Genomic DNA, 68644 nt, shown 5'->3' with positions numbered 1-68644 from the left:
CTAACCAGGGAGGACACTAAACATGATGACAGACTAAACATGATGACAGACTAACCAGGGAGAACACTAAACATGATGACAGACTAACCAGGGAGAACACTAAACATGATGACAGACTAAACATGATGACAGACTAACCAGGGAGAACACTAAACATGATGACAGACTAAACATGATGACAGACTAACCAGGGAGAACACTAAACATGATGACAGACTAACCAGGGAGAACACTAAACATGATGACAGACTAACCAGGGAGAACACTAAACATGATGACAGACTAAACATGATGACAGACTAACCAGGGAGAACACTAAACATGATGACAGACTAACCAGGGAGAACACTAAACATGATGACAGACTAAACATGATGACAGACTAACCAGGGAGAACACCAAACATGATGACAGACTAACCAGGGAGAACACTAAACATGATGACAGACTAAACATGATGACAGACTAACCAGGGAGAACACCAAACATGATGACAGACTAAATAGGGAGAACACTAAACATGATGACAGACTAAACATGATGACAGACTAAACATGATGACAGACTAACAGGGAGAACACTAAACATGATGACAGACTAACAGGGAGAACACTAAACATGATGACAGACTAACCAGGGAGAACACTAAACATGATGACAGACTAAACATGATGACAGACTAACCAGGGAAAACACTAAACATGATGACAGACTAACCAGGGAGAACACTAAACATGATGACAGACTAACCAGGGAGAACACTAAACATGATGACAGACTAACCAGGGAGAACACTAAACATGATGACAGACTAACCAGGGAGAACACTAAACATGATGACAGACTAACCAGGGAGAACACTAAACATGATGACAGACTAACCAGGAGAACACTAAACATGATGACAGACTAACCAGGGAGAACACTAAACATGATGACAGACTAACCAGGAGAATACTAAACATGATGACAGACTAACAGGAGAACACTAAACATGATGACAGACTAAACATGATGACAGACTAACCAGGGAGAACACCAAACATGATGACAGACTAACCAGGGAGAACACTAAACATGATGACAGACTAAACATGATGACAGACTAACCAGGAAGAACACCAAACATGATGACAGACTAAATAGGGAGAACACTAAACATGATGACAGACTAAACATGATGACAGACTAAACATGATGACAGACTAACCAGGGAGAACACTAAACATGATGACAGACTAACCAGGGAGAACACTAAACATGATGACAGACTAAACATGATGACAGACTAACCAGGGAGAACACTAAACATGATGACAGACTAACCAGGGAGAACACTAAACATGATGACAGACTAACCAGGGAGAACACTAAACATGATGACAGACTAACAGGGAGAACACTAAACATGATGACAGACTAAACATGATGACAGACTAAACATGATGACAGACTAACCAGGGAGAACACTAAACATGATGACAGACTAACCAGGGAGAACACTAAACATGATGACAGACTAACAGGGAGAACACTAAACATGATGACAGACTAAACATGATGACAGACTAACCAGGGAGAACACTAAACATGATGACAGACTAACCAGGGAGAACACTAAACATGATGACAGACTAAACATGATGACAGACTAACAGGGAGAACACTAAACATGATGACAGACTAACCAGGGAGAACACTAAACATGATGACAGACTAACCAGGGACACTGTTGTGGATAAAGGGTCTGTGGTTGGTGAGGAAGGGGAGGTTTGAGGTTGTCCTGTAGTTGGGGAGGAAGGGGAGGTTTGAGGTAGTCCTGTAGTTGGTGAGGAAGGGGAGGTTTGAGGTAGTCCTGTAGTTGGTGAGGAAGGGGAGGTTTGAGGTAGTCCTGTAGTTGGTGAGGAAGGGGAGGTTTGAGGAAGTCCTGTAGTTGGTGAGGAAGGGGAGGTTTCAGGTAGTCCTGTAGTTGGGGAGGTTTGAGGTAGTCCTGTAGTTGGTGAGGAATGGGAGGTTTGAGGTAGTCCTGTAGTTGGTGAGGAAGGGGAGGTTTGAGGTAGTCCTGTAGTTGGGGAGGTTTGAGGTTGTCCTGTAGTTGGTGAGGAAGGGGAGGTTTGAGGTTGTCCTGTAGTTGGTGAGGAAGGGGAAGTTTGAGGTAGTCCTGTAGTTGGGGAGGTTTGAGGTTGTCCTGTAGTTGGTGAGGAAGGGGAGGTTTGAGGTTGTCCTGTAGTTGGTGAGGAAGGGGAGGTTTGAGGTTGTCCTGTAGTTGGTGAGGAAGGGGAGGTTTGAGGTTGTCCTGTAGTTGGTGAGGAAGGGGAGGTTTGAGGTTGTCCTGTAGTTGGTGAGGAAGGGGAGGTTTGAGGTAGTCCTGTAGTTGGTGAGGAAGGGGAGGTTTGAGGTAGTCCTGTAGTTGGTGAGGAAGGGGAGGTTTGAGGAAGTCCTGTAGTTGGTGAGGAAGGGGACATGATGACAGACTAAATAGGGAGAACACTAAACATGATGACAGACTAAACATGATGACAGACTAAACATGATGACAGACTAACCAGGGAGAACACTAAACATGATGACAGACTAACCAGGGAGAACACTAAACATGATGACAGACTAAACATGATTACAGACTAACCAGGAGAACACTAAACATGATGACAGACTAACCAGGGAGAACACTAAACATGATGACAGACTAACCAGGAGAACACTAAACATGATGACAGACTAAACATGATGACAGACTAACCAGGGAGAACACTAAACATGATGACAGACTAAACATGATGACAGACTAAACATGATGACAGACTAACCAGGGAGAACACTAAACATGATGACAGACTAACCAGGGAGAACACTAAACATGATGACAGACTAAACATGATGACAGACTAACCAGGGAGAACACTAAACATGATGACAGACTAACCAGGAGAACACTAAACATGATGACAGACTAACCAGGAGAACACTAAACATGATGACAGACTAAACATGATGACAGACTAACCAGGGAGAACACTAAACATGATGACAGACTAACCAGGAGAACACTAAACATGATGACAGACTAAACATGATGACAGACTAACCAGGGAGAACACCAAACATGATGACAGACTAACCAGGGAGAACACTAAACATGATGACAGACTAAACATGATGACAGACTAACCAGGAGAACACTAAACATGATGACAGACTAACCAGGGAGAACACTAAACATGATGATAGACTAACCAGGGAGAACACTAAACATGATGACAGACTAAACATGATGACAAACTAACCAGGAGAACACTAAACATGATGACAGACTAACCAGGAGAACACTAAACATGATGACAGACTAAACATGATGACAGACTAACCAGGAGAACACTAAACATGATGACAGACTAACCAGGGAGAACACTAAACATGATGATAGACTAACCAGGGAGAACACTAAACATGATGACAGACTAAACATGATGACAAACTAACCAGGAGAACACTAAACATGATGACAGACTAACCAGGGAGAACACTAAACATGATGACAGACTAAACATGATGACAGACTAACCAGGAGAACACCAAACATGATGACAGACTAACCAGGAGAACACTAAACATGATGACAGACTAAACATGATGACAGACTAACCAGGGAGAACACTAAACATGATGACAGACTAACCAGGGAGAACACTAAACATGATGATAGACTAACCAGGGAGAACACTAAACATGATGACAGACTAAACATGATGACAAACTAACCAGGAGAACACTAAACATGATGACAGACTAACCAGGGAGAACACTAAACATGATGACAGACTAAACATGATGACAGACTAACCAGGAGAACACTAAACATGATGACAGACTAACCAGGGAGAACACTAAACATGATGACAGACTAACCAGGGAGAACACTAAACATGATGACAGACTAAACATGATGACAGACTAACCAGGGAGAACACTAAACATGATGACAGACTAACCAGGAGAACACCAAACATGATGACAGACTAACCAGGAGAACACTAAACATGATGACAGACTAAACATGATGACAGACTAACCAGGGAGAACACTAAACATGATGACAGACTAACCAGGGAGAACACTAAACATGATGACAGACTAACCAGGGAGAACACTAAACATGATGACAGACTAAACATGATGACAAACTAACCAGGGAGAACACTAAACATGATGACAGACTAACCAGGGAGAACACTAAACATGATGACAGACTAAACATGATGACAGACTAAACATGATGACAGACTAAATAGGGAGAACACTAAACATGATGACAGACTAACCAGGGAGGACACTAAACATGATGACAGACTAAACATGATGACAGACTAACCAGGGAGAACACTAAACATGATGACAGACTAACCAGGGAGAACACTAAACATGATGACAGACTAACCAGGGAGGACACTAAACATGATGACAGACTAACCAGGGAGGACACTAAACATGATGACAGACTAAACATGATGACAGACTAACCAGGGAGAACACTAAACATGATGACAGACTAAACATGATGACAGACTAACCAGGGAGAACACTAAACATGATGACAGACTAACCAGGGAGAACACTAAACATGATGACAGACTAACCAGGGAGAACACTAAACATGATGACAGACTAAACATGATGACAGACTAACCAGGGAGAACACTAAACATGATGACAGACTAACCAGGGAGAACACTAAACATGATGACAGACTAAACATGATGACAGACTAACCAGGGAGAACACCAAACATGATGACAGACTAACCAGGGAGAACACTAAACATGATGACAGACTAAACATGATGACAGACTAACCAGGAGAACACCAAACATGATGACAGACTAAATAGGAGAACACTAAACATGATGACAGACTAAACATGATGACAGACTAACAGGGAGAACACTAAACATGATGACAGACTAACCAGGGAGAACACTAAACATGATGACAGACTAAACATGATGACAGACTAACCAGGGAAAACACTAAACATGATGACAGACTAACCAGGAGAACACTAAACATGATGACAGACTAACCAGGGAGAACACTAAACATGATGACAGACTAACCAGGGAGAACACTAAACATGATGACAGACTAACCAGGGAGAACACTAAACATGATGACAGACTAACCAGGGAGAACACTAAACATGATGACAGACTAACCAGGGAGAACACTAAACATGATGACAGACTAAACATGATGACAGACTAACCAGGGAGAACACTAAACATGATGACAGACTAAACATGATGACAGACTAAACATGATGACAGACTAACCAGGAGAACACTAAACATGATGACAGACTAAACATGATGACAGACTAACCAGGAGGACACTAAACATGATGACAGACTAACCAGGGAGAACACTAAACATGATGACAGACTAACCAGGGAGAACACTAAACATGATGACAGACTAAACATGATGACAGACTAACCAGGGAGAACACTAAACATGATGACAGACTAACCAGGGAGAACACTAAACATGATGACAGACTAACCAGGAGAACACTAAACATGATGACAGACTAAATAGGGAGAACACTAAACATGATGACAGACTAACCAGGGAGAACACTAAACATGATGACAGACTAACCAGGGAGAACACTAAACATGATGACAGACTAACCAGGAGAACACTAAACATGATGACAGACTAACCAGGGAGAACACTAAACATGATGACAGACTAACCAGGGAGAACACTAAACATGATGACAGACTAACAGGGAGAACACTAAACATGATGACAGACTAACCAGGAGAACACTAAACATGATGACAGACTAACCAGGGAGAACACTAAACATGATGACAGACTAACCAGGGAGAACACTAAACATGATGACAGACTAACCAGGAGAACACTAAACATGATGACAGACTAACCAGGGAGAACACTAAACATGATGACAGACTAAACATGATGACAGACTAACCAGGGAGAACACTAAACATGATGACAGACTAAACATGATGACAGACTAACAGGGAGAACACTAAACATGATGACAGACTAACCAGGAGAACACTAAACATGATGACAGACTAACCAGGAGAACACTAAACATGATGACAGACTAACCAGGAGGACACTAAACATGATGACAGACTAAACATGATGACAGACTAACAGGGAGAACACTAAACATGATGACAGACTAAACATGATGACAGACTAACCAGGGAGGACACTAAACATGATGACAGACTAACCAGGAGAACACTAAACATGATGACAGACTAACCAGGGAGAACACTAAACATGATGACAGACTAAACATGATGACAGACTAAACAGGGAGAACACTAAACATGATGACAGACTAACCAGGGAGAACACTAAACATGATGACAGACTAACCAGGAGAACACTAAACATGATGTCAGACTAACCAGGGAGAACACTAAACATGATGACAGACTAACCAGGGAGAACACTAAACATGATGACAGACTAACCAGGAGAACACTAAACATGATGACAGACTAAATAGGGAGAACACTAAACATGATGACAGACTAACCAGGAGAACACTAAACATGATGACAGACTAACCAGGGAGAACACTAAACATGATGACAGACTAAACATGATGACAGACTAACCAGGGAGAACACTAAACATGATGACAGACTAACCAGGGAGAACACTAAACATGATGACAGACTAAATAGGAGAACACTAAACATGATGACAGACTAACCAGGGAGAACACTAAACATGATGACAGACTAACCAGGAGAACACTAAACATGATGACAGACTAAACATGATGACAGACTAACCAGGGAGAACACTAAACATGATGACAGACTAAATAGGGAGAACACTAAACATGATGACAGACTAACCAGGAGAACACTAAACATGATGACAGACTAACCAGGGAGAACACTAAACATGATGACAGACTAAACATGATGACAGACTAACCAGGAGAACACTAAACATGATGACAGACTAACCAGGAGAACACTAAACATGATGACAGACTAAACATGATGACAGACTAACCAGGAGAACACTAAACATGATGACAGACTAAACATGATGACAGACTAACCAGGGAGGACACTAAACATGATGACAGACTAACCAGGGAGAACACTAAACATGATGACAGACTAACCAGGGAGGACACTAAACATGATGACAGACTAAACATGATGACAGACTAACCAGGGAGAACACTAAACATGATGACAGACTGACCAGGGAGAACACTAAACATGATGACAGACTAAATAGGGAGAACACTAAACATGATGACAGACTAACCAGGGAGAACACTAAACATGATGACAGACTAACCAGGGAGAACACTAAACATGATGACAGACTAAACATGATGACAGACTAACAGGGAGAACACTAAACATGATGACAGACTAAACATGATGACAGACTAACAGGGAGAACACTAAACATGATGACAGACTAACAGGGAGAACACTAAACATGATGACAGACTAAACATGATGACAGACTAACCAGGGAGAACACCAAACATGATGACAGACTAACCAGGGAGAACACTAAACATGATGACAGACTAAACATGATGACAGACTAACCAGGGAGAACACCAAACATGATGACAGACTAAATAGGGAGAACACTAAACATGATGACAGACTAAACATGATGACAGACTAAACATGATGACAGACTAACCAGGGAGAACACTAAACATGATGACAGACTAACCAGGGAGAACACTAAACATGATGACAGACTAAACATGATGACAGACTAACCAGGAGAACACTAAACATGATGACAGACTAACCAGGGAGAACACTAAACATGATGACAGACTAACCAGGGAGAACACTAAACATGATGACAGACTAACAGGGAGAACACTAAACATGATGACAGACTAAACATGATGACAGACTAAACATGATGACAGACTAACCAGGAGAACACTAAACATGATGACAGACTAACCAGGGAGAACACTAAACATGATGACAGACTAACAGGGAGAACACTAAACATGATGACAGACTAAACATGATGACAGACTAACCAGGGAGAACACTAAACATGATGACAGACTAACCAGGGAGAACACTAAACATGATGACAGACTAAACATGATGACAGACTAACAGGGAGAACACTAAACATGATGACAGACTAACCAGGAGAACACTAAACATGATGACAGACTAACCAGGGACACTGTTGTGGATAAAGGGTCTGTGGTTGGTGAGGAAGGGGAGGTTTGAGGTTGTCCTGTAGTTGGGGAGGAAGGGGAGGTTTGAGGTAGTCCTGTAGTTGGTGAGGAAGGGGAGGTTTGAGGTAGTCCTGTAGTTGGTGAGGAAGGGGAGGTTTGAGGTAGTCCTGTAGTTGGTGAGGAAGGGGAGGTTTGAGGAAGTCCTGTAGTTGGTGAGGAAGGGGAGGTTTCAGGTAGTCCTGTAGTTGGGGAGGTTTGAGGTAGTCCTGTAGTTGGTGAGGAATGGGAGGTTTGAGGTAGTCCTGTAGTTGGTGAGGAAGGGGAGGTTTGAGGTAGTCCTGTAGTTGGGGAAGTTTGAGGTTGTCCTGTAGTTGGTGAGGAAGGGGAGGTTTGAGGTTGTCCTGTAGTTGGTGAGGAAGGGGAAGTTTGAGGTAGTCCTGTAGTTGGGGAGGTTTGAGGTTGTCCTGTAGTTGGTGAGGAAGGGGAGGTTTGAGGTTGTCCTGTAGTTGGTGAGGAAGGGGAGGTTTGAGGTTGTCCTGTAGTTGGTGAGGAAGGGGAGGTTTGAGGTTGTCCTGTAGTTGGTGAGGAAGGGGAGGTTTGAGGTTGTCCTGTAGTTGGTGAGGAAGGGGAGGTTTGAGGTAGTCCTGTAGTTGGTGAGGAAGGGGAGGTTTGAGGTAGTCCTGTAGTTGGTGAGGAAGGAGGTTTGAGGAAGTCCTGTAGTTGGTGAGGAAGGGGACATGATGACAGACTAAATAGGGAGAACACTAAACATGATGACAGACTAAACATGATGACAGACTAAACATGATGACAGACTAACCAGGGAGAACACTAAACATGATGACAGACTAACCAGGGAGAACACTAAACATGATGACAGACTAAACATGATGACAGACTAACCAGGGAGAACACTAAACATGATGACAGACTAACCAGGGAGAACACTAAACATGATGACAGACTAACCAGGAGAACACTAAACATGATGACAGACTAAACATGATGACAGACTAACCAGGGAGAACACTAAACATGATGACAGACTAAACATGATGACAGACTAAACATGATGACAGACTAACCAGGGAGAACACTAAACATGATGACAGACTAACCAGGAGAACACTAAACATGATGACAGACTAAACATGATGACAGACTAACCAGGAGAACACTAAACATGATGACAGACTAACCAGGGAGAACACTAAACATGATGACAGACTAACCAGGGAGAACACTAAACATGATGACAGACTAAACATGATGACAGACTAACCAGGAGAACACTAAACATGATGACAGACTAACCAGGGAGAACACTAAACATGATGACAGACTAAACATGATGACAGACTAACCAGGGAGAACACTAAACATGATGACAGACTAACCAGGGAGAACACCAAACATGATGACAGACTAACCAGGGAGAACACTAAACATGATGACAGACTAAACATGATGACAGACTAACCAGGGAGAACACTAAACATGATGACAGACTAACCAGGGAGAACACTAAACATGATGATAGACTAACCAGGGAGAACACTAAACATGATGACAGACTAAACATGATGACAAACTAACCAGGGAGAACACTAAACATGATGACAGACTAACCAGGGAGAACACTAAACATGATGACAGACTAAACATGATGACAGACTAACCAGGGAGAACACTAAACATGATGACAGACTAACCAGGGAGAACACTAAACATGATGACAGACTAACCAGGGAGAACACTAAACATGATGACAGACTAAACATGATGACAGACTAACCAGGAGAACACTAAACATGATGACAGACTAACCAGGAGAACACCAAACATGATGACAGACTAACCAGGAGAACACTAAACATGATGACAGACTAAACATGATGACAGACTAACCAGGAGAACACTAAACATGATGACAGACTAACCAGGGAGAACACTAAACATGATGACAGACTAACCAGGAGAACACTAAACATGATGACAGACTAAACATGATGACAAACTAACCAGGGAGAACACTAAACATGATGACAGACTAACCAGGAGAACACTAAACATGATGACAGACTAAACATGATGACAGACTAAACATGATGACAGACTAAATAGGGAGAACACTAAACATGATGACAGACTAACCAGGGAGGACACTAAACATGATGACAGACTAAACATGATGACAGACTAACCAGGAGAACACTAAACATGATGACAGACTAACCAGGGAGAACACTAAACATGATGACAGACTAACCAGGGAGGACACTAAACATGATGACAGACTAACCAGGGAGGACACTAAACATGATGACAGACTAAACATGATGACAGACTAACCAGGAGAACACTAAACATGATGACAGACTAAACATGATGACAGACTAACCAGGGAGAACACTAAACATGATGACAGACTAACCAGGGAGAACACTAAACATGATGACAGACTAACCAGGAGAACACTAAACATGATGACAGACTAAACATGATGACAGACTAACCAGGGAGAACACTAAACATGATGACAGACTAACCAGGGAGAACACTAAACATGATGACAGACTAAACATGATGACAGACTAACCAGGAGAACACCAAACATGATGACAGACTAACCAGGAGAACACTAAACATGATGACAGACTAAACATGATGACAGACTAACCAGGGAGAACACCAAACATGATGACAGACTAAATAGGAGAACACTAAACATGATGACAGACTAAACATGATGACAGACTAACAGGGAGAACACTAAACATGATGACAGACTAACCAGGGAGAACACTAAACATGATGACAGACTAAACATGATGACAGACTAACCAGGGAAAACACTAAACATGATGACAGACTAACCAGGGAGAACACTAAACATGATGACAGACTAACCAGGGAGAACACTAAACATGATGACAGACTAACCAGGGAGAACACTAAACATGATGACAGACTAACCAGGGAGAACACTAAACATGATGACAGACTAACCAGGGAGAACACTAAACATGATGACAGACTAACCAGGGAGAACACTAAACATGATGACAGACTAAACATGATGACAGACTAACCAGGGAGAACACTAAACATGATGACAGACTAAACATGATGACAGACTAAACATGATGACAGACTAACCAGGGAGAACACTAAACATGATGACAGACTAAACATGATGACAGACTAACCAGGGAGGACACTAAACATGATGACAGACTAACCAGGGAGAACACTAAACATGATGACAGACTAACCAGGGAGAACACTAAACATGATGACAGACTAAACATGATGACAGACTAACCAGGGAGAACACTAAACATGATGACAGACTAACCAGGGAGAACACTAAACATGATGACAGACTAACCAGGGAGAACACTAAACATGATGACAGACTAAATAGGGAGAACACTAAACATGATGACAGACTAACCAGGGAGAACACTAAACATGATGACAGACTAACCAGGGAGAACACTAAACATGATGACAGACTAACCAGGGAGAACACTAAACATGATGACAGACTAACCAGGGAGAACACTAAACATGATGACAGACTAACCAGGGAGAACACTAAACATGATGACAGACTAACAGGGAGAACACTAAACATGATGACAGACTAACCAGGGAGAACACTAAACATGATGACAGACTAACCAGGGAGAACACTAAACATGATGACAGACTAACCAGGGAGAACACTAAACATGATGACAGACTAACCAGGGAGAACACTAAACATGATGACAGACTAACCAGGAGAACACTAAACATGATGACAGACTAAACATGATGACAGACTAACCAGGGAGAACACTAAACATGATGACAGACTAAACATGATGACAGACTAACAGGGAGAACACTAAACATGATGACAGACTAACCAGGGAGAACACTAAACATGATGACAGACTAACCAGGGAGAACACTAAACATGATGACAGACTAACCAGGGAGGACACTAAACATGATGACAGACTAAACATGATGACAGACTAACAGGGAGAACACTAAACATGATGACAGACTAAACATGATGACAGACTAACCAGGGAGGACACTAAACATGATGACAGACTAACCAGGGAGAACACTAAACATGATGACAGACTAACCAGGGAGAACACTAAACATGATGACAGACTAAACATGATGACAGACTAAACAGGGAGAACACTAAACATGATGACAGACTAACCAGGAGAACACTAAACATGATGACAGACTAACCAGGGAGAACACTAAACATGATGTCAGACTAACCAGGGAGAACACTAAACATGATGACAGACTAACCAGGGAGAACACTAAACATGATGACAGACTAACCAGGGAGAACACTAAACATGATGACAGACTAAATAGGGAGAACACTAAACATGATGACAGACTAACCAGGGAGAACACTAAACATGATGACAGACTAACCAGGGAGAACACTAAACATGATGACAGACTAAACATGATGACAGACTAACCAGGGAGAACACTAAACATGATGACAGACTAACCAGGAGAACACTAAACATGATGACAGACTAAATAGGAGAACACTAAACATGATGACAGACTAACCAGGGAGAACACTAAACATGATGACAGACTAACCAGGAGAACACTAAACATGATGACAGACTAAACATGATGACAGACTAACCAGGAGAACACTAAACATGATGACAGACTAAATAGGGAGAACACTAAACATGATGACAGACTAACCAGGGAGAACACTAAACATGATGACAGACTAACCAGGGAGAACACTAAACATGATGACAGACTAAACATGATGACAGACTAACCAGGGAGAACACTAAACATGATGACAGACTAACCAGGGAGAACACTAAACATGATGACAGACTAAACATGATGACAGACTAACCAGGGAGAACACTAAACATGATGACAGACTAAACATGATGACAGACTAACCAGGGAGGACACTAAACATGATGACAGACTAACCAGGGAGAACACTAAACATGATGACAGACTAACCAGGGAGGACACTAAACATGATGACAGACTAAACATGATGACAGACTAACCAGGAGAACACTAAACATGATGACAGACTGACCAGGGAGAACACTAAACATGATGACAGACTAAATAGGGAGAACACTAAACATGATGACAGACTAACCAGGGAGAACACTAAACATGATGACAGACTAACCAGGGAGAACACTAAACATGATGACAGACTAAACATGATGACAGACTAACAGGGAGAACACTAAACATGATGACAGACTAAACATGATGACAGACTAACAGGGAGAACACTAAACATGATGACAGACTAACCAGGGAGAACACTAAACATGATGACAGACTAAACATGATGACAGACTAACAGGGAGAACACTAAACATGATGACAGACTAACCAGGGAGAACACTAAACATGATGACAGACTAACAGGGAGAACATAAACATGACAGACTAACCAGGGAGGACACTAAACATGATGTCAGACTAAACAGGAGAACACTAAACATGATGACAGACTAAACATGATGACAGACTAACCAGGGAGAACACTAAACATGATGACAGACTAACCAGGGAGAACACTAAACATGATGACAGACTAAACATGATGACAGACTAACCAGGGAGAACACTAAACATGATGACAGACTAAATAGGAGAACACTAAACATGATGACAGACTAAACATGATGACAGACTAACCAGGAGAACACTAAACATGATGACAGACTAACCAGGAGAACACTAAACATGATGACAGACTAAACATGATGACAGACTAACCAGGGAGAACACTAAACATGATGACAGACTAACAGGGAGAACACTAAACATGATGACAGACTAACCAGGGAGAACACTAAACATGATGACAGACTAACCAGGGAGAACACTAAACATGATGACAGACTAAACATGATGACAGACTAAACATGATGACAGACTAAACATGATGACAGACTAACCAGGGAGAACACCAAACATGATGACAGACTAACAGGGAGAACACTAAACATGATGACAGACTAACCAGGGAGAACACTAAACATGATGACAGACTAACCAGGGAGAACACTAAACATGATGACAGACTAACCAGGGAGAACACTAAACATGATGACAGACTAACCAGGGAGAACACTAAACAAGATGACAGACTAAACATGATGACAGACTAAACAAGATGACAGACTAAACATGATGACAGACTAAACAAGATGACAGACTAAACATGATGACAGACTAAACATGATGACAGACTAAACAGGGAGAACACTAAACATGATGACAGACTAACCAGGGAGAACACTAAACATGATGACAGACTAAACATGATGACAGACTAAACAGGGAGAACACTAAACATGATGACAGACTAACCAGGGAGAACACTAAACATGATGACAGACTAAACAGGGAGAACACTAAACATGATGACAGACTAACCAGGGAGAACACTAAACATGATGACAGACTAAACATGATGACAGACTAAACAGGGAGAACACTAAACATGATGACAGACTAAACATGATGACAGACTAACCAGGGAGAACACTAAACATGATGTCAGACTAACCAGGGAGAACACTAAACATGATGACAGACTAACTAGGGAGGACACTAAACATGATGACAGACTAACCAGGGAGAACACTAAACATGATGAGACTAAACATGATGACAGACTAACAGGGAGAACACTAAACATGATGACAGACTAACCAGGGAGAACACTAAACATGATGACAGACTAAACATGATGACAGACTAACAGGGAGAACACTAAACATGATGACAGACTAACAGGGAGAACACTAAACATGATGACAGACTAACCAGGGAGAACACTAAACATGATGTCAGACTAACCAGGGAGAACACTAAACATGATGACAGACTAACCAGGGAGAACACTAAACATGATGACAGACTAAACAGGGAGAACACTAAACATGATGACAGACTAACCAGGGAGAACACTAAACATGATGACAGACTAACCAGGGAGAACACTAAACATGATGACAGACTAACCAGGGAGAACACTAAACATGATGACAGACTAAACATGATGACAGACTAAACATGATGACAGACTAACCAGGGAGAACACTAAACATGATGACAGACTAACCAGGGAGGACACTAAACATGATGACAGACTAACCAGGGAGAACACTAAACATGATGACAGACTAACCAGGGAGAACACTAAACATGATGACAGACTAACCAGGGAGAACACTAAACATGATGACAGACTAACCAGGGAGAACACTAAACATGATGACAGACTAACCAGGAGAACACTAAACATGATGACAGACTAACCAGGGAGAACACTAAACATGATGACAGACTAACCAGGAGAACACTAAACATGATGACAGACTAACCAGGGAGAACACTAAACATGATGACAGACTAACCAGGGAGAACACTAAACATGATGACAGACTAACCAGGGAGAACACTAAACATGATGACAGACTAAACATGATGACAGACTAAACATGATGACAGACTAACCAGGGAGAACACTAAACATGATGACAGACTAACCAGGGAGAACACTAAACATGATGACAGACTAACCAGGAGAACACTAAACATGATGAGACTAAACATGATGACAGACTAACAGGGAGAACACTAAACATGATGACAGACTAACCAGGGAGAACACTAAACATGATGACAGACTAACCAGGGAGAACACTAAACATGATGACAGACTAACCAGGGAGAACACTAAACATGATGACAGACTAAACATGATGACAGACTAACCAGGGAGAACACTAAACATGATGACAGACTAACCAGGGAGAACACTAAACATGATGACAGACTAACAGGGAGAACACTAAACATGATGACAGACTAAACATGATGACAGACTAACCAGGGAGAACACTAAACATGATGACAGACTAAACATGATGACAGACTAAACAGGGAGAACACTAAACATGATGACAGACTAACAGGGAGAACACTAAACATGATGACAGACTAAACATGATGACAGACTAACAGGGAGAACACTAAACATGATGACAGACTAACCAGGGAGAACACTAAACATGATGACAGACTAACCAGGGACACTGTTGTGGATACAGGGTCTGTGGTTGGTGAGGAAGGGGAGGTTTGAGGTAGTCCTGTAGTTGGGGAGGTTTGAGGTTGTCCTGTAGTTGGTGAGGAAGGGGAGGTTTGAGGTTGTCCTGTAGTTGGTGAGGAAGGGGAGGTTTGAGGTTGTCCTGTAGTTGGGGAGGAAGGGGAGGTTTGAGGTAGTCCTGTAGTTGGTGAGGAAGGGGAGGTTTGAGGTAGTCCTGTAGTTGGTGAGGAAGGGGAGGTTTGAGGTAGTCCTGTAGTTGGTGAGGAAGGGGAGGCTTGAGGAAGTCCTGTAGTTGGTGAGGAAGGGGAGGTTTCAGGTAGTCCTGTAGTTGGGGAGGTTTGAGGTAGTCCTGTAGTTGGTGAGGAATGGGAGGTTTGAGGTAGTCCTGTAGTTGGTGAGGAAGGGAAGATTTGAGGTTGTCCTGTAGTTGGTGAGGAAGGGGAGGTTTGAGGTTGTCCTGTAGTTGGTGAGGAAGGGAAGATTTGAGGTTGTCCTGTAGTTGGGGAGGTTTGAGGTAGTCCTGTAGTTGGTGAGGAATGGGAGGTTTGAGGTTGTCCTGTAGTTGGTGAGGAAGGGAAGATTTGAGGTTGTCCTGTAGTTGGTGAGGAAGGGGAGGTTTGAGGTTGTCCTGTAGTTGGTGAGGAAGGGAAGATTTGAGGTTGTCCTGTAGTTGGGGAGGTTTGAGGTAGCCCTGTAGTTGGTGAGGAAGGGAAGATATGAGGTAGTCCTGTAGTTGGTGAGGAAGGGGAGGTTTGAGGTTGTCCTGTAGTTGGTGAGGAAGGGGAGGTTTGAGGTTGTCCTGTAGTTGGTGAGGAAGGGGAGGTTTGTGGTAGTCCTGTAGTTGCTGAGGAAGGGGAGGTTTGAGGTAGTCCTGTAGTTGGTGAGGAAGGGGAGGTTTGAGTTAGTCCTGTAGTTGGTGAGGAAGGGGAGGTTTGAGGTAGTCCTGTAGTTGGTGAGGAAGGGGAGGTTTGAGGAAGTCCTGTAGTTGGTGAGGATCTCAGGCCCTCTTTCTTCAGTATGGGAGTTACTGCCAGTGGGCATGGGGTCAAAGGGAGGAGAACAGGGAGGTGTTAACTAAGGCAGTGGGCATGGGGTCAAGGGAGGAGAACAGGGAGGCTTTAACTAAGGCAGTGGGCATGGGGTCAAGGACAGAGAACAGGGAGGCTTTAACTAAGGCAGTGGGCATGGGGTCAAGGGAGGAGAACAGGGAGGCTTTAACTAAGGCAGTGGGCCTGGGGTCAAGGGAGGAGAACAGGGAGGCTTTAACTAAGGCAGTGGGCATTGGGTCAAGGGAGGAGAACAGGGAGGCTTTAACTAAGGCAGTGGGGTCAAGGGAGGAGAACAGGGAGGCTTTAACTAAGGCAGTGGGGTCAAGGGAGGAGAACAGGGAGGCTTTAACTAAGGCAGTGGGCATTGGGTCAAGGACAGAGAACAGGGAGGCTTTAACTAAGGCAGTGGGCATTGGGTTAAGGACAGAGAACAGGGAGGCTTTAACTAAGGCAGTGGGCATTGGGTCAAGGGAGGAGAACAGGGAGGCTTTAACTAAGGCAGTGGGGTCAAGGGAGGAGAACAGGGAGGCTTTAACTAAGGCAGTGGGGTCAAGGGAGGAGAACAGGGAGGCTTTAACTAAGGCAGTGGGGTCAAGGGAGGAGAACAGGGAGGCTTTAACTAAGGCAGTGGGGTCAAGGGAGGAGAACAGGGAGGCTTTAACTAAAGCAGTGGGGTCAAGGGAGGAGAACAGGGAGGCTTTAACTAAGGCAGTGGGGTCAAGGGAGGAGAACAGGGAGGCTTTAATTAAGGCAGTGGGGTCAAGGGAGGAGAACAGGGAGGCTTTAACTAAGGCAGTGGGCAAGGTCTTGTTATCAAGGGAGAAACCTCACTCCCTCCCCTTTTCTCTCTTTTCTCGTGCTCCATCGGCCCCCAGGAACCTGGTCTCTCTCATTAACGAGAAGGCTCTGTTCCTCACCTGGTCTCTCACTCCCTCTCTCTCCGGGCGCTCCATCGGCCCCCAGGAACCTGATCTCTCTCATTAATGAGAAGGCTCTGTTCCTCACCTGGTCTCTCACTCCCTCTCTCTCCCTCTCTCTCTCTCTCTCTCTCACTTTCTCCCTCCCCTCCTCCCTCTCTCTCCAGGCGCTCCATCGGCCCCCAGGAACCTGGTCTCTCTCATGAACGAGACGGCTCTGTTCCTCACCTGGTCTCTCTCTCCCTCTCTCTCCAGGCGCTCCATCGGCCCCCAGGAACCTGGTCTCTCTCATGAACGAGACGGCTCTGTTCCTCACCTGGTCTCCACCTAGCGACAGCGGTGGCAGGAAGGACCTGACTTATAACATCATGTGCCAGCGCTGTGGCAGTGGCGCCTCCGGTGGCGAGGAGGACTGTGAGCCGTGTGAGACCGACCTGCGCTTCGTACCACGCCTCCTGGGCCTCACCGGGACCTCGGTGGCTATTCTGGACTTTGCCACACACGCCAACTACACCTTCCACGTAGAGACGGTCAATGGAGTGTCTGGACTGGGAGGAAACACCAGGCCCCTGGCAAACATCACTGTTACTACTGACCAGACTGGTGAGTACTGACCAGACCCCTGGTTAACATCACTGTTACTACTGACCAGACTGGTGAGTACTGACCAGACCCCTGGTTATCATCTCTGTTACTACTGACCAGAAACCTGGTTATCATCACTGTTACTACTGACCAGACCCCTGGTTAACATCACTGTTACTACTGACCAGACTGGTGAGTACTGACCAGACCCCTGGTTAACATCTCTGTTACTACTGACCAGACCCCTGGTTAACATCTCTGTTACTACTGACCAGACCCCTGGTTAACATCTCTGTTACTACTGACCAGACCCCTGGTTAACATCTCTGTTACTACTGACCAGACTGGTTACTACTGACCAGACCCCTGGTTAACATCACTGTTACTACTGACCAGACTGGTGAGTACTGACCAGACCCCTGGTTAACATCACTGTTACTACTGACCAGACCCCTGGTTAACATCACTGTTACTACTGACCAGACCCCTGGTTAACATCTCTGTTACTACTGACCAGACCCCTGGTTAACATCTCTGTTACTGCTGACCAGACCCCTGGTTAACATCTCTGTTACTACTGACCAGACCCCTGGTTAACATCTCTGTTACTACTGACCAGACCCCTGGTTATCATCTCTGTTACTACTGACCAGACCCCGGTTAACATCTCTGTTACTACTGACCAGACTGGTGAGTACTGACCAGACCCCTGGTTATCATCTCTGTTACTACTGACCAGACCCCTGGTTAACATCACTGTTACTACTGACCAGACCCCTGGTTAACATCTCTGTTACTACTGACCAGACCCCTGGTTAACATCTCTGTTACTGCTGACCAGACCCCTGGTTAACATCTCTGTTACTGCTGACCAGACTGGTGAGTACTGACCAGACCCCTGGTTAACATCACTGTTACTACTGACCAGACCCCTGGTTAACATCTCTGTTACTACTGACCAGACTGGTGACTACTGACCAGACCCCTGGTTAACATCACTGTTACTACTGACCAGACTGGTGACTACTGACCAGACCCCTGGTTATCATCTCTGTTACTACTGACCAGACCCCTGGTTAACATCACTGTTACTACTGACCAGACCCCTGGTTAACATCTCTGTTACTACTGACCAGACCCCTGGTTAACATCTCTGTTACTGCTGACCAGACCCCTGGTTAACATCTCTGTTACTGCTGACCAGACTGGTGAGTACTGACCAGACCCCTGGTTAACATCACTGTTACTACTGACCAGACCCCTGGTTAACATCTCTGTTACTACTGACCAGACTGGTGACTACTGACCAGACCCCTGGTTAACATCACTGTTACTACTGACCAGACTGGTGACTACTGACCAGACCCTGGTTAACATCTCTGTTACTACTGACCAGACCCCTGGTTAACATCTCTGTTACTACTGACCAGACTGGTGAGTACTGACCAGACCCCTGGTTAACATCTCTGTTGCTACTGACCAGACCCCTGGTTAACATCTCTGTTACTACTGACCAGACCCCTGGTTAACATCTCTGTTACTACTGACCAGACCCCTGGTTAACATCACTGTTACTACTGACCAGACCCCTGGTTAACATCTCTGTTACTACTGACCAGACCCCTGGTTAACATCTCTGTTACTGCTGACCAGACCCCTTGTTAACATCTCTGTTACTACTGACCAGACCCCTGGTTATCATCTCTGTTACTACTGACCAGACTGGTGAGTACTGACCAGACCCCTGGTTAACATCTCTGTTACTACTGACCAGACTGGTGAGTACTGACCAGACCCCTGGTTAACATCTCTGTTACTACTGACCAGACCCCTGGTTAACATCACTGTTACTACTGACCAGACCCCTGGTTAACATCTCTGTTACTACTGACCAGACCCCTGGTTAACATCTCTGTTACTACTGACCAGACCCCTGGTTAACATCACTGTTACTACTGACCAGACCCCTGGTTAACATCTCTGTTACTACTGACCAGACTGGTGAGTACTGACCAGACCCCTGTTTAACATCTCTGTTACTACTGACCAGACCCCTGGTTAACATCACTGTTACTACTGACCAGACCCCTGGTTATCATCTCTGTTACTACTGACCAGACCCCTTGTTAACATCTCTGTTACTACTGACCAGACCCCTGGTTAACATCTCTGTTACTACTGACCAGACCCCTGGTTAGCATCTCTGTTACTACTGACCAGACCCCTGGTTATCATCTCTGTTACTACTGACCAGACCCCTGGTTAACATCTCTGTTACTACTGACCAGACGGGTGAGTACTGACCAGACCCCTGGTTAGCATCTCTGTTACTACTGACCAGACCCCTGGTTAACATCACTGTTACTACTGACCAGACCCCTGGTTAACATCTCTGTTACTACTGACCAGACCCCTGGTTAACATCACTGTTACTACTGACCAGACTGGTGAGTACTGACCAGACCCCTGGTTATCATCTCTGTTACTACTGACCAGACTGGTTACTACTGACCAGACCCCTGGTTAACATTGTTGTAATGAAATCTAATCATGGCGTCTCCTGAACCAAGGTGTTGTTGTAGTTATTAAATGAGCTGTTGATCTAATCCTGGCGTCTCCTGAACCAAGGTGTTGTTGTCGTTATTAAATGAGATCTAATCCTGGCGTCTCCTGAACCAAGGTGTTGTTGTAGTTATTAAATGAGCTGTTGATCTAATCCTGGCATCTCCTGAACCAAGGTGTTGTTGTAGTTATTAAATGAGATCTAATCCTGGCGTCTCCTGAACCAAGGTGTTGTCGTCGTTATTAAATGAGATCTAATCCTGGCGTCTCCTGAACCAAGTTTGGGGGGACGTCCATGTGATTTCTCTTCCTGGTATTACAGAACATGACTGTCTGGGTTTTCAGACAGACATCAATAGGTTCCACTTTATAATAACCAGAAACTGCACAATGGTTCTGAGAGGTGCTGTGTTTGTTATATTATGCTGCCTGGTGGAGCTCTCATTATGGGTTTTACACGCAACACACACACACACACACACACACACACACACACACACACACACACACACACACACACACACACACACACACACACACACACACACACACACACACACACACACACACACACACACACACACACACACACACACACACACGGTCGGACACACGTTCAGTCACTAGCTCCCAGGGCGTGCAGGGAGAGGGAAGCTAACCAAGGGAGGTGCACCCTGGGAAAGGAAGTAACATCTTTTATGTAAATATTATCTCCTGCGGGAGGCTGAGAAACAGCTTGCTCTGCTGTTCCCATCACTTTATTCAGAGGTTGGGATTGACTCATCAAAATGGAGCTGTCAGCCCTCCTCCCCTTCTCTTCCTCCTCCTCTCCTCCTCTCCTCCTCCTCTCCTTCTCTTCCTCCTCCTCTCCTCCTCTCCTCCTCCACCTCTCCTTCTCCTCTCCTCCTCCACCTCTCCTTCTCCTCTCCCTCCTCCACCTCTCCTTCTCCTCTCCTCCTCCTCTCCTCCCCTCTTTCTCTTCCTCTCTTCCTCTCCTCCCCTCTTCCTCTTCCTCTCCTCCTCCTCCTCTCCTTCTCTCCTCCCCTCTTCCTCTTCCTCTTCCTCTCCTCCTTCTCCTCTCCTTCTCTTCTCCTCTCCTCCTCTCCTCTCCCCCTCTTCCTCTTCCTCTCTTCCTCTCCTCCCTCTTCCTCTCCTCCTCCTCCTCTCCTTCTCTTCTCCTCTCCTCCTCCTCCTCTCCTCCCCTCCCCTCCTCTCTCCCTCCTCCTCTCATTCTCCTCTCCTCTACTCCTCCTCCTCCTCCTCTCCTCCCCTCTTCCTCTTCTCCTCTCCTCTTCTCCTCCTCCTCTCCTTCTCCTCTCCTTCTCTTCTCCTCTCCTCCTCTCCTCTCCCCCCTCTCTTCCTCTTCCTCTCTTCCTCTCCTCCCCTCTTCCTCTCCTCCTCCTCCTCTCCTTCTCCTCTCCTCCCCTCCTCCTCCTCTCCTCCCCTCTTCCTCTTCTCCTCCCCTCTTCCTCTCTTCTTCTCCTCCCCTCTTCCTCTCCTCTTCTCCTCCTCCTCTCCTTCTCCTCTCCTCTACTTCTCCTCCTCCTCTCCTCCTCCTCTCCTCTTCCTCTCCACCTCTTCTCCTCCCCTCTTCCTCTTCCTCTCCGCCTCTCCTCCTCATTGTCTGCTAAACCTCAGAAGATCCTCATTACTAAACACAGTGGCAGCTCACACAGTCAGACAGACAGACAGACAGACAGACTTTCTCTCTCTCTCTCTCTCTCTGTCTTTCTGTCTGCCTGTCTCTCTCTCTCTCTCTCTCTCTCTCTCTCTCTCTCTCTCTCTCTCTCTCTCTCTCTCTCTCTCTCTCTCTCTCTCTCTCTCTCTCTCTCTCTCTCTCTCTGTCTTCCTCCTCTCTTACATAAGCACACCCAGTCAGGTCCACTTCAACACCTAATCCAGGCTATGTGTTAGAGCACCACCCATGATCCCCACTGTTTAACCCTGTTGAACCCCACACCACCCACGATCCCCACTGTTTAACCCTGTTGAACCAGACACCACCCATGATCCCCCTGTTTAACCCTGTTTAACCCCACACCACCCATGATCCCCCTGTTTAACCCTGTTGAACCAGACACCACCCATGATCCCCCCCCTGTTTAACCCTGTTGAACCAGACACCACCCACGATCCCCACTGTTTAACCCTGTTGAACCAGACACCACCCATGATCCCCCTGTTTAACCCTGTTTAACCCCACACCACCCATGATCCCCCTGTTTAACCCTGTTGAACCCCACACCACCCACGATCCCCACTGTTTAACCCTGTTGAACCAGACACCACCCATGATCCCCACTGTTTAACCCTGTTGAACCCCACACCACCCATGATCCCCCCTGTTTAACCCTGTTGAACCAGACACCACCCATGATCCCCACTGTTTAACCCTGTTTAACCCTGTTGAACCAGACACCACCCATGATGCCCCCTGTTTAACCCTGTTGAACCAGACACCACCCATGATGCCCCCTGTTTAACCCTGTTTAACCCTGTTGAACCAGACACCACCCATGATGCCCCCTGTTTAACCCTGTTGAACCAGACACCACCCATGATCCCCACTGTTTAACCCTGTTGAACCCCACACCACCCATGATCCCCCCTGTTTAACCCTGTTGAACCAGACACCACCCACGATCCCCACTGTTTAACCCTGTTGAACCAAACACCACCCATGATGCCCCCTGTTTAACCCTGTTGAACCAGACACCACCCATGATCCCCACTGTTTAACCCTGTTGAACCCCACACCACCCATGATCCCCCCTGTTTAACCCTGTTTAACCCTGTTGAACCCCACACCACCCATGATCCCCACTGTTTAACCCTGTTGGCTGGCTGTTCTCTACACATTAACACTCTGAGAATCAATCACCGCTCTGTCGCCAAGGCAACAGCTAAAATATACCTAAGTCTTAGAGAGATAAGAGAAGAACGAAAGAGAGAGGGGGGAGAACATCAATGTTCCCATGAGACAATATCTTCCTAATGATCTCCTAGTTTCCTACAGTAGAGAACTACCTACTAATGTCTTGATAATGATCTCCTAGTTTCCTACAGTAGAGAACTACCTACTAATGTCTTGATAATTATCTCCTAGTTTCCTACAGTAGAGAACTACCTGCTAATGCCTTGATAATGATCTCCTAGTTTCCTACAGTAGAGAACTACCTACTAATGCCTTGATAATGATCTCCTAGTTTCCTACAGTAGAGAACTACCTGCTTTAATGCCTTGATAATGATCTCCTAGTTTCCTACAGTAGAGAACTACCTGCTTTAATGCCTTGATAATGATCTCCTAGTTTCCTACAGTAGAGAACTACCTACTAATGTCTTGATAATGATCTCCTAGTTTCCTACAGTAGAGAACTACCTGCTAATGCCTTGATAATGATCTCCTAGTTTCCTACAGTAGAGAACTACCTGCTTAATGTCTTGATAATGATCTCCTAGTTTCCTACAGTAGAGAACTACCTGCTAATGTCTTGATAATGATCTCCTAGTTTCCTACAGTAGAGAACTACCTACTAATGTCTTGATAATGATCTCCTAGTTTCCTACAGTAGAGAACTACCTGCTAATGTCTTGATAATTATCTCCTAGTTTCCTACAGTAGAGAACTACCTGCTTAATGCCTTGATAATGATCTCCTAGTTTCCTACAGTAGAGAACTACCTGCTAATGTCTTGATAATTATCTCCTAGTTTCCTACAGTAGAGAACTACCTACTAATGTCTTGATAATTATCTCCTAGTTTCCTACAGTAGAGAACTACCTACTAATGTCTTGATAATTATCTCCTAGTTTCCTACAGTAGAGAACTACCTGCTAATGTCTTGATAATTATCTCCTAGTTTCCTACAGTAGAGAACTACCTACTAATGCCTTGATAATGATCTCCTAGTTTCCTACAGTAGAGAACTACCTACTAATGCCTTGATAATGATCTCCTAGTTTCCTACAGTAGAGAACTACCTACTAATGTCTTGATAATTATCTCCTAGTTTCCTACAGTAGAGAACTACCTGCTAATGTCTTGATAATTATCTCCTAGTTTCCTACAGTAGAGAACTACCTACTAATGCCTTGATAATGATCTCCTAGTTTCCTACAGTAGAGAACTACCTACTAATGCCTTGATAATGATCTCCTAGTTTCCTACAGTAGAGAACTACCTACTAATGTCTTGATAATTATCTCCTAGTTTCCTACAGTAGAGAACTACCTGCTAATGTCTTGATAATTATCTCCTAGTTTCCTACAGTAGAGAACTACCTACTAATGCCTTGATAATGATCTCCTAGTTTCCTACAGTAGAGAACTACCTACTAATGTCTTGATAATTATCTCCTAGTTTCCTACAGTAGAGAACTACCTACTAATGTCTTGATAATGATCTCCTAGTTTCCTACAGTAGAGAACTACCTACTAATGTCTTGATAATTATCTCATAGTTTCCTACAGTAGAGAACTACCTGCTTAATGCCTTGATAATGATCTCCTAGTTTCCTACAGTAGAGAACTACCTGCTTTAATGTCTTCCTAATGATCTCCTAGTTTCCTACAGTAGAGAACTACCTGCTTTAATGCCTTGATAATGATCTCCTAGTTTCCTACAGTAGAGAACTACCTGCTTTAATGCCTTGTCACCGGTGAAAATGCAACTTTTTGATAAACTTGATGAATTTCTCTTTTCATTCCAATGTAATCTACTTACTCTGCCATTGTTATTTTCAACGTGTGATAGACATCTAAACTAGGGAGTCCAATCCAACTTGTCAAGACTAGACCGGGGAACGCTGCAAACAGGGGACGATAAATGAATTAGGAATGATGTCTGAATAAATGTAGCATAATTAAAAGCCTAATGAGGCATTAATATGCAATTTGCAAATGATGAGCGTGAGCAAGGAAACAAATCTCCGTTAATGTGTTGGGGATAAAACCACAGATGGAGAGGAAGAGGAGAGGAGAGGAGAGGAGAGGAGAGGAGAGGAGAGAGAGGAGAGGAGAGGAGAGGAGAGGAGAGGAGGGAGAGGAGAGAGAGGAGAGGAGGGGAGGGGAGGAGAGGGGAGGAGAGGAGAGGAGGGGAGGAGAGGAGAGGAGGGGAGGAGAGGGGAGGGGAGGGGAAGAGAGGAGAGGGGAGGAGGGGAGAGGAGAGGAGAGGAGAGGAGAGGAGAGGAGAGGAGAGGGGAGTTCCTCGCTGATCCCCCCCCCCAGACACAGTACTGACAGGACCATGCTGACCCCCCCAGACACAGTACTGACAAGACCAGATTGGTCCTTATCTGGCTAAGGTCAGGAAGTCAGTTATAGCTGGCTAAGGTCAGGAAGTCAGTTATAGCTGGCTAAGGTCAGGAAGTCAGTTATAGCTGGCTAAGGTCAGGAAGTCAGTTATAGCTGGCTAAGGTCAGGAAGTCAGTTATAGCTGGCTAAGGTCAGGAAGTCAGTTATAGCTGGCTAAGGTCAGGAAGTCAGTTATAGCTGGCTAAGGTCAGGAAGTCAGTTATAGCTGGCTAAGGTCAGGAAGTCAGTTATAGCTGGCTAAGGTCAGGAAGTCAGTTATAGCTGGCTACGGTCAGGAAGTCAGTTATAGCTGGGTAAGGTCAGGAAGTCAGTTATAGCTGGGTAAGGTCAGGAAGTCAGTTATAGCTGGCTAAGGTCAGGAAGAGCTGGCTAAGGTCAGGAAGTCAGTTATAGCTGGCTAAGGTCAGGAAGTCAGTTATAGCTGGCTAAGGTCAGGAAGTCAGTTATAGCTGGCTAAGGTCAGGAAGTCAGTTATAGCTGGCTAAGGTCAGGAAGTCAGTTATAGCTGGGTAAGGTCAGGAAGTCAGTTATAGCTGGCTAAGGTCAGGAAGAGCTGGCTAAGGTCAGGAAGAGCTGGCTAAGGTCAGGAAGAGCTGGCTAAGGTCAGGAAGTCAGTTATAGCTGGGTAAGGTCAGGAAGTCAGTTATAGCTGGCTAAGGTCAGGAAGAGCTGGCTAAGGTCAGGAAGTCAGTTATAGCTGGCTAAGGTCAGGAAGTCAGTTATAGCTGGCTAAGGTCAGGAAGTCAGTTATAGCTGGCTAAGGTCAGGAAGTCAGTTATAGCTGGCTAAGGTCAGGAAGAGCTGGCTAAGGTCAGGAAGAGCTGGCTAAGGTCAGGAAGAGCTGGCTAAGGTCAGGAAGTCAGTTATAGCTGGCTAAGGTCAGGAAGTCAGTTATAGCTGGCTAAGGTCAGGAAGTCAGTTATAGCTGGCTAAGGTCAGGAAGTCAGTTATAGCTGGCTAAGGTCAGGAAGTCAGTTATAGCTGGCTAAGGTCAGGAAGAGCTGGCTAAGGTCAGGAAGTCAGTTATAGCTGGCTAAGGTCAGGAAGTCAGTTATAGCTGGCTAAGGTCAGGAAGTCAGTTATAGCTGGCTAAGGTCAGGAAGTCAGTTATAGCTGGCTAAGGTCAGGAAGAGCTGGCTAAGGTCAGGAAGTCAGTTATAGCTGGCTAAGGTCAGGAAGTCAGTTATAGCTGGCTAAGGTCAGGAAGAGCTGGCTAAGGTCAGGAAGAGCTGGCTAAGGTCAGGAAGTCAGTTATAGCTGGCTAAGGTCAGGAAGTCAGTTATAGCTGACTAAGGTCAGGAAGTCAGTTATAGCTGGCTAAGGTCAGGAAGAGCTGGCTAAGGTCAGGAAGTCAGTTATAGCTGGCTAAGGTCAGGAAGTCAGTTATAGCTGGCTAAGGTCAGGAAGTCAGTTATAGCTGGGTAAGGTCAGGAAGTCAGTTATAGCTGGCTAAGGTCAGGAAGAGCTGGCTAAGGTCAGGAAGAGCTGGCTAAGGTCAGGAAGTCAGTTATAGCTGGCTAAGGTCAGGAAGTCAGTTATAGCTGGGTAAGGTCAGGAAGTCAGTTATAGCTGGCTAAGGTCAGGAAGAGCTGGCTAAGGTCAGGAAGTCAGTTATAGCTGGCTAAGGTCAGGAAGTCAGTTATAGCTGGCTAAGGTCAGGAAGTCAGTTATAGCTGGCTAAGGTCAGGAAGTCAGTTATAGCTGGCTAAGGTCAGGAAGTCAGTTATAGCTGGCTAAGGTCAGGAAGAGCTGGCTAAGGTCAGGAAGAGCTGGCTAAGGTCAGGAAGAGCTGGCTAAGGTCAGGAAGTCAGTTATAGCTGGCTAAGGTCAGGAAGTCAGTTATAGCTGGCTAAGGTCAGGAAGTCAGTTATAGCTGGCTAAGGTCAGGAAGTCAGTTATAGCTGGCTAAGGTCAGGAAGTCAGTTATAGCTGGCTAAGGTCAGGAAGAGCTGGCTAAGGTCAGGAAGTCAGTTATAGCTGGCTAAGGTCAGGAAGTCAGTTATAGCTGGCTAAGGTCAGGAAGAGCTGGCTAAGGTCAGGAAGAGCTGGCTAAGGTCAGGAAGTCAGTTATAGCTGGCTAAGGTCAGGAAGTCAGTTATAGCTGGCTAAGGTCAGGAAGTCAGTTATAGCTGGCTAAGGTCAGGAAGTCAGTTATAGCTGGCTAAGGTCAGGAAGTCAGTTATAGCTGGCTACGGTCAGGAAGTCAGTTATAGCTGGCTAAGGTCAGGAAGTCAGTTATAGCTGGCTAAGGTCAGGAAGTCAGTTATAGCTGGCTAAGGTCAGGAAGTCAGTTATAGCTGGCTAAGGTCAGGAAGAGCTGGCTAAGGTCAGGAAGTCAGTTATAGCTGGCTAAGGTCAGGAAGTCAGTTATAGCTGGCTAAGGTCAGGAAGTCAGTTATAGCTGGCTAAGGTCAGGAAGTCAGTTATAGCTGGGTAAGGTCAGGAAGTCAGTTATAGCTGGGTAAGGTCAGGAAGTCAGTTATAGCTGGCTAAGGTCAGGAAGAGCTGGCTAAGGTCAGGAAGTCAGTTATAGCTGGCTAAGGTCAGGAAGTCAGTTATAGCTGGGTAAGGTCAGGAAGTCAGTTATAGCTGGGTAAGGTCAGGAAGTCAGTTATAGCTGGCTAAGGTCAGGAAGAGCTGGCTAAGGTCAGGAAGTCAGTTATAGCTGGCTAAGGTCAGGAAGTCAGTTATAGCTGGGTAAGGTCAGGAAGTCAGTTATAGCTGGGTAAGGTCAGGAAGTCAGTTATAGCTGGCTAAGGTCAGGAAGTCAGTTATAGCTGGCTAAGGTCAGGAAGTCAGTTATAGCTGGCTAAGGTCAGGAAGAGCTGGCTAAGGTCAGGAAGTCAGTTATAGCTGGCTAAGGTCAGGAAGTCAGTTATAGCTGGGTAAGGTCAGGAAGTCAGTTATAGCTGGGTAAGGTCAGGAAGTCAGTTATAGCTGGCTAAGGTCAGGAAGTCAGTTATAGCTGGCTAAGGTCAGGAAGTCAGTTATAGCTGGCTAAGGTCAGGAAGTCAGTTATAGCTGGCTAAGGTCAGGAAGTCAGTTATAGCTGGCTAAGGTCAGGAAGTCAGTTATAGCTTGCTAAGATGTTGTCTTATGGGGGAGAATTAATTAGACATTAACATGCGCAGTTTGATCTACTCCAGGAAGTGATGTTGCAGACTAGCTCAGTGCTGCCCCCTCTCGTTGACTAGCTCGACTTGAAGGCCAACCGGGGTACTGCAGGCTGCCAGTACCAACTATATAATCCCCATAACTTCTTCTGTGAGCGATTTGACATACATCTGGTGGAATAGAAGAAACGATTGGTACCAGGATTGTACATGAATAATTGACCACGAAGATTGACATTTTCTCATTTACTGGGGGGGGGGGGGCGGGGGGGGCATCCTGTATTCTGAATTGAGTGGCGGCCGTCGTTCTCCCCTGGTCCCAAACCACTGATGAGTATTTGGGATTATTTTAACACAGTGTATTGGACCCAGGCCTGTGAACGTGTCTCTGCAGGTCCTTCTCTGGTTGGCGTGGTGAGGAAGGACTGGGCGTCTGACAACAGTATCGCCCTCTCCTGGACGGAGGTGGAACAGCAGCCCAACGTCATACTGGACTATGAGATCAAGTACTACGATAAGGTACAGTCCCATAGACCACATTTATGGAACACTTTAGTTGTATAGAACAATGCAAAAAAAGGGTTGTCGGTTCGATTCCCACATGGCTCACGTACTAAAAATCTATACACTCACTGTATTGCCAGCTGCATACCACTGCTGGCTTGCTTGCTTCTGAAGATAAGCAGGGTCAGTCCCTGGATGGGAGACCAGATGCTGCTGGAAGTGGTGTTGGAGGGCCAGTAGGAGGCACTCTTTCCTCTGGTCTAAAAAAATATCCCAATGACCCAGGGCAGTGATTGGGGACACTGCCCTGTGGAGGGGACGTTAAACGGGTGTCCTGACTCTCTGAGGTCATTAAAGATCCCATGGCACTTATCGTAAGAGTAGGGGTGTTAACCCCAGTGTCCTGGCTAAATTCCCAATCTGGCCCTCAAACCATCACGGTCACCTAATCATCCCCAGCTTCTAATTGGCTCATTCATCCCCCTCCTCCTCTTCCCTCTAACGATTCCCCAGGTCGTTGCTCTAAATGAGAACGTGTTCTCAATCAATTTACCTGGTTAAATAAATAAGTCACATTGGATATAAAGGTCTCTGTTAACCAGCGCTCCTCTAGGGGGGCTACTGGATATAAAGGTCTCTGTTAACCAGCGCTCCTCTAGGGGGGCTACTGGATATAAAGGTCTCTGTTAACCAGCGCTCCTCTAGGGGGGGCTACTGGATATAAAGGTCTCTGTTAACCAGCGCTCCTCTGGGGGCTACTGGATATAAAGGTCTCTGTTAACCAGCGCTCCTCTAGGGGGGCTACTGGATATAAAGGTCTCTGTTAACCAGGGCTCCTCTAGGGGGGGGCTACTGGATATAAAGGTCTCTGTTAACCAGCGCTCCTCTAGGGGGGCTACTGGATATAAAGGTCTCTGTTAACCAGCGCTCCTCTAGGGGGGGGCTACTGGATATAAAGGTCTCTGTTAACCAGCGCTCCTCTAGGGGGGCTACTGGATATAAAGGTCTCTGTTAACCAGCGCTCCTCAAGGGGGGGCTACTGGATATAAAGGTCTCTGTTAACCAGCGCTCCTCTAGGGGGGCTACTGGATATAAAGGTCTCTGTTAACCAGCGCTCCTCTAGGGGGGCTACTGGATATAAAGGTCTCTGTTAACCAGCGCTCCTCTAGGGGGGCCTACTGGATATAAAGGTCTCTGTTAACCAGCGCTCCTCTGGGGGGGGCTACTGGATATAAAGGTCTCTGTTAACCAGCGCTCCTCTAGGGGGGGGCTACTGGATATAAAGGTCTCTGTTAACCAGGGCTCCTCTAGGGGGGCTACTGGATATAAAGGTCTCTGTTAACCAGCGCTCCTCTAGGGGGCTACTGGATATAAAGGTCTCTGTTAACCAGCGCTCCTCTAGGGGGGCTACTGGATATAAAGGTCTCTGTTAACCAGCGCTCCTCTAGGGGGGCTACTGGATATAAAGGTCTCTGTTAACCAGCGTTCCTCTAGGGGGGCTACTGGATATAAAGGTCTCTGTTAACCAGCGCTCCTCTAGGGGGGGGCTACTGGATATAAAGGTCTCTGTTAACCAGCGCTCCTCTAGGGGGGCCTACTGGATATAAAGGTCTCTGTTAACCAGTGCTCCTCTACGGGGGGGCTACTGGATATAAAGGTCTCTGTTAACCAGCGCTCCTCTAGGGGGGGCTACTGGATATAAAGGTCTCTGTTAACCAGCGCTCCTCTAGGGGGGCTACTGGATATAAAGGTCTCTGTTAACCAGCGCTCTTCTAGGGGGCTACTGGATATAAAGGTCTCTGTTAACCAGCGCTCCTCTAGGGGGGCTACTGGATATAAAGGTCTCTGTTAACCAGCGCTCCTCTAGGGGGGCTACTGGATATAAAGGTCTCTGTTAACCAGCGCTCCTCTAGAGGGGGGCTACTGGATATAAAGTTCTCTGTTAACCAGGGCTCCTCTAGGGGGGCTACTGCATGCCTTATTCTGCTCCCACCCTGTTGTAAATGAAGTCATTGTGGGCGTGTCCTCACCAGGAACAGGAACAGTCGGGCTACTCATCGACCCGTACCAAGGCCCTGGGCGTCGTGGTGACCGGTCTCAAGCCCTCCACTGTGTACGTGTTCCACGTGCGCGCTCGCACCGCCGCGGGCCTCACCGCTTACAGCAACACGGTTCACTTCTCCACCGGGGATGAGTGTGAGGACGCGCGTGTGTGTGTGTGTGTGTGTGTGTGTGTGTGTGTGTGTGTGTGTGTGTGTGTGTGTGTGTGTGTGTGTGTGTTTGTTTCTGTTTGTTTCTGTGTGTTTCTGTGTGTTTCTGTGTGTGTGTGTTTCAGTGTGTGTGTGTGTTTCAGTGTGTACGTGTGTGTGTGTGTGTGTTTCTGTGTGCGTGTGTGTTTCTCAGTGTGTGTGTGTGCGTGTGTGTTTCTGTGTGTGTGTGTGTTTCTGTGTGTGTTTCAGTTTGTGTGTCTGTGTGTGTGTGTGTTTCTGTGTGCGTGTGTGTTTCAGTGTGTACGTGTGTGTGTGTGTGTGTGTGTGTGTGTGTGTGTTTCTCAGTGTGTGTGTTTCAGTGTGTTTCAGTGTGTGTGTGTGTGTGTGTTTGTGTTTCTGTGTGTGTTTGTGTTTCTGTGTGTGTTTCAGTTTGTGCGTCTGTGTGTGTGTGTGTGTTTCTGTGTGCGTGTGTGTTTCAGTGTGTACGTGTGTGTGTGTGTTTTTGTGTGTGTGTGTTTTTGTGTGTGTGTGTGTGTGTTTCTGTGTGTTTCAGTGTGTGTGTGTGTGTGTGTGTTTCTGTGTGTGTATGTGTGTTTCTGTGTGTGTTTCAGTTTGTGCGTCTGTGTGTGTGTGTTTCTGTGTGTGTGTGTGTTTCAGTGTGTACGTGTGTGTGTGTGTTTCTGTGTGCGTGTGTGTTTCAGTGTGTGTGTGTGTGTGTGTGTGTGTGTGTGTGTGTGTGTGTGTGTGTGTGTGTGTGTGTGTGTGTGTGTGTGTGTGTGTGTGTGTGTGTGTGTGTGTGTGTGTGTGTGTGTGTGTGTGTGTTTCTGTGTGCGTGTGTGTTTCTCAGTGTGTGTGTTTCATTGTGTATGTGTTTGTGTGTTACTCAGTCTCAGTGTGTGTATCTCAGTGTGTCTCAGTGTGTGTGTGTATCTCAGTGTGTGCTTGTCTCAGTGTGTCTCAGTGTGTCTCAGTGAGTCTCAGTGTGTGTGTGTATCTCAGTGTGTGTATCTCAGTGTGTGCTTGTCTCAGTGTATCTCAGTGTGTGCTTGTCTCAGTGTATCTCAGTGTGTGCTTGTCTCAGTGTATCTCAGTGTGTGCTTGTCTCAGTGTGTGTGTATCTCAGTTTGTGTGTGTCTCAGTGTGTGTGTAGTACTAAGTTTCTCTCTGTCTTGTCTCTCTCTGCTCTGACCCATAACAGACTCAGGCATGGCAGCTGACCAGGGGCAGGTGCTCGTGGTTGTCACGGCAGCCGTGGGCGGGTTCTCCCTGCTCATCATCCTCACCCTCTTCTTCCTCATCACCGGACGGTAAGGGACATCCCCACTCCTTAGTAGTACACTACTTGTGACCAGATCCCTATGGGGAATAGTGTACCCTTAGGTTGCCTTGACAACATACTTCTGAAGTAATACTTATGCCCCCCTCTCTCTCAATTCAATGTGCTCTTAGGTTGCCTTGACAACATACTTCTGAAGTAATACTTATGCCCCCCTCTCTCTCAATTCAATTCAAGGGGCTGTAACCTTTCTGGTGCAGGCGTTCTGCTAGCGACCTCGACAACATCCGAGCGCCAAATTTAAAATACAGAAATAGTCATCATAAACATTCATAAAAGAATACAAGTGTTATACATCGGTTTAAAGATTAACTTCTTGTTAATCCAGACGCTTTGTCAGATTTCAAAAAGGCTTTATGGCGAAAGCACAACATGTGATAATCTGAGGACAGCGCCCCGCGTACAAAAGGGCTTTATGGCGAAAGCACACCATGTGATAATCTGAGGACAGCGCCCCGCGTACAAAAGCATACAAACATGTTTCAACCAAGTAAAGGAATTACAAAAGTCAGAAATAGTGATAACATTATTCACTTACCTTTGAAGATCTTCATATGGTTGCACTCACAAGAGTCCCAGCTACACAATAAACGTTTTTTTTTTCCCAAAAAGTCTTCTTTTGTTGGCGCGTTTTGTTCAGTAACCCACTGGCACCAAGGCGGTCAAAACATGCAGACAAATACATCCTAATAGTACCGGTAAAGTTCGTCGAAACATGTCAAACGATGTTTCGAATTAATCCTCAGGTTGTCAACTATCTAGATAATCGATAATATTTCAACCGAACAACAGCGTAGAAAGGAAAAACCAAGGGCAAACCAGCTCTCTTCCACTGACAAAAAGGGTCTCATTCTTCTTCATTTTTCAGAAAACAAGCCTTGAACAATGTCTAGAGACAGTTGACATCTAGTGGAAGCCATAGGAACTGCAATCTGAGTCCTAACCCATTAGACACGGTACAGGCATTCAATTCAAAATAGGAACTGCAATCTGAGTCCTAACCCATTAGACACGGTACAGGCATTCAATTCAAAATAGGAACTGCAATCTGAGTCCTAACCCATTAGACACGGTACAGGCATTCAATTCAAAATAGGAACTGCAATCTGAGTCCTAACCCATTAGACACGGTACAGGCATTCAATTCAAAATAGGAACTGCAATCTGGGAGGCTGAAGTCATAGTTTTCAATAGCTTCACATTTTAAGTGGCTCGGAGCTCCAAAATGAAAATAAAGAAATCCCACTTCCTGGATGGATTTTCCTCAAGTTTTATTATTTTATTATATTATTTTAACAGTTTTGGAAACTTTAGAGTGTTTTCTATTCAAATCTACCAATTATATGCATAACCTAGCTTCTGGGCCTGAGTAACATGCAGTTTACTTTGGGCACGCTTCTCATCCAGACGTCGAAATACTGCCCCTACCCAAGAGGCCATAAGGAGATTTATTGGCATGGGAAACATATTTTATTAACATTGCCAAAGCAAGTGAAATAGATAATATACAAAATTGAAATAAACAATAAAAAATGAACAGTAAACATTACACTCACAGAAGTTCCAAAAGAATAAAGATATTTAAAATGTCATATTATGTCTATTTACCGTGTTGTAACAAATAGTTAAAGTACAAAACGGAAAATAAATAATCATAAATATGGGTTGTATTTAATATTGTGTTTGTTCTTCACTGGTTGCCCTTTTCTCGTGGCAACAGGTCACAAATCTTGCTGCTGTCATGGCACACTGTGGAATTTCACCCAGTAGATATGGGAGTTTATCAAAATTGGATTTGTTTTCGAATTCTTTGTGGATCTGTGTAATCTGAGGGAAATATGTCTCTCTAATATGGTCATACATTGGGCAGGAGGTTAGGAAGTGCAGCTCAGTTTCCACCTCATTTTGTGGGCAGTGAGCACATAGCCTGTCTTCTCTTGAGAGCCATGTCTGCCTACGGCGGCCTTTCTCAATAGCAAGGCTATGCTCACTGAGTCTGTACATAGTCAAAGCTTTCCTTAAATTTGGGTCGGTCACAGTGGTCAGCTTTCTGCCAATCTCTGTTTAGGGCCAAATATCATTCTAGTTTGCTCAGTTTTTTTTGTTAATTCTTTCTAATTTGTCAAGTAAATATCTTTTTGTTTTCTCGTAATTTGGTTGGTGTCTGATTGTGTTGCTGAGTCCTGGGACTCTGTAGGGTGTTTGTGTATGTGAACAGAGCCCCAGGACTCACTCTCTCCCTCTCCCTTGCCATCTCTCTTCTCTCCCCTCTCTCTTCAACCATTCCTCTTTCTCTCCCTTTCCCTCCCTCTCCCACTTCCTCCCCTCTCTCCTCTCCTCTCCTCTCTTCCTTCTCCTCCCCTCTCTCCCCCACCACTCCTCTCCCTCTCCCTCTCTCTCTCTCCTCCCCCTCCTCTCTCTCCCCTTTCTATTCTCTCTCTCTTTCTCTCCCCCTCTTCTCTCATTATTCCTGAGTGTGATTCAGTTCAAATCGGTTCAATCAGGCAGGTTTTAATGGACCCCCCCCACATCCGCCAAGCTGTCCTTCTCATGTTCCCATTGGCTGGGACACTTTTATGCCTAATTACCCTGCATGCAATCCAGCTGCTGGCTGCTGGCTGTCTGGTTGTGTCCTCTCATTGGTTACTCCCCTGTCTGTCTGCAGCTACTACTGACTGACAGAGAGTGTATGAACTCTGACTGGAGGCTCAGATTGGGACTGGGCTACGACAGTGGATGAGTCCCAAATGGGACACTGACTGGAGGTTCAGATTGGGATTGGGCTACGACAGTGGATGAGTCCCAAATGGGACACTGACAGGAGGTTCAGATTGGGACTGGGCTACGACATAGGATGAGTCCCAAATGGGACACTGACAGGAGGTTCAGATTGGGACTGGGCTACGACATAGGATGAGTCCCAAATGGGACAGCAATAGTGCACTACTTTTGATTTCAGCCCGTATGCTGTGGTGGACAACTCCACTGTACTCCCTGCATCCTGGTCCACTTCCTGCCCGACTAGATGTTCAGTCATTGCATTGCATCAACCAATGGTTGAATGCCACATCATCAAATGTGCAGTCAGGCATCAGATCAGTTCATCTATCCAGGCGCTGTGAGATCTGACACGTGTCTGTAATGTAGCCAGACAGGAACCTCTACCTGACATGTGTCTGTAATGTAGCCAGACAGGAACCTCTACCTGACATGTAGTCAGACAGGAACCTCTACCTGACATGTGTCTGTAATGTAGTCAGACAGGAACCTCTACCTGTCTGTAATGTAGTCAGACAGGAACCTCTACCTGTCTGTAATGTAGTCAGACAGGAACCTCTACCTGTCTGTAATGTAGTCAGACAGGAACCTCTACCTGACATGTGTCTGTAATGTAGCCAGACAGGAACCTCTACCTGACATGTAGTCAGACAGGAACCTCTACCTGACATGTAGTCAGACAGGAACCTCTACCTGACATGTGTCTGTAATGTAGCCAGACAGGAACCTCTACCTGACATGTGTCTGTAATGTAGCCAGACAGGAACCTCTACCTGACATGTGTCTGTAATGTAGTCAGACAGGAACCTCTACCTGACATGTAGCCAGACAGGAACCTCTACCTGACATGTGTCTGTAATGTAGCCAGACAGGAACCTCTACCTGACATGTAGTCAGACAGGAACCTCTACCTGACATGTAGCCAGACAGGAGCCTCTAACTGACATGTGTCTGTAATGTAGCCAGACAGGAACCTCTACCGGTCTGTAATGTAGCCAGACAGGAACCTCTACCTGTCTGTAATGTAGCCAGACAGGAACCTCTACCTGACATGTGTCTGTAATGTAGCCAGACAGGAACCTCTACCTGACATGTAGTCAGACAGGAACCTCTACCTGACATGTAGCCAGACAGGAGCCTCTAACTGACATGTGTCTGTAATGTAGCCAGACAGGAACCTCTACCGGTCTGTAATGTAGCCAGACAGGAACCTCTACCTGTCTGTAATGTAGCCAGACAGGAACCTCTACCTGACATGTGTCTGTAATGTAGCCAGACAGGAACCTCTACCTGACATGTAGTCAGACAGGAACCTCTACCTGTCATGTGTCTGTAATGTTGCCAGACAGGAAGCTGACATCGTCCGCTGTGTGTCTCTCTCCTGGTCCAGGTGTCAGGTGTTCATCAAGGCTAAGATGCAGTCAGACGACAAGAGGAGGGCTCACTTCCAGAACGTGCTTCCTTTCCCCTGGTATCAAGACATATGTGGATCCTGACACGTATGAAGACCCAACGCAGGCTGTCCACGAGTTCACCAAGGAGATAGATCCTTCTAGAATACGCATCGAGAGGGTGATAGGAGCAGGTACCGACACACACACACACACACACACACACACACACACACACACACACACACACACACACACACACACACACACACACACACACACACACACACACACACACACACACACACACACACACACACACACAGACACACAGACACACAGACACACACACACAAGCAGACACCATCCTATATAACATGCAGGTATATAGGATGGTGTGTATAGACTGTAGTTATATTAGATGGTGTGTATAGACAGTAGTTATATTAGATGGTGTGTATAGACAGTAGTTATATAGGATGGTGTGTATAGACAGTAGTTATATAGGATGGTGTGTATAGACAGTAGTTATATAGGATGGTGTGTATAGACAGTATAGACAGTAGTTATATAGGATAGTGTGTATAGACAGTAGTTATACAGGATGGCGTGTATAGACAGTAGTTATATAGGATAGTGTGTATAGACAGTATAGACAGTAGTTATATAGGATGGCGTGTATAGACAGTAGTTATATAGGATGGTGTGTATAGACAGTAGTTATATAGGATGGTGTGTATAGACAGTAGTTATACAGGATGGTGTGTATAGACAGTAGTTATATAGGATGGTGTGTATAGACAGTAGTTATACAGGATGGTGTGTATAGACAGTATAGACAGTAGTTATATAGGATGGTGTGTATAGACAGTAGTTATATAGGATGGTGTGTATAGACAGTAGTTGTATAGGATGGTGTGTATAGACAGTAGTTATATAGGATGGTGTGTATAGACAGTATAGACAGTAGTTATATAGGATGGTGTGTATAGACAGTAGTTATATAGGATGGTGTGTATAGACAGTAGTTATATAGGATGATTTGTATAGACTGTAGTTATATAGGATGGTGTGTATAGACAGTAGAATGTTAGTGAGGGTTTCCCCCAGCAGTGAGGGTTTTCCCCAGCAGTAGAATGTTATTGAGGGTTTCCCACAGCAGTAGAATGTTATTGAGGGTTTCCCCCAGCAGTAGAATGTTATTGAGGGTTTCCCCCAGCAGTAGAATGTTAGTGAGGGTTTCCCCCAGCAGTAGAATGTTATTGAGGGTTTCACCCAGCAGTAGAATGTTATTGAGGGTTTCCCCCAGCAGTAGAATGTTATTGAGGGTTTCCCCCAGCAGTAGAATGTTAGTGAGGGTTTCCCCCAGCAGTAGAATGTTAGTGAGGGTTTCCCCCAGCAGTAGAATGTTATTGAGGGTTTCCCCCAGCAGTAGAATGTTATGGAGGGGTTTCCCCCAGCAGTAGAATGTTATTGAGGGTTTCCCCCAGCAGTAGAATGTTAGTGAGGGTTTCCCCCAGCAGTAGAATGTTAGTGAGGGTTTCCCCCAGCAGTAGAATGTTATTGAGGGTTTCCCCCAGCAGTAGAATGTTATTGAGGGTTTCCCCCAGCAGTGAGTGTTTCCCCCAGCAGTAGAATGTTATTGAGGGTTTCCCCCTGCAGTAGAATGTTAGTGAGGGTTTCCCCCAGCAGTGAGGGTTTCCCCCAGCAGTGAGGGTTTCCCCCAGCAGTGAGGGTTTCCCCAGCAGTAGAATGTTATTGAGGGTTTCCCCAGCAGTGAGGGTTTCCCCAGCAGTAGAATGTTATTGAGGGTTTCCCCCTGCAGTAGAATGTTAGTGAGGGTTTCCCCCAGCAGTGAGGGTTTCCCCCAGCAGTGAGGGTTTATCCCAGCAGTAGAATGTTATTGAGGGTTTCCCCCAGCAGTAGAATGTTATTGAGGGTTTCCCCCAGCAGTGAGGGTTTATCCCAGCGGTAGAAATTATTGAGGGTTTCCCCCAGCAGTGAGGGTTTATCCCAGCAGTAGAATGTTATTGAGGGTTTCCCCCAGCAGTAGAATGTTATTGAGGGTTTCCCCCAGCAGTAGAATGTTATTGAGGGTTTTCCCCAGTAGTAGAATGTTATTGAGGGTTTATCCCAGCAGTAGAATGTTATTGAGGGTTTCCCCCAGCAGTAGATTGTTATTGAGGGTTTCCCCCAGCAGTAGAATGTTAGTGAGGGTTTCCCCCAGCAGTAGATTGTTATTGAGGGTTTCCCCCAGCAGTAGAATGTTAGTGAGGGTTTCCCCCAGCAGTAGAATGTTAGTGAGGGTCTCCCCCTGCAGTAGAATGTTAGTGAGGGTTTCCCCCAGCAGTAGAATGTTATTGAGGGTTTCCCCAGCAGTGAGGGTTTCCCCCAGCAGTAGAATGTTATTGAGGGTCTCCCCCAGCAGTAGAATGTTATTGAGGGTTTCCCCAGCAGTGAGGGTTTCCCCCAGCAGTAGAATGTTATTGAGGGTCTCCCCCAGCAGTAGAATGTTAGTGAGGGGTTCCCCCAGCAGTAGAATGTTATTGAGGGTTTCCCCCAGCAGTGAGTGTTTCCCCAGCAGTAGAATGTTATTGAGGGTCTCCCCAGCAGTAGAATGTTATTGAGGGTTTCCCCAGCAGTAGAATGTTATTGAGGGTTTCCCCAGCAGTAGAATGTTATTGAGGGTCTCCCCAGCAGTAGAATGTTATTGAGGGTTTCCCCCAGCAGTGAGTGTTTCCCCCAGCAGTAGAATGTTATTGAGGGTTTCCCCCAGCAGTAGAATGTTATTGAGGGTTTCCCACAGCAGTAGATTGTTATTGAGGGTTTCCCCCAGCAGTAGATTGTTATTGAGGGTTTCCCCCAGCAGTAGAATGTTAGTGAGGGTTTCCCCCTGCAGTAGAATGTTATTGAGGGTTTCCCCCAGCAGTAGAATGTTATTGAGGGTTTTCCCCAGCAGTAGAATGTTATTGAGGGTTTCCCCCAGCAGTAGAATGTTATTGAGGGTTTCCCCCAGCAGTAGAATGTTATTGAGGGTTTCCCCCAGCAGTAGAATGTTAGTGAGGGTTTCTCCAGTCCCGATCCTGCTGTTTTAAGTTATGTGACTGCCATCTAGTGGACACTGTGTCTAAGTGTAGCTGGTCGTCACCTCACCGTGGGGGAAGTAGATACAGCACTCATCTCATTAGACTGTATTCAGTCTAATTAGACAGTGACTGGCCTAAATCAATGAGGATCTGCTGGCTCGTTCTTGGTGTGTTGACTGACTATTTCAAAAGAAAGGTCTACTTCCTATAAACTGATATGTGTTTGGTATTTTTCTCCTACTCAACGTATACTTGAATGCACTGGCTGTAAGTGTGCCTGGATAAGAGTCTGCTAAATGACTCACGTGTGTGTGTGTGTGTGTGTGTGTGTGTGTGTGTGTGTGTGTGTGTGTGTGTGTGTGTGTGTGTGTGTGTGTGTGTGTGTGTGTGTGTGTGTGTGTGTGTGTGCGTGCGCGTGCGTGTACCTGTCCTCCTCCAGGTGAGTTCGGGGAGGTGTGCAGCGGGTGTCTGCGTACCCCAGGTCAGAAGGAGATCCGGGTGGCCATTAAGACCCTGAAGGGAGGCTACGTGGAGCCCCAGAGAAGAGACTTCCTCAGAGAGGCCTCCATCATGGGACAGTTTGACAACCCCAACATCATACGGCTGGAAGGAGTGGTCACCAAGAGTAAGAGAATCCTCTGCTGTATGGATCAGCACGGCAGCGTAGTCTAGAACATGGGAGAAATAACAACCTCCGTTAAAGTCAACTATAGTGGGTCCAGCACTGAGCCTTGTGGAACACCGTATTTAACATTTGATTCTAAATGATACGTCCCTTTTCAGAGGTGGTTTTATCTGGGTTAAGTAATGACTTTGTGTTTTTCTGTTTCACCAGGCAGACCTGTGATGATTGTGGTGGAATACATGGAGAACGGATCCCTGGACTCTTTTCTGAGGGTGAGAGTGACTCCTATACAAACTGATTACTACAGATACTCTATGTCATGTAGGAAGTCTGTCCTCTCTCTCTCTCTCTCTCTCTCTCTCTCTCTCTCTCTCTCTCTCTCTCTCTCTCTCTCTCTCTCTCTCTGTCTCTCTCTCTCTCTCTCTCTCTCTGTCTCTCTCTCTCTCTCTCTCTCTCTCCCTCTCCCCTCTCTCTCCAGCAGCCTGATACTTTGTCATGTAGGAAGTCTGTCCTCTCTCTCTCTCTCTCTCTCTCTCTCTCTCTCTCTCTCTCTCTCTCTCTCTCTCTCTCTCTCTCTCTCTCTCTCTCTCTCTCTCTCTCTCTCTCTCTCTCTCTCTCTCTCTCTCTCTCTCTCTCTCTCTCTCTCTCTCTCTCTCTCTCTCTCTCTCTCTCTCTCTCTCTCCCTCTCTCTCTCCAGCAGCCTGATACTTTGTCATGTATGAAGTATGTCCTCTCTCTCTCTCTCTCCCCAGCAGCATGATGGCCACTTCACAGTGGTCCAGCTGGTGAGGATGCTGCATGGCGTGGCGTCAGGGATGACCTACCTGTCTGACTTGGGCTACGTGCACCGTGACCTGGCCGCTCGCAACATCCTGGTAGATGAGGGTCTGGTGTGTAAGGTGTCTGACTTCGGCCTGTCCAGAGTCCTAGAGGACCAGCCTGAGCCTGCATATAACACCATGGTAAGGAGTGTGTGTGTGGGGGGTACGTGTAAAGTGTTTAACTTCAGTCCATAGGCTTCTGGTTAATAGAAGTGTACTATATAGGGGATAGACTTCAGTCCATAGGGTCCTGGTTAATAGAAGTGTACTATATAGGGGATAGACTTCAGTCCATAGGGTCCTGGTTAATAGAAGTGATAAGGGATAGACTTCAGTCCATAGGGTCCTGGTTAATAGAAGTGTACTATATAGGGGATAGACTTCAGTCCATAGGGTCCTGGTTAATAGAAGTGATAAGGGATAGACTTCAGTCCATAGGGTCCTGGTTAATAGAAGTGTACTATATAGGGGATAGACTTCAGTCCATAGGGTCCTGGTTAATAGAAGTGTACTATATAGGGGATATACTTCAGTCCATAGGGTCCTGGTTAATAGAAGTGATAAGGGATAGACTTCAGTCCATAGGGTCCTGGTTAATAGAAGTGTACTATATAGGGGATAGACTTCAGTCCATAGGGTCCTGGTTAATAGAAGTGATAAGGGATAGACTTCAGTCCATAGGGCCCTGGTTAATAGAAGTGTACTATATAGGGGATAGACTTCAGTCCATAGGGTCCTGGTTAATAGAAGTGATAAGGGATAGACTTCAGTCCATAGGGTCCTGGTTAATAGAAGTGTACTATATAGGGGATAGACTTCAGTCCATAGGGTCCTGGTTAATAGAAGTGTACTATATAGGGGATAGACTTCAGTCCATAGGGTCCTGGTTAATAGAAGTGATAAGGGATAGACTTCAGTCCATAGGGTCCTGGTTAATAGAAGTGTACTATATAGGGGATAGACTTCAGTCCATAGGGTTCTGGTTAATAGAAGTGTACTATATAGGGGATAGACTTCAGTCCATAGGGTCCTGGTTAATATAAGTGATAAGGGATAGACTTCAGTCCATAGGGTTCTGGTTAATAGAAGTGTACTATATAGGGGATAGACTTCAGTCCATAGGGTTCTGGTTAATAGAAGTGTACTATATAGGGGATAGACTTCAGTCCATAGGGTCCTGGTTAATATAAGTGATAAGGGATAGACTTCAGTCCATAGGGTCCTGGTTAATAGAAGTGTACTATATAGGGGATAGACTTCAGTCCATAGGGTCCTGGTTAATAGAAGTGTACTATATAGGGGATAGACTTCAGTCCATAGGGTCCTGGTTAATAGAAGTGTTCTATATAGGGGATAGACTTCAGTCCATAGGGTCCTGGTTAATAGAAGTGTTCTATATAGGGGATAGACTTCAGTCCATAGGGTCCTGGTTAATAGAAGTGTACTATATAGGGGATAGACGTCAGTCCATAGGGTCCTGGTTAATAGAAGTGTACTATATAGGGGATAGACTTCAGTCCATAGGGTCCTGGTTAATAGAAGTGATAAGGGTTAGACTTCAGTCCATAGGGTTCTGGTTAATAGAAGTGTACTATATAGGGGATAGACTTCAGTCCATAGGGTTCTGGTTAATAGAAGTGTACTATATAGGGGATAGACTTCAGTCCATAGGGTCCTGGTTAATAGAAGTGTACTATATAGGGGATAGACTTCAGTCCATAGGGTCCTGGTTAATAGAAGTGATAAGGGTTAGACTTCAGTCCATAGGGTCCTGGTTAATAGAAGTGTACTATATAGGGGATAGACTTCAGTCCATAGGGTCCTGGTTAATAGAAGTGATAAGGGTTAGACTTCATTCCATAGGGTTCTGGTTAATAGAAGTGTACTATATAGGGGATAGACTTCAGTCCATAGGGTTCTGGTTAATAGAAGTGTACTATATAGGGGATAGACTTCAGTCCATAGGATCCTGGTTAATAGAAGTGTACTATATAGGGGATAGACTTCAGTCCATAGGGTCCTGGTTAATAGAAGTGTACTATATAGGGGATAGACTTCAGTCCATAGGGTCCTGGTTAATAGAAGTGATAAGGGATAGACTTCAGTCCATAGGGTCCTGGTTAATAGAAGTGATAAGGGATAGACTTCAGTCCATAGGGTCCTGGTTAATAGAAGTGATAAGGGATAGACTTCAGTCCATAGGGTTCTGGTTAATAGAAGTGTACTATATAGGGGATAGACTTCAGTCCATAGGATCCTGGTTAATAGAAGTGTACTATATAGGGGATAGACTTCAGTCCATAGGGTCCTGGTTAATAGAAGTGATAAGGGATAGACTTCAGTCCATAGGGTCCTGGTTAATAGAAGTGATAAGGGATAGACTTCAGTCCATAGGGTCCTGGTTAATAGAAGTGATAAGGGATAGACTTCAGTTCATAGAGTCCTGGTTAATAGAAGTGATAAGGGTTAGACTTCAGTCCATAGGGTCCTGGTTAATAGAAGTGTACTATATAGGGGATAGACTTCAGTCCATAGGGCCCTGGTTAATAGAAGTGATAAGGGATAGACTTCAGTCCATAGAGTTCTGGTTAATAGAAGTGATAAGGGTTAGACTTCAGTCCATAGGGCCCTGGTTAATAGAAGTGTACTATATAGGGGATAGACTTCAGTCCATAGGGTTCTGGTTAATAGAAGTGATAAGGGATAGACTTCAGTCCATAGGGTTCTGGTTAATAGAAGTGTACTATATAGGGGATAGACTTCAGTCCATAGGGTCCTGGTTAATAGAAGTGATAAGGGATAGACTTCAGTCCATAGGGCCCTGGTTAATAGAAGTGTACTATATAGGGGATAGACTTCAGTCCATAGGGCCCTGGTTAATAGAAGTGTACTATATAGGAGATAGACTTCAGTCCATAGGGTCCTGGTTAATAGAAGTGTACTATATAGGGGATAGACTTCAGTCCATAGGGTCCTGGTTAATAGAAGTGATAAGGGTTAGACTTCAGTCCATAGGGTTCTGGTTAATAGAAGTGTACTATATAGGGGATAGACTTCAGTCCATAGGGTTCTGGTTAATAGAAGTGTACTATATAGGGGATAGACTTCAGTCCATAGGGTCCTGGTTAATAGAAGTGTACTATATAGGGGATAGACTTCAGTCCATAGGGTCCTGGTTAATAGAAGTGATAAGGGTTAGACTTCAGTCCATAGGGTCCTGGTTAATAGAAGTGTACTATATATGGGGGATAGACTTCAGTCCATAGGGTCCTGGTTAATAGAAGTGATAAGGGTTAGACTTCATTCCATAGGGTTCTGGTTAATAGAAGTGTACTATATAGGGGATAGACTTCAGTCCATAGGGTTCTGGTTAATAGAAGTGTACTATATAGGGGATAGACTTCAGTCCATAGGATCCTGGTTAATAGAAGTGTACTATATAGGGGATAGACTTCAGTCCATAGGGTCCTGGTTAATAGAAGTGTACTATATAGGGGATAGACTTCAGTCCATAGGGTCCTGGTTAATAGAAGTGATAAGGGATAGACTTCAGTCCATAGGGTCCTGGTTAATAGAAGTGATAAGGGATAGACTTCAGTCCATAGGGTCCTGGTTAATAGAAGTGATAAGGGATAGACTTCAGTCCATAGGGTTCTGGTTAATAGAAGTGTACTATATAGGGGATAGACTTCAGTCCATAGGGTCCTGGTTAATAGAAGTGTACTACATAGGGGATATACTTCAGTCCATAGGGTTCTGGTTAATAGAAGTGTACTATATAGGGGATAGACTTCAGTCCATAGGATCCTGGTTAATAGAAGTGTACTATATAGGGGATAGACTTCAGTCCATAGGGTCCTGGTTAATAGAAGTGATAAGGGATAGACTTCAGTCCATAGGGTCCTGGTTAATAGAAGTGATAAGGGATAGACTTCAGTCCATAGGGTCCTGGTTAATAGAAGTGATAAGGGATAGACTTCAGTCCATAGAGTCCTGGTTAATAGAAGTGATAAGGGTTAGACTTCAGTCCATAGGGTCCTGGTTAATAGAAGTGTACTATATAGGGGATAGACTTCAGTCCATAGGGCCCTGGTTAATAGAAGTGATAAGGGATAGACTTCAGTCCATAGAGTTCTGGTTAATAGAAGTGATAAGGGTTAGACTTCAGTCCATAGGGCCCTGGTTAATAGAAGTGTACTATATAGGGGATAGACTTCAGTCCATAGGGTTCTGGTTAATAGAAGTGATAAGGGATAGACTTCAGTCCATAGGGTTCTGGTTAATAGAAGTGTACTATATAGGGGATAGACTTCAGTCCATAGGGTCCTGGTTAATAGAAGTGATAAGGGATAGACTTCAGTCCATAGGGCCCTGGTTAATAGAAGTGTACTATATAGGGGATAGACTTCAGTCCATAGGGCCCTGGTTAATAGAAGTGTACTATATAGGAGATAGACTTCAGTCCATAGGGTCCTTGTTAATAGAAGTGTACTATATAGGGGATAGACTTCAGTCCATAGGGTCCTGGTTAATAGAAGTGTACTATATAGGGGATAGACTTCAGTCCATAGGGCCCTGGTTAATAGAAGTGTACTATATAGGGGATAGACTTCAGTCCATAGGGTCCTGGTTAATAGAAGTGTACTATATAGGAGATAGACTTCAGTCCATAGGGTCCTGGTTAATAGAAGTGATAAGGGATAGACTTCAGTCCATAGGGTCCTGGTTAATAGAAGTGTACTATATAGGGGATAGACTTCAGTCCATAGGGTCCTGGTTAATAGAAGTGTATTATATAGGGCATAGACTTCAGTCCATAGGGTCCTGGTTAATAGAAGTGTATTATATAGGGGATAGACTTCAGTCCATAGGGTCCTGGTTAATAGAAGTGTATTATATAGGGGATAGACTTCAGTCCATAGGGTCCTGGTTAATAGAAGTGTACTATATAGGGGATAGACTTCAGTCCATAGGGTCCTGGTTAATAGAAGTGTATTATATAGGGGATAGACTTCAGTCCATAGGGTCCTGGTTAATAGAAGTGTATTATATAGGGGATAGACTTCAGTCCATAGGGTCCTGGTTAATAGAAGTGTACTATATAGTTGCTGTTTGAGACGTGATCCAGGTTTTATTTCTGTCCTCTGCCCAGGGGGATAAGATCCCGGTCCGTTGGACAGCTCCCGAGGCCATCACCTACAGGAAGTTCTCTTCAGCCTCCGACGTCTGGAGCTACGGCATCGTCATGTGGGAAGTGATGTCGTACGGGGAGAGACCTTACTGGGAGATGTCCAATCAGGATGTGAGTTATAATGTTCTGTTATTCCCTCTTGTCCAATCAGGGTGTGAGTTATGGTGTTCTGTTATTCCCTCTTGTCCAATCAGGATGTGAGTTCTAATGTTCTGTTATTCCCTCTTGTCCAATCAGGATGTGAGTTCTAATGTTCTGTTATTCCCTCTTGTCCAATCAGGATGTGAGTTCTAATGTTCTGTTATTCCCTCTTGTCCAATCAGGATGTGAGTTCTAAGGTTCTGTTATTCCCTCTTGTCCAATCAGGATGTGAGTTATGGTGTTCTATGGCCAAATCCCAAATGGACCCTTGGTCACTCTGACAAGATCTGACAGGTGTTAGCATTATGGTAATAGTAGATCTATCCTGCTCTCTGATAGGCTAGGTGGAAGTTTCATCGTGATTTGAAAATCTATATGGTCACTCCATGCTGACAAGTTCTGAGTGAAAAGGTGTTCGTCTTTGCCCTTTTGACCTGAGTGTAACCTGTGACCTCTTCCCTGGCAGGTGACCCTGTCTATAGAGGAGGGTTACCGTCTCCCTGTCCCCATGGACTGTCCTGTGGTTCTACATTACAGGTGATCCTGTCTATAGAGGAGGGTTACCGTCTCCCTGTCCCCACGGACTGTCCTGTGGTTCTACATTACAGGTGATCCTGTCTATAGAGGAGGGTTACCGTCTCCCTGTCCCCATGAACTGTCCTGTGGTTCTACATTACAGGTGATCCTGTCTATAGAGGAGGGTCACCGTCTCCCTGTCCCCATGGACTGTCCTGTGGTTCTACATTACAGGTGATCCTGTCTATAGAGGAGGGTTACCGTCTCCCTGTCCCCACGGACTGTCCTGTGGTTCTACATTACAGGTGATCCTGTCTATAGAGGAGGGTTACCGTCTCCCTGTCCCCACGGACTGTCCTGTGGTTCTACATTACAGGTGATCCTGTCTATAGAGGAGGGTTACCGTCTCCCTGTCCCCACGGACTGTCCTGTGGTTCTACATTACAGGTGATCCTGTCTATAGAGGAGGGTTACCGTCTCCCTGTCCCCACGGACTGTCCTGTGGTTCTACATTACAGGTGATCCTGTCTATAGAGGAGGGTTACCGTCTCCCTGTCCCCATGGACTGTCCTGTGGTTCTACATTACAGGTGATCCTGTCTATAGAGGAGGGTTACCGTCTCCCTGTCCCCACGGACTGTCCTGTGGTTCTACATTACAGGTGATCCTGTCTATAGAGGAGGGTTACCGTCTCCCTGTCCCCACGGACTGTCCTGTGGTTCTACATTACAGGTGATCCTGTCTATAGAGGAGGGTTACCGTCTCCCTGTCCCCATGGACTGTCCTGTGGTTCTACATTACAGGTGATCCTGTCTATAGAGGAGGGTTACCGTCTCCCTGTCCCCATGGACTGTCCTGTGGTTCTACATTACAGGTGATCCTGTCTATAGAGGAGGGTTACCGTCTCCCTGTCCCCATGGACTGTCCTGTGGTTCTACATTACAGGTGATCCTGTCTATAGAGGAGGGTTACCGTCTCCCTGTCCCCACGGACTGTCCTGTGGTTCTACATTACAGGTGATCCTGTCTATAGAGGAGGGTTACCGTCTCCCTGTCCCCATGGACTGTCCTGTGGTTCTACATTACAGGTGATCCTGTCTATAGAGGAGGGTTACCGTCTCCCTGTCCCCATGGACTGTCCTGTGGTTCTACATTACAGGTGATCCTGTCTATAGAGGAGGGTTACCGTCTCCCTGTCCCCATGGACTGTCCTGGGGTTCTACATTACAGGTCATCCTGTCTATAGAGGAGGGTTACCGTCTCCCTGTCCCCACGGACTGTCCTGTGGTTCTACATTACAGGTGATCCTGTCTATAGAGGAGGGTTACCGTCTCCCTGTCCCCACGGACTGTCCTGTGGTTCTACATTACAGGTGATCCTGTCTATAGAGGAGGGTTACCGTCTCCCTGTCCCCACGGACTGTCCTGTGGTTCTACATTACAGGTGATCCTGTCTATAGAGGAGGGTTACCGTCTCCCTGTCCCCACGGACTGTCCTGGGGTTCTACATTACAGGTCATCCTGTCTATAGAGGAGGGTTACCGTCTCCCTGTCCCCATGGACTGTCCTGTGGTTCTACATTACAGGTGATCCTGTCTATAGAGGAGGGTTACCGTCTCCCTGTCCCCATGGACTGTCCTGTGGTTCTACATTACAGGTGATCCTGTCTATAGAGGAGGGTTACCGTCTCCCTGTCCCCATGGACTGTCCTGTGGTTCTACATTACAGGTGATCCTGTCTATAGAGGAGGGTTACCGTCTCCTGTCCCCATGGACTGTCCTGTGGTTCTACATTACAGGTGATCCTGTCTATAGAGGAGGGTTACCGTCTCCCTGTCCCCATGGACTGTCCTGGGGTTCTACATTACAGGTCATCCTGTCTATAGAGGAGGGTTACCGTCTCCCTGTCCCCATGGACTGTCCTATGGTTCTACATTACAGGTGATCCTGTCTATAGAGGAGGGTTACCGTCTCCCTGTCCCCATGGACTGTCCTGTGGTTCTACATTACAGGTGATCCTGTCTATAGAGGAGGGTTACCGTCTCCCTGTCCCCATGGACTGTCCTGTGGTTCTACATTACAGGTGATCCTGTCTATAGAGGAGGGTTACCGTCTCCCTGTCCCCATGGACTGTCCTGTGGTTCTACATTACAGGTGATCCTGTCTATAGAGGAGGGTTACCGTCTCCCTGTCCCCATGGACTGTCCTGTGGTTCTACATTACAGGTGATCCTGTCTATAGAGGAGGGTTACCGTCTCCCTGTCCCCATGGACTGTCCTGTGGTTCTACATTACAGGTGATCCTGTCTATAGATGAGGGTTACCGTCTCCCTGTCCCCATGGACTGTCCTGGGGTTCTGCATTACAGGTGATCCTGTCTATAGAGGAGGGTTACCGTCTCCCTGTCCCCATGGACTGTCCTGTGGTTCTACATTACAGGTGATCCTGTCTATAGAGGAGGGTTACCGTCTCCCTGTCCCCATGGACTGTCCTGTGGTTCTACATTACAGGTGATCCTGTCTATAGAGGAGGGTTACCGTCTCCCTGTCCCCATGGACTGTCCTGTGGTTCTACATTACAGGTGATCCTGTCTATAGAGGAGGGTTACCGTCTCCCTGTCCCCATGGACTGTCCTGTGGTTCTACATTACAGGTGATCCTGTCTATAGAGGAGGGTTACCGTCTCCCTGTCCCCATGGACTGTCCTGGGTTCTACATTACAGGTCATCCTGTCTATAGAGGAGGGTTACCGTCTCCCTGTCCCCATGGACTGTCCTGTGGTTCTACATTACAGGTGATCCTGTCTATAGAGGAGGGTTACCGTCTCCCTGTCCCCATGGACTGTCCTGTGGTTCTACATTACAGGTGATCCTGTCTATAGAGGAGGGTTACCGTCTCCCTGTCCCCATGGACTGTCCTGTGGTTCTACATTACAGGTGATCCTGTCTATAGAGGAGGGTTACCGTCTCCCTGTCCCCATGGACTGTCCTGTGGTTCTACATTACAGGTGATCCTGTCTATAGAGGAGGGTTACCGTCTCCCTGTCCCCATGGACTGTCCTGTGGTTCTACATTACAGGTGATCCTGTCTATAGAGGAGGGTTACCGTCTCCCTGTCCCCATGGACTGTCCTGTGGTTCTACATTACAGGTGATCCTGTCTATAGATGAGGGTTACCGTCTCCCTGTCCCCATGGACTGTCCTGGGGTTCTGCATTACAGGTGATCCTGTCTATAGAGGAGGGTTACCGTCTCCCTGTCCCCATGGACTGTCCTGTGGTTCTACATTACAGGTGATCCTGTCTATAGAGGAGGGTTACCGTCTCCCTGTCCCCATGGACTGTCCTGTGGTTCTACATTACAGGTGATCCTGTCTATAGAGGAGGGTTACCGTCTCCCTGTCCCCATGGACTGTCCTGTGGTTCTACATTACAGGTGATCCTGTCTATAGAGGAGGGTTACCGTCTCCCTGTCCCCATGGACTGTCCTGTGGTTCTACATTACAGGTGATCCTGTCAATAGAGGAGGGTTACCGTCTCCCTGTCCCCATGGACTGTCCTGTGGTTCTACATTACAGGTGATCCTGTCTATAGAGGAGGGTTACCGTCTCCCTGTCCCCATGGACTGTCCTGTGGTTCTACATTACAGGTGATCCTGTCTATAGAGGAGGGTTACCGTCTCCCTGTCCCCATGGACTGTCCTGTGGTTCTACATTACAGGTGATCCTGTCTATAGAGGAGGGTTACCGTCTCCCTGTCCCCATGGACTGTCCTGGGGTTCTACATTACAGGTGATCCTGTCTATAGATGAGGGTTACCGTCTCCCTGTCCCCATGGACTGTCCTGTGGTTCTACATTACAGGTGATCCTGTCTATAGAGGAGGGTTACCGTCTCCCTGTCCCCACGGACTGTCCTGTGGTTCTACATTACAGGTGATCCTGTCTATAGAGGAGGGTTACCGTCTCCCTGTCCCCATGGACTGTCCTGTGGTTCTACATTACAGGTGATCCTGTCTATAGAGGAGGGTTACCGTCTCCCTGTCCCCAGGGACTGTCCTGTGGTTCTACATTACAGGTGATCCTGTCTATAGAGGAGGGTTACCGTCTCCCTGTCCCCATGGACTGTCCTGTGGTTCTACATTACAGGTGATCCTGTCTATAGAGGAGGGTTACCGTCTCCCTGTCCCCACGGACTGTCCTGTGGTTCTACATTACAGGTGATCCTGTCTATAGAGGAGGGTTACCGTCTCCCTGTCCCCACGGACTGTCCTGTGGTTCTACATTACAGGTGATCCTGTCTATAGAGGAGGGTTACCGTCTCCCTGTCCCCACGGACTGTCCTGTGGTTCTACATTACAGGTGATCCTGTCTATAGAGGAGGGTTACCGTCTCCCTGTCCCCACGGACTGTCCTGCGGTTCTACATTACAGGTCATCCTGTCTATAGAGGAGGGTTACCGTCTCCCTGTCCCCATGGACTGTCCTGTGGTTCTACATTACAGGTGATCCTGTCTATAGAGGAGGGTTACCGTCTCCCTGTCCCCATGGACTGTCCTGTGGTTCTACATTACAGGTGATCCTGTCTATAGAGGAGGGTTACCGTCTCCCTGTCCCCATGGACTGTCCTGTGGTTCTACATTACAGGTGATCCTGTCTATAGAGGAGGGTTACCGTCTCCCTGTCCCCATGGACTGTCCTGTGGTTCTACATTACAGGTGATCCTGTCTATAGAGGAGGGTTACCGTCTCCCTGTCCCCATGGACTGTCCTGGGGTTCTACATTACAGGTCATCCTGTCTATAGAGGAGGGTTACCGTCTCCCTGTCCCCATGGACTGTCCTATGGTTCTACATTACAGGTGATCCTGTCTATAGAGGAGGGTTACCGTCTCCCTGTCCCCATGGACTGTCCTGTGGTTCTACATTACAGGTGATCCTGTCTATAGAGGAGGGTTACCGTCTCCCTGTCCCCATGGACTGTCCTGTGGTTCTACATTACAGGTGATCCTGTCTATAGAGGAGGGTTACCGTCTCCCTGTCCCCATGGACTGTCCTGTGGTTCTACATTACAGGTGATCCTGTCTATAGAGGAGGGTTACCGTCTCCCTGTCCCCATGGACTGTCCTGTGGTTCTACATTACAGGTGATCCTGTCTATAGAGGAGGGTTACCGTCTCCCTGTCCCCATGGACTGTCCTGTGGTTCTACATTACAGGTGATCCTGTCTATAGATGAGGGTTACCGTCTCCCTGTCCCCATGGACTGTCCTGGGGTTCTGCATTACAGGTGATCCTGTCTATAGAGGAGGGTTACCGTCTCCCTGTCCCCATGGACTGTCCTGTGGTTCTACATTACAGGTGATCCTGTCTATAGAGGAGGGTTACCGTCTCCCTGTCCCCATGGACTGTCCTGTGGTTCTACATTACAGGTGATCCTGTCTATAGAGGAGGGTTACCGTCTCCCTGTCCCCATGGACTGTCCTGTGGTTCTACATTACAGGTGATCCTGTCTATAGAGGAGGGTTACCGTCTCCCTGTCCCCATGGACTGTCCTGTGGTTCTACATTACAGGTGATCCTGTCAATAGAGGAGGGTTACCGTCTCCCTGTCCCCATGGACTGTCCTGTGGTTCTACATTACAGGTGATCCTGTCTATAGAGGAGGGTTACCGTCTCCCTGTCCCCATGGACTGTCCTGTGGTTCTACATTACAGGTGATCCTGTCAATAGAGGAGGGTTACCGTCTCCCTGTCCCCATGGACTGTCCTGTGGTTCTACATTACAGGTGATCCTGTCTATAGAGGAGGGTTACCGTCTCCCTGTCCCCATGGACTGTCCTGTGGTTCTACATTACAGGTGATCCTGTCTATAGAGGAGGGTTACCGTCTCCCTGTCCCCATGGACTGTCCTGTGGTTCTACATTACAGGTGATCCTGTCTATAGAGGAGGGTTACCGTCTCCCTGTCCCCACGGACTGTCCTGGGGTTCTACATTACAGGTGATCCTGTCTATAGATGAGGGTTACCGTCTCCCTGTCCCCATGGACTGTCCTGTGGTTCTACATTACAGGTGATCCTGTCTATAGAGGAGGGTTACCGTCTCCCTGTCCCCACGGACTGTCCTGTGGTTCTACATTACAGGTGATCCTGTCTATAGAGGAGGGTTACCGTCTCCCTGTCCCCATGGACTGTCCTGTGGTTCTACATTACAGGTGATCCTGTCTATAGAGGAGGGTTACCGTCTCCCTGTCCCCATGGACTGTCCTGTGGTTCTACATTACAGGTGATCCTGTCTATAGAGGAGGGTTACCGTCTCCCTGTCCCCATGGACTGTCCTGTGGTTCTACATTACAGGTGATCCTGTCTATAGAGGAGGGTTACCGTCTCCCTGTCCCCACGGACTGTCCTGTGGTTCTACATTACAGGTGATCCTGTCTATAGAGGAGGGTTACCGTCTCCCTGTCCCCACGGACTGTCCTGTGGTTCTACATTACAGGTGATCCTGTCTATAGAGGAGGGTTACCGTCTCCCTGTCCCCACGGACTGTCCTGTGGTTCTACATTACAGGTGATCCTGTCTATAGAGGAGGGTTACCGTCTCCCTGTCCCCACGGACTGTCCTGTGGTTCTACATTACAGGTGATCCTGTCTATAGAGGAGGGTTACCGTCTCCCTGTCCCCATGGACTGTCCTGTGGTTCTACATTACAGGTGATCCTGTCTATAGATGAGGGTTACCGTCTCCCTGTCCCCAAGGACTGTCCTGTGGTTCTACATTACAGGTGATCCTGTCTATAGAGGAGGGTTACCGTCTCCCTGTCCCCATGGACTGTCCTGTGGTTCTACATTACAGGTGATCCTGTCTATAGAGGAGGGTTACCGTCTCCCTGTCCCCATGGACTGTCCTGTGGTTCTACATTACAGGTGATCCTGTCTATAGAGGAGGGTTACCGTCTCCCTGTCCCCATGGACTGTCCTGTGGTTCTACATTACAGGTGATCCTGTCTATAGAGGAGGGTTACCGTCTCCCTGTCCCCATGGACTGTCCTGTGGTTCTACATTACAGGTGATCCTGTCTATAGAGGAGGGTTACTGTCTCCCTGTCCCCACGGACTGTCCTGTGGTTCTACATTACAGGTGATCCTGTCTATAGAGGAGGGTTACCGTCTCCCTGTCCCCACGGACTGTCCTGTGGTTCTACATTACAGGTGATCCTGTCTATAGAGGAGGGTTACCGTCTCCCTGTCCCCACGGACTGTCCTGTGGTTCTACATTACAGGTGATCCTGTCTATAGAGGAGGGTTACCGTCTCCCTGTCCCCACGGACTGTCCTGTGATTCTACATTACAGGTGATCCTGTCTATAGAGGAGGGTTACCGTCTCCCTGTCCCCACGGACTGTCCTGTGGTTCTACATTACAGGTGATCCTGTCTATAGAGGAGGGTTACCGTCTCCCTGTCCCCATGGACTGTCCTGTGGTTCTACATTACAGGTGATCCTGTCTATAGAGGAGGGTTACCGTCTCCCTGTCCCCATGGACTGTCCTGTGGTTCTACATTACAGGTGATCCTGTCTATAGAGGAGGGTTACCGTCTCCCTGTCCCCACGGACTGTCCTGTGGTTCTACATTACAGGTGATCCTGTCTATAGAGGAGGGTTACCGTCTCCCTGTCCCCACGGACTGTCCTGTGGTTCTACATTACAGGTGATCCTGTCTATAGAGGAGGGTTACCGTCTCCCTGTCCCCACGGACTGTCCTGTGGTTCTACATTACAGGTGATCCTGTCTATAGAGGAGGGTTACCGTCTCCCTGTCCCCACGGACTGTCCTGTGGTTCTACATTACAGGTGATCCTGTCTATAGAGGAGGGTTACCGTCTCCCTGTCCCCATGGACTGTCCTGTGGTTCTACATTACAGGTGATCCTGTCTATAGATGAGGGTTACCGTCTCCCTGTCCCCAAGGACTGTCCTGTGGTTCTACATTACAGGTGATCCTGTCTATAGAGGAGGGTTACCGTCTCCCTGTCCCCATGGACTGTCCTGTGGTTCTACATTACAGGTGATCCTGTCTATAGAGGAGGGTTACCGTCTCCCTGTCCCCATGGACTGTCCTGTGGTTCTACATTACAGGTGATTCTGTCTATAGAGGAGGGTTACCGTCTCCCTGTCCCCATGGACTGTCCTGTGGTTCTACATTACAGGTGATCCTGTCTATAGAGGAGGGTTACCGTCTCCCTGTCCCCATGGACTGTCCTGTGGTTCTACATTACAGGTGATCCTGTCTATAGAGGAGGGTTACCGTCTCCCTGTCCCCATGGACTGTCCTGTGGTTCTACATTACAGGTGATCCTGTCTATAGAGGAGGGTTACCGTCTCCCTGTCCCCATGGACTGTCCTGGGGTTCTGCACCAGTTGATGCTTCACTGCTGGCAGAAGGAGAGAGGGCAGAGACCTCACTTCAACAGCCTGGTCTCCTTCCTGGATAAACTCATCAGGAACCCCACTAGTCTACTGACACTGGTGGACAACAGGTAACCCCTGACCCCTAACATATTACCCTTACGTTGACCCTAACGCCTGACCCTAACCTCTGACCCTTACCCCTAACCCTTGAACCTAATATCTGACCCTAAGCCCTGACCCTAACCCTAACCCTAACCCCTGACCCTAACCCTTACCCCTAACCTCTGACTCTGACCCTAACCCCTGACACTAACCTCTGACCCTTATCCCTGACCCTAACTCTTACCCCTAACCTCTGACTCTGACCCTAACCCTTACCCCTAACCTCTTACCCTGACAGCTGAGCCTGACCCTTTCCCCTAATCTCTGACCCTAATCCTTGACCCTAATCTCTGACCCTAACCCTGAGCCTAAACCCTGACCCCTAACTTCTAACCCTGATCCCTAACCGCTGATCCTAACCCCTGACCTTAAACCCTGACCCTAAATCCTGACCACTAACTTCTAACACTGATCCCTAACCTCTGACCCTGACCGCTGATCCTAACCCCTGACCTTAAACCCTGACCCTAAATCCTGACCACTAACTTCTAACCCTGATCCCTAACCTCTGACCCTTACCGCTGATCCTAACCCCTGACCTTAAACCCTGACCCTAAACCCTGAGCCTAAACCCTGACCCCTAACTTCTAACCCTGATCCCTAACCGCTGATCCTAACCCCTGACCTTAAACCCTGACCCTAAATCCTGACCACTAACTTCTAACACTGATCCCTAACCTCTGACCCTGACCGCTGATCCTAACCCCTGACCTTAAACCCTGACCCTAAATCCTGACCACTAACTTCTAACCCTGATCCCTAACCTCTGACCCTTACCGCTGATCCTAACCCCTGACCTTAAACCCTGACCCTAAACCCTGAGCCTAAACCCTGACCACTAACTTCTAACCCTGATCCCTAACCTCTGACCCTGACCGCTGATCCTAACCCCTGACCTTAAACCCTGAGCCTAAACCCTGACCACTAACTCCCTGATCCCTAACCCCTGACCGCTGACCCAATCCCTGATCCTTGACCCAGACCGCTGACCCTAACCCTGATCCCTGACCCTGATCCCTGACCCTAACCCCTGACCCTAACCCTGATCCCTGACCCTGATCCCTGACCCTAATCCCTGACACCTAACCGCTGACCCTAACCCTGATCCTTGACCCAGACCGCTGACCCTAACCCTGATCCCTGACCCTAACCTCTGACCCCTGACCCCTAACCCTAAGCCCAGTAGTCAGCTGGACCACGTGGACCACACACATAAGAACAACCAATCAACCAATCCATAGACAGCATCCAGGGGTTAGGGTCAGAGGTCAACCTCCCATCCAAATTTCAGTTTCGACAGACAATAAAGTGCCATTGTATCGACTGTAGTCATGTTAACCGTTAATCGGTTAGCCGGAAATACGTTTGAGCGCTCGTGTATGTTATTTATCACACAGAATACAGTACATAGTCTAGATAGAGGAGTAGAATACAGTACATAGTCTAGATAGAGGAGCAGAATACAGTACATAGTCTAGATAGAGGAGCAGAATACAGTACATAGTCTAGATAGAGGAGGAGCAGAATACAGTACATAGTCTAGATAGAGGAGCAGAATACAGTACATAGTCTAGATAGAGGAGCAGAATACAGTACATAGTCTAGATAGAGGAGTAGAATACAGTACATAGTCTAGATAGAGGAGTAGAATACAGTACATAGTCTAGATAGAGGAGTAGAATACAGTACATAGTCTAGATAGAGGAGCAGAATACAGTACATAGTCTAGATAGAGGAGGAGCAGAATACAGTACATAGTCTAGATAGAACAGCAGAATACAGTACATAGTCTAGATAGAGGAGCAGAATACAGTACATAGTCTAGATAGAGGAGGAGCAGAATACAGTACATAGTCTAGATAGAGGAGCAGAATACAGTACATAGTCTAGATAGAGGAGGAGCAGAATACAGTACATAGTCTAGATAGAGGAGCAGAATACAGTACATAGTCTAGATAGAACAGCAGAATACAGTACATAGTCTAGATAGAGGAGGAGCAGAATACAGTACATAGTCTAGATAGAGGAGCAGAATACAGTACATAGTCTAGATAGAGGAGCAGAATACAGTACATAGTCTAGATAGAACAGCAGAATACAGTACATAGTCTAGATAGAACAGTAGAATACAGTACATAGTCTAGATAGAGGAGCAGAATACAGTACATAGTCTAGATAGAACAGCAGAATACAGTACATAGTCTAGATAGAGGAGCAGAATACAGTACATAGTCTAGATAGAACAGCAGAATACAGTACATAGTCTAGATAGAACAGCAGAATACAGTACATAGTCTAGATAGAGGAGTAGAATACAGTACATAGTCTAGATAGAGGAGCAGAATACAGTACATAGTCTAGATAGAACAGCAGAATACAGTACATAGTCTAGATAGAGGAGTAGAATACAGTACATAGTCTAGATAGAGGAGCAGAATACAGTACATAGTCTAGATAGAACAGCAGAATACAGTACATAGTCTAGATAGAACAGCAGAATACAGTACATAGTCTAGATAGAGGAGCAGAATACAGTACATAGTCTAGATAGAACAGCAGAATACAGTACATAGTCTAGATAGAACAGCAGAATACAGTACATAGTCTAGATAGAGGAGTAGAATACAGTACATAGTCTAGATAGAGGAGCAGAATACAGTACATAGTCTAGATAGAGGAGGAGAATACAGTACATAGTCTAGATAGAGGAGTAGAATACAGTACATAGTCTAGATAGAACAGCAGAATACAGTACATAGTCTAGATAGAGGAGTAGAATACAGTACATAGTCTAGATAGAACAGTAGAATACAGTACATAGTCTAGATAGAGGAGCAGAATACAGTACATAGTCTAGATAGAGGAGCAGAATACAGTACATAGTCTAGATAGAGGAGCAGAATACAGTACATAGTCTAGATAGAGGAGTAGAATACAGTACATAGTCTAGATAGAGGAGCAGAATACAGTACATAGTCTAGATAGAACAGCAGAATACAGTACATAGTCTAGATAGAGGAGCAGAATACAGTACATAGTCTAGATAGAGGAGGAGCAGAATACAGTACATAGTCTAGATAGAGGAGGAGCAGAATACAGTACATAGTCTAGATAGAGGAGGAGCAGAATACAGTACATAGTCTAGATAGAGGAGGAGCAGAATACAGTACATAGTCTAGATAGAGGAGGAGCAGAATACAGTACATAGTCTAGATAGAGGAGCAGAATACAGTACATAGTCTAGATAGAGGAGCAGAATACAGTACATAGTCTAGATAGAGGAGCAGAATACAGTACATAGTCTAGATAGAGGAGCAGAATACAGTACATAGTCTAGATAGAGGAGCAGAATACAGTACATAGTCTAGATAGAGGAGCAGAATACAGTACATAGTCTAGATAGAGGAGCAGAATACAGTACATAGTCTAGATAGAGGAGCAGAATACAGTACATAGTCTAGATAGAACAGCAGAATACAGTACATAGTCTAGATAGAACAGCAGAATACAGTACATAGTCTAGATAGAGGAGTAGAATACAGTACATAGTCTAGATAGAGGAGCAGAATACAGTACATAGTCTAGATAGAGGAGCAGAATACAGTACATAGTCTAGATAGAGGAGCAGAATACAGTACATAGTCTAGTTAGAGGAGCAGAATACAGTACATAGTCTAGATAGAGGAGTAGAATACAGTACATAGTCTAGATAGAGGAGTAGAATACAGTACATAGTCTAGATAGAGGAGCAGAATACAGTACATAGTCTAGATAGAACAGCAGAATACAGTACATAGTCTAGATAGAACAGTAGAATACAGTACATAGTCTAGATAGAACAGCAGAATACAGTACATAGTCTAGATAGAGGAGTAGAATACAGTACATAGTCTAGATAGAGGAGTAGAATACAGTACATAGTCTAGATAGAGGAGGAGTAGAATACAGTACATAGTCTAGATAGAACAGCAGAATACAGTACATAGTCTAGATAGAGGAGTAGAATACAGTACATAGTCTAGATAGAGGAGTAGAATACAGTACATAGTCTAGATAGAGGAGGAGTAGAATACAGTACATAGTCTAGATAGAACAGCAGAATACAGTACATAGTCTAGATAGAGGAGGAGCAGAATACAGTACATAGTCTAGATAGAACAGCAGAATACAGTACATAGTCTAGATAGAACAGCAGAATACAGTACATAGTCTAGATAGAACAGCAGAATACAGTACATAGTCTAGATAGAGGAGCAGAATACAGTACATAGTCTAGATAGAGGAGCAGAATACAGTACATAGTCTAGATAGAGGAGTAGAATACAGTACATAGTCTAGATAGAGGAGGAGCAGAATACAGTACATAGTCTAGATAGAGGAGTAGAATACAGTACATAGTCTAGATAGAGGAGCAGAATACAGTACATAGTCTAGATAGAACAGCAGAATACAGTACATAGTCTAGATAGAGGAGTAGAATACAGTACATAGTCTAGATAGAACAGCAGAATACAGTACATAGTCTAGATAGAGGAGCAGAATACAGTACATAGTCTAGATAGAGGAGCAGAATACAGTACATAGTCTAGATAGAACAGCAGAATACAGTACATAGTCTAGTTAGAGGAGGAGCAGAATACAGTACATAGTCTAGATAGAGGAGTAGAATACAGTACATAGTCTAGATAGAGGAGTAGAATACAGTACATAGTCTAGATAGAACAGCAGAATACAGTACATAGTCTAGATAGAGGAGTAGAATACAGTACATAGTCTAGATAGAACAGCAGAATACAGTACATAGTCTAGATAGAGGAGGAGCAGAATACAGTACATAGTCTAGATAGAGGAGCAGAATACAGTACATAGTCTAGATAGAACAGCAGAATACAGTACATAGTCTAGATAGAGGAGCAGAACAGGAGCAGAATACAGTACATAGTCTAGATAGAGGAGCAGAATACAGTACATAGTCTAGATAGAGGAGCAGAACAGGAGCAGAATACAGTACATAGTCTAGATAGAGGAGCAGAATACAGTACATAGTCTAGATAGAGGAGGAGCAGAATACAGTACATAGTCTAGATAGAGGAGGAGCAGAATACAGTACATAGTCTAGATAGAGGAGTAGAATACAGTACATAGTCTAGATAGAGGAGGAGCATAATACAGTACATAGTCTAGATAGAACAGCAGAATACAGTACATAGTCTAGATAGAGGAGCAGAATACAGTACATAGTCTAGATAGAACAGCAGAATACAGTACATAGTCTAGATAGAGGAGGAGCAGAATACAGTACATAGTCTAGATAGAGGAGTAGCAGAATACAGTACATAGTCTAGATAGAGGAGTAGCAGAATACAGTACATAGTCTAGATAGAGGAGTAGAATACAGTACATAGTCTAGATAGAACAGCAGAATACAGTACATAGTCTAGATAGAGGAGTAGAATACAGTACATAGTCTAGATAGAGGAGTAGAATACAGTACATAGTCTAGATAGAGGAGCAGAATACAGTACATAGTCTAGATAGAGGAGCAGAATACAGTACATAGTCTAGATAGAGGAGCAGAATACAGTACATAGTCTAGATAGAGGAGCAGAATACAGTACATAGTCTTGATAGAACAGCAGAATACAGTACATAGTCTAGATAGAGGAGGAGCAGAATACAGTACATAGTCTAGATAGAGGAATAGAATACAGTACATAGTCTAGATAGAGGAGTAGAATACAGTACATAGTCTGGATAGAGGAGCAGAATACAGTACATAGTCTAGATAGAGGAGCAGAATACAGTACATAGTCTAGATAGAGGAGCAGAATACAGTACATAGTCTAGATAGAGGAGTAGCAGAATACAGTACATAGTCTAGATAGAGGAGTAGCAGAATACAGTACATAGTCTAGATAGAGGAGTAGAATACAGTACATAGTCTAGTTAGGAGTAGCAGAATACAGTACATAGTCTAGTTAGAGGAGCAGAATACAGTACATAGTCTAGATAGAGGAGTAGAATACAGTACATAGTCTAGATAGAGGAGTAGAATACAGTACATAGTCTAGATAGAGGAGTAGAATACAGTACATAGTCTAGATAGAGGAGCAGAATACAGTACATAGTCTAGATAGAGGAGGAGCAGAATACAGTACATAGTCTAGATAGAGGAGGAGCAGAATACAGTACATAGTCTAGTTAGAGGAGGAGCAGAATACAGTACATAGTCTAGATAGAGGAGCAGAATACAGTACACAGTCTAGATAGAGCAGCAGAATACAGTACATAGTCTAGATAGAACAGCAGAATACAGTACATAGTCTAGATAGAGGAGGAGCAGAATACAGTACATAGTCTAGATAGAGGAGTAGAATACAGTACATAGTCTAGATAGAGGAGCAGAATACAGTACATAGTCTAGATAGAACAGCAGAATACAGTACATAGTCTAGATAGAGGAGGAGCAGAATACAGTACATAGTCTAGATAGAGGAGTAGAATACAGTACATAGTCTAGATAGAGGAGTAGAATACAGTACATAGTCTAGATAGAGGAGCAGAATACAGTACATAGTCTAGATAGAACAGCAGAATACAGTACATAGTCTAGATAGAGGAGTAGAACAAGAGTAGAATACAGTACATAGTCTAGACAGAGGAGCAGAATACAGTACATAGTCTAGATAGAGGAGGAGCAGAATACAGTACATAGTCTAGATAGAGGAGCAGAACAGGAGCAGAATACAGTACATAGTCTAGATAGAGGAGCAGAACAGGAGCAGAATACAGTACATAGTCTAGATAGAGGAGCAGAATACAGTACATAGTCTAGATAGAGGAGCAGAATACAGTACATAGTCTAGATAGAGGAGTAGCAGAATACAGTACATAGTCTAGATAGAGGAGTAGCAGAATGCAGTACATAGTCTAGATAGAGGAGGAGTAGAATACAGTACATAGTCTAGATAGAGGAGGAGTAGAATACAGTACATAGTCTAGTTAGAGTAGCAGAATACAGTACATAGTCTAGATAGAGGAGTAGAATACAGTACATAGTCTAGATAGAGGAGTAGAATACAGTACATAGTCTAGTTAGAGGAGCAGAATACAGTACATAGTCTAGATAGAGGAGTAGAATACAGTACATAGTCTAGTTAGAGGAGCAGAATACAGTACATAGTCTAGTTAGAGGAGCAGAATACAGTACATAGTCTAGATAGAGGAGCAGAACAGGAGCAGAATACAGTACATAGTCTAGATAGAGGAGCAGAATACAGTACATAGTCTAGATAGAGGAGCAGAATACAGTACATAGTCTAGATAGAGGAGGAGTAGAATACAGTACATAGTCTAGATAGAGGAGGAGTAGAATACAGTACATAGTCTAGTTAGAGTAGCAGAATACAATACATAGTCTAGATAGAGGAGTAGAATACAGTACATAGTCTAGTTAGAGGAGCAGAATACAGTACATAGTCTAGATAGAGGAGTAGAATACAGTACATAGTCTAGTTAGAGGAGCAGAATACAGTACATAGTCTAGTTAGAGGAGCAGAATACAGTACATAGTCTAGATAGAGGAGCAGAACAGGAGCAGAATACAGTACATAGTCTAGATAGAGGAGCAGAATACAGTACATAGTCTAGATAGAGGAGTAGCAGAATACAGTACATAGTCTAGATAGAGGAGGAGTAGAATACAGTACATAGTCTAGATAGAGGAGGAGTAGAATACAGTACATAGTCTAGTTAGAGTAGCAGAATACAGTACATAGTCTAGATAGAGGAGTAGAATACAGTACATAGTCTAGATAGAGGAGTAGAATACAGTACATAGTCTAGTTAGAGGAGCAGAATACAGTACATAGTCTAGATAGAGGAGTAGAATACAGTACATAGTCTAGTTAGAGGAGCAGAATACAGTACATAGTCTAGTTAGAGGAGCAGAATACAGTACATAGTCTAGATAGAGGAGCAGAACAGGAGCAGAATACAGTACATAGTCTAGATAGAGGAGCAGAATACAGTACATAGTCTAGATAGAGGAGCAGAATACAGTACATAGTCTAGATAGAGGAGTAGCAGAATACAGTACATAGTCTAGATAGAGGAGTAGCAGAATACAGTACATAGTCTAGATAGAGGAGGAGTAGAATACAGTACATAGTCTAGATAGAGGAGGAGTAGAATACAGTACATAGTCTAGTTAGAGTAGCAGAATACAGTACATAGTCTAGATAGAGGAGTAGAATACAGTACATAGTCTAGATAGAGGAGTAGAATACAGTACATAGTCTAGTTAGAGGAGCAGAATACAGTACATAGTCTAGATAGAGGAGTAGAATACAGTACATAGTCTAGTTAGAGGAGCAGAATACAGTACATAGTCTAGTTAGAGGAGCAGAATACAGTACATAGTCTAGTTAGAGGAGCAGAATACAGTACATAGTCTAGATAGAGGAGCAGAATACAGTACATAGTCTAGATAGAGGAGCAGAATACAGTACATAGTCTAGATAGAGGAGCAGAATACAGTACACAGTCTAGTTAGAGGAGCAGAATATCCTGTCAGACAGCACCAGAGCAATGTGCTGTGCCCAGTCATTGTGCCCAGTCATTGGTCGGCCCAGTCATTGGTCGGCCCAGTCATTGGTCAGCCCAGTCATTGGCCAGCCCAGTCATTGGCCAGCCCAGTCTCGTTGGTCAGCCCAGTCACTGTTCAACAAATAACCATTCTAAATTCAATCTCAAGTTAAATAGAGCCATGTATTTTTTATTTCTCAATCTCAACTCGGAATGAAAGCTTGATTCCCATTCGCCATTCGTGTTCATAGGCTATAATGGGATCTTGAGGCAGTATAATTGTTTAATTAATAAGGCAGGTCTAGCTTCGAGGTAGCCTGGCCAATATCCATCCGTAGAAACGTAGAGGCAGTTATTATATAAACACTTCCTCATAGTATTATTTCTCACCAGCACTTTCTTTCGTTGTCCAGAAGCCAAAGGCACAATCCTGGTCATATTAACAACCCATCCTGGTTATATTATCAACCCATCCTGGTTATATTATCAACCCATCCTGGTTATATTATCAACCCATCCTGGTCATATTAACAACCCATCCTGGTCATATTATCAACCCATCCTGGTCATATTATCAACCCATCCTGGTTATATTATCAACCCATCCTGGTTATATTATCAACCCATCCTGGTCATATTATCAACCCATCCTGGTCATATTATCAACCCATCCTGGTTATATTATCAACCCATCCTGGTTATATTATCAACCCATCCTGGTCGTATTAACAACCCATCCTGGTCGTATTATCAACCCATCCTGGTCATATTATCAACCCATATTATCAACCCATCCTGGTCATATTAACAACCCATCCTGGTCGTATTATCAACCCATCCTGGTCGTATTAACAACCCATCCTGGTCGTATTATCAACCCATCCTGGTCATATTATATTTCTGTACAGCACTTTGAGATATCAGCTGATGTACGAAGGGCTATATAAATAAATTTGATTTGATTTGATTTGATATTATCAACCCATATTATCAACCCATCCTGGTCATATTAACAACCCATCCTGGTCGTATTATCAACCCATCCTGGTCATATTATCAACCCATATTATCAACCCATCCTGGTTATATTATCAACCCATCCTGGTTATATTATCAACCCATCCTGGTCATATTATCAACCCATCCTGGTCATATTATTAACAACAAATCCTGGTCATATTATCAACCCATCCTGGTTATATTATCAACCCATCCTGGTCGTATTATCAACCCATCCTGGTTATATTATCAACCCATCCTGGTCGTATTATCAACCCATCCTGCTCATATTATCAACCCATATTATCAACCCATCCTGGTCGTATTATCAACCCATCCTGGTCATATTATTAACCCATCCTGGTCATATTATTAACAACCCATCCTGGTCATATTATCAACCCATCTTGGTCATATTATCAACCCATATTATCAACCCATCCTGGTCGTATTATCAACCCATCCTGGTCATATTATTAACCCATCCTGGTCATATTATTAACAACCCATCCTGGTCATATTATCAACCCATCCTGGTTATATTATCAACCCATATTATCAACCCATCCTGGTCGTATTATCAACCCATCCTGGTCATATTATCAACCCATATTATCAACCCATCCTGGTCGTATTATCAACCCATCCTGGTCATATTATTAACCCATCCTGGTCATATTATTAACAACCCATCCTGGTCATATTATCAACCCATCCTGGTTATATTATCAACCCATCCTGGTCATATTATCAACCCATCCTGGTCATATTATCAACCCATATTATCAACCCATCCTGGTCGTATTATCAACCCATCCTGGTCACATTATTAACCCATCCTGGTCATATTATTAACAACCCATCCTGTCATTTATCAACCCATCCTGGTCATATTATCAACCCATAGTATCAACCCATCCTGGTCATATTATCAACCCATCCTGGTCATATTATCAACCCATCCTGGTCATATTATCAACCCATATTATCAACCCATATTATCAACCCATCCTGGTCATATTATCAACCCATCCTGGTCATATTATCAACCCATCCTGTTCATATTATCAACCCATCCTGGTTATATTATCAGCCCATCCTGGTCCTGTTATCAACCCATCCTGGTTATATTATCAACCCATAGTATCAACCCATCCTGGTCATATTATCAACCCATCCTGGTCATATTATCAACCCATCCTGGTCATATTATCAACCCATCCTGGTCCTGTTATCAACCCATATTATCAACCCATATTATCAACCCATATTATCAACCCATCCTGGTCATATTATCAACCCATCCTGGTCATATTATCAACCCATCCTGGTCATATTATCAACCCATATTATCAACCCATATTATCAACCCATCCTGGTTATATTATCAACCCATCCTGGTTTTATTATCAACCCATCCTGGTCATATTATCAACCCATCCTGGTCATATTATCAACCCATCCTGGTCATATTATCAACCCATCCTGGTTATATTATCAGCCCATCCTGGTCCTGTTATCAACCCATCCTGGTTATATTATCAACCCATCCTGGTCATATTATCAACCCATCCTGGTCATATTATCAACCCATCCTGGTCATATTATCAACCCATCCTGGTTATATTATCAACCCATATTATCAACCCATCCTGGTTATATTATCAACCCATCCTGGTCATATTATTAACCCATCCTGGTCATATTATTAACAACCCATCCTGGTCATATTATCAACCCATCCTGGTTATATTATCAACCCATATTATCAACCCATCCTGGTCGTATTATCAACCCATCCTGGTCATATTATCAACCCATCCTGGTCATATTATCAACCCATATTATCAACCCATCCTGGTCGTATTATCAACCCATCCTGGTCATATTATTAACCCATCCTGGTCATATTATTAACAACCCATCCTGGTCATATTATCAACCCATCCTGGTTATATT

The 68644-nt window shown here is 45.2% G+C and overlaps 1 pseudogene; it reads left to right on the top strand.

Moving 5' to 3' along the window:
• The first annotated feature begins 18633 nt into the window (after nucleotides 1-18633).
• Nucleotides 18634-57066, top strand: LOC124026361 (annotated as a pseudogene).
• The last annotated feature ends 11578 nt before the right edge of the window (nucleotides 57067-68644 follow it).

Source organism: Oncorhynchus gorbuscha, unplaced genomic scaffold (assembly GCF_021184085.1).
Source record: "Oncorhynchus gorbuscha isolate QuinsamMale2020 ecotype Even-year unplaced genomic scaffold, OgorEven_v1.0 Un_scaffold_2692, whole genome shotgun sequence".
Classification (NCBI taxonomy): domain Eukaryota; kingdom Metazoa; phylum Chordata; class Actinopteri; order Salmoniformes; family Salmonidae; genus Oncorhynchus; species Oncorhynchus gorbuscha.
Note: the sequence above shows the minus strand (reverse complement) of the source record. Positions and strands in the feature narration are given on the sequence as shown.